Source organism: Parambassis ranga, chromosome 8, assembly GCF_900634625.1.
Source record: "Parambassis ranga chromosome 8, fParRan2.1, whole genome shotgun sequence".
NCBI lineage: Eukaryota > Metazoa > Chordata > Actinopteri > Ambassidae > Parambassis > Parambassis ranga.
In genome coordinates, this window is record NC_041029.1 from 10,767,983 (window position 1) to 10,827,324 (window position 59,342).

Here is a 59,342-nt window from a genome sequence, read left to right on the forward strand (position 1 = left end):
TCTACCTTCCTCTCACCAAGATCCTGTTGTTTCCTGTATCCATCCCAAAATCTCCCACTCTGCTGATAACCGAGGATATTTTTATATTTTGTTTCATTCCTCTCTCTTTCCATCTTCACACACCACCTAAATGTCTAAACTCCTCTGCACCTCCGATGCTTCTCTCGTCTCAATTCACCTCCTCTTTTCTCCTCTCCAGATCTCCTCTCTGCTGAGCTGCATGATCCGCTCCTCTCTTTGTCTCTCTCCCAGTTGGTGTTAATAATTTAACTACTGAGCTGCTGCAGAGCTGGCTCCCGTCCAGGCCTCAGATTGGCACTGTCTGTCTATTTATGACACTATGTGGCGGCGCACATGTGTGGGATGTGCAAGAGTGAGAGAAGGACTGTGTGTGTATGTGGGTGAAGACGTGCATGTGTTTCGCCATTAGACTTCAGCCAGAAGCAAATTAGCCTCCAAAGTCACAAGACTGTCACCTAAATTAAAGTTAGAACGAGATACGTGCGTTAACATTTTTTTCATTATTTCTCCACTGTTGGACTGAATTATTTAACTTACTATTTATGCAAGGCAGTGGGACTCAATTGTTTTCGTATTTATAGCTGAATGTCTAATGGACTGTTGTGATTAGTGTGATGTAACAGCAGTGGGTGTGATTTTGTTTTTTTAATTTTAAGGCTAATATAGTGATGTGACCGGTTTAAATCGAAATGTTTCCCTCTGATTTTATGTAATTGTTTTCGTTAAAATGATATTAAAGTTTAATTCTACCCCTTAACAAAGTGGACTTTTTCCAAATTTTGTAAATAACTTTGTAAGTAAAGAGTGTGTAAAGTATTTTCTCTGGAGTCAAAACCATGCCATGTCTTAAAGAGACAGTTTAACCAAAATAGGTCCTGTGAACTGCAGCCATTTTAATGAGGAACTATTTGCTGCTACACCTGACAACCAAAATTACATATTAAATCTATGTATAATGGTTAAAAAAAAGTTAGACGATAACAATAAACCTTTCATCGTGCACATAGGAAAAAAGGACAAATATGTATTACCTCATTCAAAACTTACAATAATGAACAAAACAAGTATCCCAAATCCGTTCAGCACATTACCTGAGAACACTCTACACCCTACACATTCAGCTGATCTGAGGAAAAAAAGGTGACATTTCCGAAGCAAGTGTGTGACACGGTGTGAATCTCGATGCCACCTCCTACACCTCTCACCCTCCTACAATCCGGCCCACGGGAGATCTCTGCATGGGTTAAAAACAAAATAAATAAAAAAATCAGTGCAAGCATGCTCACAACATTCTGCTATCATCAATCATCCTTACAACCAGCAGTCAGCACTCACTTACATCACGTGCAGTATAAAAAACTATTGTTGTCCTCTGGACTTTTTGTCTGGTAAATAATGACAGTTGTAGACTCTTAGGTGTAATTGTTATGTAATTAATTTACACCTTCACACTTTATTTGGACCCCTGGTCTCTCTAAGGTGGTTGTTTTCATATGTAACCATCAAATTCCTATTTTTTTTCTGTAAACTATGGCATGGAGGCCTTTACTGGCATTCATAGTAAACAGACATATGCAGGTCCGCCCACTGCTTTACCTTATCTAAATTTGATATCTCATAAGGGCCTTTCACACTTGTCGACAAACATAAACACACCACGAGCGGCTGTGTGCACACAGAACCTGCACTGTCATTAATTTCAGAGATGGAGGGAGGTCAGTGTACCAGACGGTGTTTGTGTGTCTGTGTGCAAGCATGTGTGCAGGCATGGTAGTAGACACATGTATGTGAGAGCGTGCATGTGAAATGGGTGGTTGGGGGTGGGGGGGGGGGTGGGATGGAAACCAGGCGTGCACACACCCACACCGGTGTTGACAGGTGGCTGTGGTAAAGAGGTGGTCCCTGAGCTGGGGTCTGCCTGTCTCTGGCTGAGAGAGAGAGGAATAAAAAGCTCCCAGCAGCTGTCGCCCTAATTCCTCTAACACGGTGCTTGTGCTCTGATTAGAAAACAGATCTGGCCTCTAATTTACTCCTGACACCAACTAATGCTCTATATCTCAATCGCTTCGTCCCCTGCTCGCCACTGGCCCTGCCTGGCTGGACACGCACACACCTAGTGACTCAGAGGTGCAGGTACCGAACTGCACACAGGTACACAAAGCGAGCAGCTGAGCGTGACGAGACAGCCTCATCGACACATCACACTCAGACACACTGCAGTTCAAATCCTAGGAGATTTTTCCTCAGTCAGAAATCAGGTCTGAAGAGTCAAGTGCGATGCTTTATGTGCACACAAAAAAATACCTCTCAATGTAAAGCTGTGTGTGTCTTTAGCCCCTCATTTAAAGATTGCATATGTCCACAGGTTGAGAGCGGCTCAACCGTGACAGATTGGCTCCTTTCACGTGGCTTTAAAAGCCTGAAGACAACAAATTATTCAGTGTTTTGCTTCCAGCTTGACTTTGTGTTTTTAATTACAACTATACCACAAAAATCTGGCGTCAAACCGGTACAACAGGAGCCAAAAAAACAGTGCGACGAGGATGTCAAATTTATGCAAGTGCGGATGTCAAACTATGTGGCTCTTGTCCAATTGAAAAAAAAATGAAAACAAAAAACGTAGCACCAACGCAGGTGAGCAGCCAAATTATTTACTCATCGGCAGGTTAGGATGCTCTGAGGGCTCACATGATGCATTTAAAGTGCTGCAAAATAAATAGAATAAGATTACCATTGATATACTGAACAATTTGAGTGATTTAGGCCTATAAGTATATATTCATAATACAATATTATTAAATAAACACATGTCTAAAGTGGCTTTTTGCTCCATTATATTGAAAAAAAAAATGATGCAAAAGAAGTTGGTAAACATTTTAGGGGTTACAAGACAAAGAAAATTTGGAAAAGTTTAGAAGTTAGAACGACACACCACAACTTATAAAAGCGTGACTGAATGTAAAGTGATGATGTTCAGTGCTGCCAGTTTTTTTTTTTTTTAATGCCAGCGGAGGAGGACAGGCCGGCCTGGTGTCTGGGTGCCGTGACGGGGTTGGCCCAGCAGGGGGCAGAGGTGTGATGCAGGGAGTGGGAGGTGACAGCTCAGTGTCACACTGCACACAGGGTGTCACCTCGCCAGGCTGGGAGAGAGAGAGAGAGAAGAGAAAGAGACAGAGAAACCGAGAAAGTGGACAGGGAGACAAAAAGGTGAGACATCTATCTCCATGTCTTAGATTTAAGGATGAAGACATTTCTTCTTCTGCACTTTTGGTCTGAATGTGTTTATTATACAAGATGATGTAAGAGATATGACAACAGGCATCGTCTTATTACAGCAAACCACAATGGAAAAAAATGCATGTGAGTGTGTCGTTTTGTAACATGCTAGTTTTCTTTGTGTGTGTGTATGTGTGTAAAATCCTTTTTTATTTCCTCTTTCTTCTCTCTCCTTCCCCTATATCTCTCTCCAGGGACTCACTTGGCATCTTTCCCTACTTTTAATTCTTGCTCCACAAACTGCTGCTGTCTGAGCACAAGCTGGCAGCGCACACAGACACACACACACACACTTACTCGGTTTCCACCGGTGTAACCTCCCTCCCTCAAACCACCAACACTACCCTCTCTGACTGGCAACGAAAGACACCCACACAAGCGGGATAAGATGCACGTTTCTTTTTCACGTCACTGTCATCTGAAATATTGGAAAGGAGCTCCCAAACACATACAAGGGGCATTAATGACACAGTACAAAGAGATAAACACAAATACACAGTGATGAAAGACCGAGATGCTCGCAGCCTCCCAGGAAATAAACACACATTTCATCAATGACAGTAGCTGAGAGACACAGAGGCAGCATCCCTGCTACTCAGAATACAAATCCAATGTGAATGAAAACACACACACACACGATGAGCCCTTAAAACATAAACAGAAATCAAGGAAGTAAAAGGACATTTATTTGTTTATATCGATCCCTCCAAGCTCCTCCTTCAGTTTTAAAAACCAGCTTAATAACCACACCGCACCACAGCGTTCAAGTTCTCCAGCAAAACATACACACGCTGACAGGCCGACAAGCCGAACTTCAAAAGCGAGAAATAAATAAATTAAGGACAAGTCTGATAGGGATGAATAAATAACAAGAGGAGAGAGAGAGAAAGAGGCGAAAACAGGAAGGAGTCTGCAGCAGTCAGAGAGGAAGCTGAGAGGGAGATGAAGTGATTTTCTGGAGGTGCAGGCAGGGTGAGAGTGCGTGTCACACACTCCTTCAACCTTGAGCTAAAGTGGCAGGCGGCAGCATAGATGAAAACACACACTCTAGAGTACATATACGTGTAGCTGCAGGTGGAAATGAGGCACTTGCTTGTCTTTTGAGTCTCCTACACTCTGTGTCTTCTTTTTTATTATTTGGAGAAGGGTGTGAGTGTGAACGCAAATATGCAAATGAAACGGTTATTATTGCATTGCTCATCAAGCAGCGCAGAGCAGACATTAATAGGCTGATGAATATGCATGTGAATTTGTTAATTAAGTTAATTATTCTGCTGAAAATGCATTCGTCTTCCAAGGACATCTTCCCCAGGATTCCAACCTGCTCCACTCATTAGTCATGCGATATTTTACACTGGGCGCTGGGACAAGAGGTAGAAAGAGGAGGGGCAGTCAGGGGCCACCGGGGTTGATACGTATACAATATAAGGGCATCACGGGTTTCAAATCCACTTAAACACAGCAGCAAGAGTGTCAGAAAGAGGTAAAAATAGCATTATAATGATGCCCGTTCATCAGCTCTTCAGAACTGAAGGGTCAGAGGAAGAGACAAAGCACTGCAGCCAGCTCCAGCAGGGTGCACACACACACTCCTAGTGGCCAGACGTTTGCTCCATCTCTGCTTTTCTCTTTCCTCTCCAGTAATTCCCCCTCTTCGCTGCTTTTCCTCTAATTGCTTATTAAAACCCTCTTAAATGAACTTTTTGTGCCAACTTTCCAACACATTAATTAATTGTTGTAGCCAATTAAGTGTCGCTGCGCAAATGAGCTTCAGCACAAATGGTCCTGCAGGGCCCGTCCCCCCTCCACTCCCCACTCTCCGACACCCTCCTCCTCCACCTCCTCACTGACTGCTTTCCCAGCAGCCCCTCTGCCCTTAAAGAGGCAGCATCAACACACACACACACACACAGAGGCAAACACAATGCTTGCTCTTTGAATTGAATTGATAATGAGACCTTGGGAAAAATACTTTGGTTTGCATAAATGCAGCATCATGCGGAGAGGCCGACGTGTCTTTGAAATAACTGTAAAAAGGGTCAGAGAAGGATACTTTCTTTCAGAGTGACTTTATATAGTAAAAGCAGCACACATCTGTAGCGACTCTTCTGTGCCGTCTAGCAATCAAGAAATAATGTGACAGCAGTTTCCCACAAAACTATAAAGTGGGAAGAAATGGAGATGGTGTTATGGCATCAATAAAGCACGCTGTTGCAGCAGTAAAGCATATATCACTGCTGGGACAGAGTCAATCAATTTTCCAAATATCACATAAATAAAGATGTAGCCATAAACGAAATGGCGGACATTAAATTGTGTTTGAGAGAAGACAAAGAAAAGGATGTGATGAAGACGGCACCATGTGAATTCATAATTAAAAAATGTTTCTGTACAACTTTCACATAATTGGAGTAAATATCCTCTTTTTACGTCATGCTTAGTTCTGAAATGATCATGAAATGTGTGTGAGAGAGAGAGAAAGGCATGGGACTGTGGGAGTCCCTGCCTCCCCTCACTGTGTTTACACATAGTCACTGATCAAACAACCTCAGTCATCAAACTCAACATGAAACAGTAGGATGGCTGAGACACACAAGCACAAATTCAAGCAGGAAGCATGTTCCCACTGCTAAAGAAAATGTGGATATATAGAGCAAGTCCTTTAAAATAATTGATTCCAAATGTATCTCCATAAATCTTAAAAAGCTTATCTAAATAAAACATCCAAGTGCAAGATTAAATTGCTTACTTTCTCTCTCAGCAGTTGCCCTCTCTGCTTGTCCATCAGTCTTCTTCCCTTCCTCTGCTCACATTCTTCGTTTGCTGCCAAATTAAAATGTAGCACAAGTTGAGACAGATTGATGTAATTGTGTTTTATTTTTAAAAATGATAATGAATATTTTGGCTTCAACTAGAAAACTAGTGACCTCTCAGAGGTCGACTGTCACAGATCTAACCCACACTCTTGTCTAACAGCTGTGTGACACATGGAGCCCTCCTTGTTGCATTTGAAGGCTATTTTTTGTTCAGATTTGACAAAGTGGACAACGGGTTCATAAACACTGAGGTTATGGTAAAAGAAATTCCACATTTGTTCTTAAACAATCCGTTTACACACAGACTGAGAAATTTGGATCAAGCAGTGAAAGAAAAAAATAATTTCATGAATACAATTTGGCGTGAAAGTGACTGTCAGTCAATTCACTGTGTGTCTGGAAGTCCACCAGAATCACTGCAGCTGACGGCAATGTGCCGGCATCCAAAATGGAGGCTCCATTTTGAATGCCGCCACCGCTCGTCTCTACCACAGCGAGAATGTGCTTCAGACTGGCATCATGGCACATTTTATGGGCATTCCCCATTAGGTGCCTTCCTGATTGATGGCACCGCCCTGCACACCTCCCTCTCGTCACTCCTCAGTCCTGATTTATTCGTCTACTCTCTGTGACTTGGCACTGGCATTGCCCACTACTTCTCCTGTGGAAACTCCCTGCGGGCACATTCACTATTATTTGGAGTCCCGATGGGCGAACGCATCAGACAGAAACAAGTGCACACAGACACACATACACCCTTACACGCGTGCACACACAGTGCCGTCTCATCTCACTCACACTGGGCCTGTGCTAGAGGGCAGGTGAGCCTCCCACTGTCTCCACTCTGAAAGGATCTCTCACCCAGAGGGCTCAGCTGCTTGGTGGGCCAGAGGGGTAAGCGGCTCTGTAAGCCTGCCAAGTGAGGAACTGGTCTGGGTGTGTATGAAGCCAATCCAACACAAACAAGGGGTGTGTGCACGCACACACACACACACACACAGACAGTCTGCAAGAACCTTACAAGCTTCAGTTTGCCAATCTACAGTTTATGATCCTTGTCTGGCTGTCAGGTTCTTCATAAAGAGATCAGGCCAAGTGGTGAAGAAATCAACATATAAATAAGATTGATGCACAGGGAGCACTTTACATCACCGGCTGACTGATATATTTTACATATATGGCTGCATAAAGGAGCATACATACTGATTTATACTGTGATTCACAAATTCTAATAAAACTGGAAATTGCTCCTAAAACTCACCTAATGCACACATTTAAAATGTGTAAGATAAAATAATGCATAATCTTTTGCATTATTTTACAATAATTTCACCAGTGTTTGTGTGACTATTGACATTCCCCTGCTTATACATTACATTTAAATTAATTTTTATACTGATCCCAGTGCGAAGCCTGGCCCCAAGTACTTAACTTTGGAGACCTGACTGTGTGAACTTCATTTAGCTTGAGTCGATGTCTACCATCTAGTGGCCGCTTTCCACAAAAGAATCTACAGACGTCAGGACAGACAGTTGAGCTGGTCGCTTATCTTACTTTAATAAACTGAACCAAGAAAACAAACGTTACAAAATTCCTCCTTTTACAGACACATTAAACCATTTTTTCTCCATCCCCTTTTTATCAAAGCAAAAAAATGGAAACAGAACAACAGATCATTTTTTTTAAAGTGTGTTCTCCTTTTCTCTATACAGAAAATAAATGCAGCAAAAGGGGGAAAAAAGCAGCGAGAGACAGAGGAAGCAATCAGAACCCACAGGAAAAAGTGTGTGTGTGCATGTGTCTTTATACTTCATCTAACAGAACAGCAAGTGTATTATGGAACAGTCCATCATTATGTGGTGGTTGAATCCACATTTGAGACATGAGAATGAGCACTACAGGCTTGTCACGACACAAGGTTTGCTATATGTTAATGATGTGATATCTTCGAATGGTCAGAGTCTGAATTGAGTTCAGTTGGGTTGATGGTAGACGGCTTAAACAGAGTAGGGGGAAAAAAATCCTGCAAATGTATCCACATCTAAAGCAGAAACTGTACCCACACTTTCCCACTAGGCTGTGATCATTCAGGGGTCCCTAGGGTCAAAATGGAGGCATGAGGCGGAGAACAGGGGAGATCCGTCAACAGAAAACTTTCATTCTGCACACTGATAATCTCATAAGTGGGCACTGCCATGGAGGTGACAATCATTTGTTTAGTGTCTTGAAGTTTGTCAGCTGTGTGGCACTCAGTTTGGAAGCTACAAATCCTTCAGTGTGGAAGAAAGAGGAACTATTTACTCGTGGTAAGTGCCTCTAATTGGTTCAACCTCACCTTAAAATACTTCCACCAAAATGACACGACTGCTGGTTTCATTCTAAATTCTTTCATTCATACGCTCATTTTCAAAATCTTGCATTCAACTACCTGCTCATGGTCCAGTGAGTCATTCTCAGTAGGTGTCCCTCTGCATTTCTCTTCAGAGTAGGAGTCCTGGAGCTGTCCCATGACACCCAGGTTTATCTCACCAGGGGACTGAGAGTCAGCGGGCAGATCCGTGGGAGAAGCGGAGGTCCTGGTCTTTGGGGAACTGCGCTGCAGTGGTAGATGTGGCAGTTACCAGTTCTGCCGGGGCCTCAGATGCAGCCGAAGGTTTAGGTGGAGAGTCTGCGACCCAGGGTGGAGGGGGCTGGCCACGGGCTGGAGCGTCCACAGCAGCCGGAGATGGGTCTTTACTGAGGTGAGAGGCCCTGGCCTCCGAATCCTGCTGAGAGATGAACTGGAGCAAAGCGGCTGCCACGGCAGGACTGATGTCCTGGCTGGGCTGGGTTTCTGACTCGGTATGCTGGGAGTTTCCAAGGAGAGGAGCTGATGGAGGCGGCCCGGGTGGAGAGGGGGGGCGCTGGTCACTAGGTGGAGGCACCTGGTTGGGTCCAAGCTGTTTCATCTTTGACAACCCAACACCTGAAATGAGCAAAAACACAATATTAGATCATCAATAAAAATGAAGCAATTTTACCTTCTTTTAAGCCTAACCTGCATTTAAGAAAGCACAAATATATTTTTGAGCCTGCCATTCCTGTGTTCACCACTAGAGGGAGAGCAGAGGGCTCCGTGTACAGCCACACACTGGAATTCTGTATAATTAGATGGTCTTAGGGTACTCAATTGAATTTGTAGGGCTACCTTTTGTGTAACTACAATACAATGTTATATCTGGTCAATGAAACAACATGCATGGACTTTTTCAGGTAAAGCCCTGAATTTTCCAGTGATTTTACCGTTTGGGCGCTTTTTTTCACTGCATGCATGTATACACAAACGTAGCTCTCCTTTGACAATCATTTTAAATTCAAAGGTGGGGAAGTAGATGAAAAAATATTGGAAAAGGCATGTACAGCTGGATGAACAGAGAGCGGGACTCATATTGGAGATCGTAAAGGGCAGAAAGGGATGACTAAACCAAGTAGTTCAAGGGACGTTAAGGATTTCAGAAAGGTGAAATAACCAGGAGTTACCATTTCAGTGTCAGCAGCATAGTTGACAGTTTTATTCGAATCACATTCTTGACTAATATCTGACCCAGAGTGAACAAAAAAGTGTGACAAAGCAAAAGTTAAAAGAAACACATGCAGGTGAGATCTAAAGATTCAAAACATTTATTTTCAACTTGATAATTTATTAGACTTTCTTCATAAAAAGGCTGACATTACAGACTGTTTATAGCAACATTGCTCTCTGTGAAGAATCCATGACACCTGCTTTGTAATGAAAATGAAGTGAGGAAGAAAAACCACATGTGGAAATGGGACAGAGAAACAAAGACCGTGAGAAAGAAACCAGGAAGAGGGAAAAATGTGGGAACAATACAGTGTGAAAGTTTGTTTCCTTTTTTTACTCAAATGAATAACACTATACTTTCCTCTGGTTTATTGAGTACACCCAGAGATGCAACAGTGGTTTCCACGTGCACCAAACCATACTGGGTCACATGACCGCATAAGCTCATCAAACATTTTGTCAGCTTTTTGATATTAGATGTGCAGAAAGGGAAGATAGGTGAGAATGTATTTGATCTAACTGTCCAATTTATTTAGGGTCATTTGCAGATTTCATTGTCTAAAATGTATTTTTTGTGTGTATTTAGGAATTTGGAGACCTGAATCTCTTGTCACTGCTCTTCATGTTTCTAAGATAACTCACCCTGGTACCCTTTTTTTTACCCACTAAAGACTAAACCCAGACTTGCCCTTGCAATCAGTAGTAGAAGCGGACGAACCGCGAGTTAGTGCCTCCTCTGATTGAACGCCATTGCTTTCATCGCCTTGCTCCTCGGCTTGTGGTTTTATGATGTGGCTCAAAATGACAGCCAGCAGGTTGGCCTGGTCTTCCTGGCTGAGTGGCGGGTCTCCGGATGTCGGTGAGAGCTCCTGGGGTTCGGGAGGCGGCTCTGGGGGCTGGGACCTGGCAGCGGACTGGGGTTGGTCCTCTGGTGCCCCCTGGTGGTCAGCAGCCTCGCTGAGAGTAGACAACAACTGGCTGAGAGTCTCTGGATTGGAGTGGTTGAGGACCTGAGCCACCTGGGGCAGGGTTAGGTCCGTCTGTCCCTGGAGAAGGTTCAGCAGCACCATCAACTCAGTGTGATTTAGTTGCTCTGCAGCTGCTCCCAGGCCTGAACACACACAGACGCACACAAACCCACACAACCAGAAAAATCACTAAAAAAGACTCAAGGTTGTGATTTGGCTTAGAGATTTAGGTCACTTTCTGTGCCTCGTACACGAATCATATCTTCTTCTAGCTTTATGTTCCAATGTATAGCTGACAACTCACTCTCTATGTTGCTAGTGGAAGGTGGTTTTCCTGGAGGTGGTGGTGGAGCTCCAGTTGGGCTGCTTTGAGGTCGACTGTTCTCTCCAGTGGAGGTCCCTGTCGCATCTTTACGGGGCACTTTCGGTACAGGCACATCCTCAGGCACCCCGCTATGGCGTGCTCGCCTTCTCTTCTTACTCCACAGCTCGTGGCAGTCCTGATGGTGAGGAAGACTGGAGACAGATGGGGCAGACATCAATATACACCTTTGCCCAAAATTGTATGAAATCATTTGTAAAAAAAAAAATGCAATTAAAGCCTGTATCCAATTTTTTGGAAATATTTAGATTTTGTGTTTACGGAATAACAGATACTGACTCTGGTGGCGGCATCTTGCTGGGCTCCACGTCATGCAGGAAGTCACAGCAAAGAGCTTGCTCTGATGTGCATCTGCGTGCAGGGTCCAGGGTCAGCATTCGGTCCAGCAAGTCCAGTGCAGGAGAAGGTAAACTATGTAGAACAGAAGAGATATTTCACATGATGCACCAGGAGAAAAAAGGGCCGATCACAGATCCTCTCAGTGCAGTGTGGCAACATACACGGCAAACTCCTCCCGTAGTCTCCGTCTGTACTGCTTTTTGGGTTTCATGGTGTTGAAGAGGGGGAGTTTAATGACATCCGGCCAAGCTGCAGGACAGGGACTACCGCACAGACGGCTGACAAAAAGTAAAGAATTAAGTGTTGTGATGAAGAGGTACAGAAAGTTGCAACAGAAAGTATTGACACATGTGAAGGGCAGCCCTACCTGATGAGCTCCAGCTGTAGAAGCTCCGTGTTGGCTTGGAAGATGGGCTTCTTGGTGAAAAGCTCTCCAAGAATACACCTGGAAATGAATAGGCGGATGACATAAGAACATGTGCACTCACTTGTTGTATCATAGCATCTTTTAAAAAAAAAGCAGTCTGCCTGGCTGTTTGCAGAGAGTAGTATGAAAACATATTAATGTTAAGTAGACAGTGATTACAGCCTTGAGAGAATAATCATGAAAGGTGGATTCAAAAGGCTGGGAGAGCTTCACAAGTAAGGGAGTGGCCCGAAGCTGGTGTCATTGCATCCAAAGCCAGCGTGCAGAAGACGTTCCTTTCCCAGAGACAGCATCAGAAGCGTTTTACCTGTTCTATAGAGAAAACAACTAAACTGTTTGCTTTGTGGTCCTCTGACAAGTGGTACAGAGATGTCCCTTCCTTTTCCAGCAGGTCTAAGTATCTGCCCACATTACCAAAACTACACACAAATGCTTTACTGATTATGATCTGCTTGATTGACCTACCAACTCTCCCAAAATAGACAGCCTATGGGAGTGTTGACAATGGGGATATGAGGTGAATGCTGCTATTAAAGCAACCTACGCTGTGTTAGCTACTGACTCCATATCATGCTGCACTGATGCAGCAGGTCCTGGTGAAGGAATCCCAACAGTAGTGATTATTATCACATAGTTTCGCACTTACTACACTCAATAGTGAGTGTATAAATGTTTCAGATGTTTTGAGCTAAGGAAACCTTTTGGAAAACACTGAACTATGTGATAATATTCTAATTATTTAAGATGCCCCAGTACTGATATTCAATCATGTTTAAATCAGCCAATTGGCAAATGAATCCGGCTCATTTAAATAAACTTCAGACAGTTTTCAGAGAGAAATTTTGCTCAGATGGTAAAAGAGAACAGACTATGCATATAACTTCGGAGAAAAATAATCGAATTATTTGTATAAAGTTGTCTTTAAAATGTAGCGTTAAATTTGGCAACACAGCACACAGGTACATACTATATGCTGCCTGTCTGAGTTAAAGGCTCCTTTTTGCTTTTAGAGAACCCTAGATTAAAAAAAAAACAAAAAAACAAAAAAAACAAAAAAAACCCCAAAAAAACACTCAGCATAATGCAAACCTTCAGTCTTCGCAAAACATTTTGCTTACTTTGCAGAAAAATACTTTCAATACATCTGTTATTTATTTACTTATTATATAAAGTTTCCCTCATATTACATTAAAATATCAGTGTACCTTGGTGGGGGGGGGCTTTCACATCCTAACAGGGTGCTGAGTATGAAGACATGCACTTTGGTAAAAAGCAATTATAATTTGCAACTGCATTTTTAAAACTTAATGCCACATTAATTGTCTGGAGATATTAAAGAAAACCACCCTTATCTTAAGAAAAGAGACGCTATGATCGTTCATGTTACCGTGACAGACTGAGACTCACCCACAGCTCCAAACATCAATGGCTGGAGAATACCTCTCCTCTCCCAGCAGAAGTTCAGGGGGGCGGTACCATAGTGTGATTACTTTATTAGTGTATGGTCGGCTGGGGTTAAGGAAAGATAGAGAACCATGGAGTCAATACATGTTTATACATAATCATGCCCCCAAGTGTTCAAACAGAAACATTTCATCTGTTAATGACTTGGGCTGCTTTTGTTTTGTGAGACAGCCCCATCTAGTGTAGATTTAATATAAAAGAAACCCAATCTCATTATGAGGTTTAATTGCACGTTCAATCATCATGAGTACATTTAATCATACATTTAAACCAGATTGAATATTCTCCAAACAAAGAAAAACAGATCATGTATCCAGACACAATTAAAAAAAACAATCTCATCTTACCTTTCCTCTGAATTGTAAAGACGAGCCAGACCAAAGTCAGCCAGTTTGATCTGACCTCTGCACCAAGAAACACAAGATACACATCTGAGATTAGGAGCAGCGCCACAATACAGAAAACATGTTCTGCCAACAGCCACAAATCACTGAGAGCTACTGCATCAAACCCTAAAACATGAAATACAGACTAAAAACACCTGCGCTAGCTGGAAAACTTTTGAATGGTCACCATTAGCAGTAACTGGGTGCAAATGCTCCAATTCTAATGTTTGGTATAAAGTCAACTGTACGAAAGCGAGGCAGTGAACTATGAGCAGCGAGGCTCTGAATGCTCCATTACACAGCAAAACACAGTCTTCTTTTTCATGAGCATCCCGGTTTTGGCAGCTGATGTAGCTCTGTTTTCCTGTAATAGCTGCTGAATGGAGAAACAACTGTACTGAGCAACCATCTGCAGGAAGATGCTGTGCTGCTTCATGGCTGTTGTAAGAAGTGCCCGATTAAATTAGTGGCCAAGCAATTAGCTTGCTGCTGATGTACCTGTTTCAAATAACTACTTTAACCTAGTATTTTTGTGTAGTTAGCAACTGGTATGAGGGCTTAACAGAACATGTTACTCACTACAGAGAAATAAAAATATTTAGGATACATTGACAAATAAACTAGGCCCATTTGGATTAATGACACCTTTTTATTAGCTTATATTTTGCTATGCCTGCACATTAGAAACTAAAAAGGATTGTGGCTTTTACCAGGATGCTTTCCACTCTAATTTAGGGTAGGCCTCTTTTAAACACATTGGGAGCCTTCAAAGTGATTGGTCGAACACATAAATGCAGCACTATAAACTGTTTTTATTTTAAACACAAGTGCAAACTGAGCTCTTAAAATTAGCTTCAACTGCGAAATATGCCCACAATAAACTAGTTTTCTAAACCAATTGCTTCTGCATCACTTAAGCATTCCTGTTCATGCAAATGGAACCAAAAGTTCTCAAAGCTATGTAGTTCTTAGTGGGACTGTTTGATCATAAAGCTAATCAAAGGGCACTACACCGCTCATCTCTCCTGTTACATACCTGTTGTTGAGCAGTATGTTTGAGCATTTGATGTCTCTGTGAAGGAAGTTGTTCTTATGGCAGTAGTCCAGACCCTCCATCAGCTGGCGCATGAAGCTGCGGATGTGCTCATGGGAGAACTGGACCAGGCCCGACTCCAGCAGGCCCATCAGGTCATGGTCCATGTACTCAAACACCAAGTAGAAAGCGCCTAAAAAACAAGAGGCAAGATGCATAGAGAAACAAGAATACACACAAGAAAGAGGGTTACTTATGTACTTTGACAAACTCAGAAACATTTAACAAAGCGCCAAATGTGCCTTTCTGTGACAAAATGAAATCAGACTGTGTCACAACTAGACTCTAGCTACTGTTTACAATGCTTTTCTAAATGTATAATCTTCATCAAGAAGAGGGCAGAACTATACTGCTAGTAATTAGAGTAATCAGCAGTGTAATTTCATCATCTTTTATTGTAGCACTGATGGTGGGAGCGCAGCAAAATGTATCTTTTCTTGTTTTCTTGGTGTTGAAGCTCATTAATAATTCTTACGTTTTGACACTTGTTTGACACTTGTATACACTTAAAAAAAAGTTTTTCATTAACTCATGCAAATAAAAAGGCACAAAAGTAAAAAGCCCAGTACACAGGATAAGCGATACACATTGTAGCTATAAATGGGATAATCTGTCTTTTGTAAACTAATAATTCTTGCTTGTTTAAACAAAATATTTTCTGTTATTTTTAGTTTTCCAACATTCTTTTTAAATGTATCATTCTGCTATCTACAGTCATGAGGGAAACTTCACAGCACAACAGTCCTGTTTTCAGGCATGTTGCCATTTTAGCCGTTGCCTCATTACTGCTGTCACAGCAGATGTCTAAAGTTTGACAGAGAACCAGAAGAGAACCAGAAGTGTAACATGTTTTACGGTTTTAGTCAAACAGCACATTTTCATACCTTTATCCTTTTTAAAGTCGAGCGCATCCTGCTTGTCAGTGACGATTTCCTTCATGTTGACAACACTGCGGTGTTTGAGCTGACGCAGGATCTTGATCTCTCTGATGGCTGTGATGGGGAAGCCCTCCTTTTCATTGTCCAAACGCACTTTTTTCAAAGCCACCAGTTCACCTAGAACACACAATTAACTCACACCTGCCCTTTTTCATAGCGATATGCAGTTTTGTTACTGAAGTCCAGATAATATTAGCTTACCAGTGTCTTTGTCCTTAGCCTTGTACACTTGGCCATAGGTTCCTTCTCCTATGATGCCAATTATGTCGAATTTATCTACACAGCGTTTGCCCCAGTCACTCAGGTTGTGTTTGCGCTCACCATACCGTGGGCAGCAAATCCTGAAAACATAAAAAGAAGAAGAAATCGGTTTAGGTTTTAATGCAAGACTGACAAAAAAGGATAACTGTAAATGGGTTAAGAAACTGACTTTGGTCTCTTCTTAAAGGCTGGGGTGGGCAACGGAGGAGCCTGACGGATGGGGGACTGAGGGGGTGAGGAATCGCCTCCAGGCAGGGTGGGTGGCAAAGGAAGGTCGATGAGAGAAGGCCGGTTGCGAATCTCTCTCTCTTTTCGCGATAGCCTCTGGGGAGGAGTGGACTTCTTTGGACTAAAAATGCAAACAAAAAAAGGTTCAGAACAAAACAGACCAAAAAGTATGTCGTTAAGAAACATGCATTTGCCTGCCGGAAAGAGTCCTCACCTGTCCTGAGAGTTTCCCAGCAGTACAGGGGGTAAAGGAAGTGGGGGCAGAGTTGATGTCTTGTGGAGTGGGGTCTGACGGACGGGGCTTCTTGCAGGAACTGAAGCTGGTGATTTTGCCTGGGATGTGGTGGACGTTGTCGAAGGCTGAATATTTACTTCTGCCTGAGGCGGGGGCGGTGGTGGAGCTTGGTTGGCTGGACTGGGGGGCACAGGAGGAGAGGGCTGAGGAGGAGGTGGTGCAGGAGAGACAGATAAGGAGGAAGGTAGAGAAGCTGTGGCCTGATCTTTGGCACTGGGAACGTCTTGTGGTAACTGTGACAGCGGAGGTTCTGCTGTAGAGTCTTTTTCCTGCTGAGCCTCGGCTTTAACAGGCCGTGCGGAAGAGGAGCCTGTGGACTTGCTTGCTGACGGAGGAGGAGACGCACCACTGCTGGCACGAGCAGCTGCCTCAGCAGCCTGCCGTTCCTTCTTCCGGCGGCTCAGCTCTGCACCCAAGCTGGAGTTTAGGGGAAGACGCGAAGAGGGAGGGGAGCGGCTAGCTGGCCGGCTACTATGCGAGCTGGGGCCTGCTCCACCAGGCGCAGTGTGCCTCTTACTGCGGGAGCGAGAAGAGGAGCGACGAGACGAAGAGTATTGCAGGGGAGAGCGACTCCTGGAACGTCTAATTAAAACAAAGACATTTTTTTAAGAGTGCATTCCTAATACAAGAGCTAAAGCTCCCACCTGTTACATTGTATTTAATTCACAACAAGTATGCTGCGAAAAATGGAAACTAGAATTGATAACAAATTTCTTTATAAAAGCTTAATTTCACTGCATGACTTATATGTAATGATAAATCTAAAGGTCTATGAAAACTACACTTTAGGTCATAAACTGGGCTTCATGGGGAAATCCCCCATACCACTGGGAGATCAGTTTACTCACATCTGGTGGTATACTACAAAAATTACAAAAAAGGTGATGTGTTATGGAGATACCCAAAAATTTTTCTATGCATCCATCCTGATCACTGTGGACAGTATCTATTTACCTGCTCAAATTATATTCCCCAACAGGGTCAACTACAAGCATACTCACCGAGGCACGGGGCTGGTGCTGGATGACCTGCGTGTAGCATAGGGGCTGATGGAGCGTCTCCTTGAATAAGGGCTGCTGTCTCTCTCAAAGCTGGAGGACCTGTGTCTGCTGCCATAGGGGCTCTCTGATCGCTGTCTGCTGCGACGAGACATATCCCCGTAGGGACTGGGGCTTTGCTGAGGCACCCTCCGCCTGGAGTAGCTATCATCAACCTGTTGCCCATAGCCCAGTGGACTCTCGCTGCCAGTCACCCTTCTTGGACTGGGCGACAGAGCAGAGGTGGTTAGCTTTCTGCGCGGGCTGCCCCTAGTTGAAGTCTTGCTCTTGTGGCTCTTGGAGGACTTGTGGTGGCCCCTCTCTGCCCGGCTCCTCTGAGAGGAGCTGCGGCTTCCCTCCCCTCTGGCTTCTTTTCGCTGCTGCCTTTCTTTGTGAGACTTCCCTGAGCGGCTGCTCTCCTTGCTGCGAGATGAAGACGTGGAGGAAGTGGTGCTACCTACACTTGCTGCAGGTTGTACGTGGGAGGAGGAGGAGGAGGCGGAGAGCATCAGCTCCCCACGTTTATACTCAACTTCTGTCTGGAGCTGGCGTTTGGATGACGATCCGGATGAGGCAGCCTTCTCCTTGATCTTTCCAGGACACCCTTTCTCGCGGTCTTTGCTGGTCTTTTTCTTGTACCCACGTTCACCATTCCCAGGGTCTCTAACTTTACTCGGGTCCTTTGACTTTTTCCGGGAGTGTCTGTGCCCCCTGTTATCTTCTCTCTCAGCGTCTCTGACAACATCGCCCCTATCGTAGTCTGGTGAGGGTTCCAGTCGGTCTACGCCCCCCATCTCAGAAGGCCTGGAGGACGGGGGGTCCGAGAAAGTGTCCGAGTCTGAGCTGATATCATCGTACTCTACCAGAGGCTTCACTGTGTTGACACCAGGAGGCGCCGTATCACAGAGGGTATATTCTTCGGGTTCCAGTGTCACCGAGGACACTCGATTATGTTTGATAGATTTATGTCGCTTACGTTTTGAAGAAGAAGAGGACATTGAAGATTTTAACTGCACCTTGCCACCTTTGCTCGTCATGTTTCCCACAGAGGTATGAGTCGGGCCGTGGTGAAGCACACCGGCGCCGACGTTAGGTTCCGGCTTCCTCTTGGTCCCATGGTGTCGGTCCGACCCAGGCATTCCTCACGCCAGCGTCGGTACCTTTACTAGGCCTCGGTAATCCAGGCAATGCATTCACGGAGCAGTAACAACTCCAAATGTCAAAATAAGTGTCACTAAGCAGAAACAATACAAGAAAACACACAAAATAAACACACCAGGCCGCTTACGTCCAATCCTCTTCGACGCTGATTCATTCCATTGAGATCCACAGCATAGTTCGTCAGAACAAAAAAATGCCACGACGGTTTTCCAGTGTTGCAAAGTTTGTACTTTGAATTGTTCAGTGAATGAAAACAATCCCAAACAAATATTCGAGCATAGTGATGTCGTCTCCGTCTCAATTTAGCTAGCACGGCTAGCTAAAGCTCGGCAGCTAGCGAGCTGACTCGTAAAAAAAGAAAAAGTCCCTTTGTGAAAGCTGTCCTTGTCCGGTGCCAAGTTAAGTAAAGGTGTTTTTATTCCATAGAATTACGGTCTTAGCTTTCAGAAACAAGCAAATGTCTTCATTAAAAGACGCTCGTTTCTCGAACAAAATGAAAACTTGACCCGGTTGGTACTGTTTACATGTTCCCTTTAATGTAAGTTTTATCCCCTATAAATTCAATATTGATAAGAAATCATAGTATTTTCGTGTGCAGTAGATGTTCCAGTTTATTATCAATGGCTCTGGAAATCAACCAGGCCTATAGTTAGGGCGATGCTAGTGGATTTAATATCATCCACAGCCCTATCTGAAGGAAACTACAAACGCCATTGTGGCTCCTGTGACTAGCGACTTCTGCGCACGGCGGAATGAACCGGAAGCTTGAGCGCTGGAGGCGTAGCCTAGCAACTTCCTATCAGAGCAAAGAGCCCGCCTACAGCACTCGTGGTGGCACGACAGCGACGCATGATTGTAAAATATCTACGAAATTTTTTTACAAGTTAATAATTTCAAGTGTCACAGTTGGAAGACGGGGAAAAAAAAGATTGGAAGACGGGGAAAAAAAAGATTGGAATCATTGATTTGTCCTAAATGTTTAAACTGCAGCTTAGCAATTATAAAGGAGAATGCTGATTATTAACAGGCAGAGAGAAACTGCCTCAGGGCCCTGAATGTTTTTTGTGTGCCAACACCAACAGGTTTGTGCTAATAATAGATTTTTGTAGAAATATGTGCTACTAAAACACAATATTTGGACGTAGTATGGGCTTTACAGTACTGCTTGACACCACGAACTAATGTAACTTGTTTTTGAATCTTTAGCTCTAAGACTTCTGTATTTACTTGCATATCTGCACTCAAGTAAGAGTTTAATACATAATGCACAGAAGTACTCAAACATTTGCATATATTATATATATTATACTATATATTGCCTAATGAAAAAAACATCTTAAGTATTGTAATGGGTTTCCAATGAGTCTGCTATGATGAAGTTGTTTAGTTTGACATTGCAACTACTGGTCAAATGTCACCTAAGTGCTGTCATTAAGAAGCATGTGATCTGCTTCGGACTCTAAAAAGGGCAAATCAGCAGGTGATTCGCTTTTTCCTATTTAAATTACGTTTTTTTTTTATTTTACGCATTATTTATTGCGCATGATTAAATGCAGATCATTTTAATTTAGTATTCTAGACGACATTGAACTGTTGTCAAGCATGTGTTGCCCCAGTACGGTGACGTTTTCCTACGAGTCACCGTCCCGATTGCTGATTGGACGCAGTCTTCAAGGTAGGCGTGGCCACAGAAAAAAACGAGGAAGTGGCGTTTCCTGCTCTGCAATAACAAAGTTGCAATGTCTGTTTGAGAAAAGAGAATGTAACATAACAGAATTAATAAGAATTCAAATAGTTAATTTGTTGTGTAAGACCAGAGGTAATATACTTGTTGTGTTACGTGAATTTCTGAGCCACACTTCACTGACAGGGCCTCGAGTGGAAACACTAAATATTTGTTATTTTAGGTAAACTGTTGCGGCAACGCATGATTTGTTCTCGTTAATTCATAACCTTACTTGACTTTTTGGCGATTAAATAAATAAATATATAATTATATCAACGTGTTCTCTGGCCAGGTATTCGCGCTACGTGTGCTGTTAAAAGGTTGACACCCCACTTTGATATTTATTTATGTACGAGCTCAGGTTAAAGGACCAGCCAGCATCTAAGTAAGGAAGTCTTTTTGTGTTTGGCTTATATCCTAGCAGTGACATTATATTTATTATATCTAAGTGATGTAGGCGTTTAGTAGCAGCTCAGTTAGTTACGCTGCCAGATCCCATTCCTGTCGGGCTATTGTGTGGATGGATAGAAAGCTGTATAGGGGGAGGAGGAGGTGAGGACGAACCGAGCAGATAAGAGAAGTGGCTTATTGGCTGGCTGCTGCCTGTAACCCATATATTTTTTTTAATCAGAAACACAAACCGTCGCTTGTGTCACAGGCCGAAGAAGAACGACATCGCACCCCAGGAGCTACCGAGAGGACGGTAGCATGGTAATCGAGGAGAGGGCCCGTATCTGCATTTTGCTGCGCCTACACCGAATCCATTGAGTCGGTAACCAGCGTCCGACATGGGGAAGGAGGTAAACGGTGTTTCACGGAGCCGGTTTGAGGTGAGTTAACCCTGTTTATTAACTGACAGTCATTGACACACACTCCACATAGTTGTTATAAATGAGAGGACACGGGCCTGCATGATGACTGTCGCTGTAATTGCTACAAAAATGCGCTTATTCTAAAGCTATTGATGCAGCTTCCGCAGTCAGTGTTTGGGATTAGGTCAAAACTCTGTTTTTTGATCAACAACATAGATGCTAGCAAAGGCCTGGCATGTCCCTTCGGTATATGGACACAGGCCCATATTTCTCACTAACCTCTGCGCACTGTTGTTAGCTAAACTGACGGTTTTTAAATGGTCCTAAAATGTTGTCCTCGTTTCCCTTTGCGCCGTCAAAACAAAGACAATGAGGCTACATAGAGCACGCCGAGGACAGCTCCGTCTCACATTAGCATATTTGTTAAAGGGAGGATATACTGTCCACACTCTCGTAATGTGCAAGGCTTGTTTTGTAACTGTACAAATATGCAAGTGTACTGTTTTTATACGGGTTTTGTGGAGCTTTCTAATGAACCGGGTTGTTGTGTATGTCCATAGCCGCTGCGGTTGGGGGGCCTCGGGTTGTGACTGCTACCTGCACCCGGTATTAGCACAAAAATATCAACAAATAATCCCAAACTGCTACAATGTAAAACACACCATAACATGCACCGATAGCAGACGGGCCGTGAGCTAAAACACACATAATCTACAGTGCTGTTGTTCGGCAGTATTATCCATAAACTTTGTGTCGCAGCCACGCAAGCCTATAGCTTAATGTTTTGGTGAAAACTTGCACACTAACGCGTTACCCGCCGGTGACATTGGTCTGTGTAGCCTGAGCATTTGATGTTGTTTAATCCCCAGCTAGCGTGGGATTTGTGTGTGGTTTTATTTATTTTTAACGGTGCAACAGCTGACGACTCAGAAGACTCAGGCCGTTACCTTCTGGCCCGACAGCTGCGGTGAAGCTGCTAAATCAAGCTAACTGGTGAAGGGACAGGTGGGAAGCGGAAATAGCGCTTTATTGGCTTCAAAATAAAATGTTGTTGTTATCGGGGCTCCCGTTAAGGGACTTTTGTAGTCTTCAGTTTAATTGTTATATAGGTTTTACACATGTGTTATACGTTTTTTTCTTACATATATAACACACCACGATTAAACGTGATGATGTAACAGGTAATGTCTAATGTATAGTAGCCAGATTTGTGCTTTGTCTCGTGTTCAGTGTGTTTGTATAACTTTTCTATTTGTGCTGTCATTGTTGCATCATCTCCTCAGAAATTATAGATCTTTTAAGGAAAAACATACATATTAACTAAATCTGTTCATAATGTAAACATTTGTTGTCCCTGCAGGCATATAGAAAGAACTGTGGAAGCGTTACTGTAGGTCAAGAGTTTTACTTTGACAGGCAATGGCGGAAGTGGTTTTAAATTAACTGACTTGAAGTAGATACTGATCTGTTGCACTGTACCACCCCTAACAAAAGACCACAACAGGCTAAAAAAAGAGGACAGATATTAATGGCCTCAAACGGAATTCCTTAATTGAAACGAAAATGTAATCAGTATCAGTCTGTTGTTGTGATTTAGTACACATGTTGGTGTTATTGAAGTGACTGAAGCAGGTTAAACTGTTGTAGTTTAAACAGGTTTTCTTTATATATAAGTTGTTCCAAAGTAGGTTTTTTGAAAACTTGTATTTTCTAGATGATACAATGAGGTTTTGTGTTGCTTTAGCTGCAAGTTACAGCTCAACCAGCTTTTCTACCTCCTGGTGGGCCTGCATGGCTGATTATAGCTGACCAGTGGAGAAAACATAATGCTCACATTCATACAGCATCAGGTTCATTTTATGTTAGATTACAAAAGGGGACAGTGTATGCCCGTTGACCATGCGCATCTGCTTCTTTGGAAATGGCCCTGGATTATATGGCCAGAAAGAAGCGCTCTGGAAGGCGAGCTGTCAGAGTCGATTTGCCCCAAATCCAAACAGCAAATGTCTGTCCCTTCTTGCTCCCTCAAAATGTTACACGTCTGCGCTGGCAGGCAGCCCCTGCACAGACAGCCCCTGCATAGACTGCTGTGTGTGTGCAGAGTTATGTTTTTTTTTAGAGGGACATAGAAAGGCTGTGACCCTGAGCTGACTGGAGTTTTAAAAGTCCAGTCATTAATTTCAACTGACAGACATGTCAGTTTGTTGTTGCATGCTGATAAATGGGTTTGATGTCCCTCAAAATCTGATGCTATTGTATGGTTTTAGCAGAGACACCCATAATCATAACAGCTCTTTGTTGGGACCTACAAATTATTTCTTTTGCTTAAACACAATAAATAAACACATTATATATTTTTGGATCATGGATGTGTGTTTGTACCTGTCAAGAAGTGCAAATAAGCACAGGCAAATGCCTTGTTGATCTTGTCCCAGATGTTTGCCTCTTGTAAATAACATTTTCCATCCTGCACTTTATTTACGCACTAAAGCTCCCACCCCTTAATTACCCCTCTACTGGTTTAGATTTATCTCTCTAAATCTATGGAGGAAAATAGATTGGGCCAGATGTTGCTTCATTCACCCTGTTGTGCCCGAGTGGATGCTCCCAAACGTGACTGGCTCAGCATCTTGAATTTTACAATCTAGCGGACAATGATTCACAAATTATGGGTACAGTTTTGTGTGTGTGTGTGGATTTTAATAAATGCTAATTTATTGCCTCTTTGTGTACTGAGGCTTTTTCTGCAGACTGGTATTTGTGCTCACACAGCATGCAATTATTTGTGTGGAAATCCATTAGCTGTTTTCAGAAGCTGGGGCACCACAAAAGATATATTGTAACTAATTCCAGTGTGTCTCACGGTACATGCTGATGTGGACAATGGTGCATACTCAACTGTGAAAGTAAACAACATAAGAAGCAGGATAGAGAATGCATAGCAGGAGAGATAACATGAAAGCAAAGGCCATCACAGCTCTGTAGTCGACAGTACAAAGTCCCCATCTTGCTGATTTAGTTAAGAATGTACACAAAATCCTGTCCCCCGCATTGCTTTATCTTCTGTCACCCTCTTTGCTGTCCAAGATTTGACATTGAATCCATCTCGGCTGATGAGATTACAATCATTTATCCTTGCTTACGTGTTGGGGCTGTCCTTGAGTGAGGTGAGTGTATGGAAGGAGCCCCAGCCTCAACAGGAACAGCTGCCAGAACTGATATTATCTTCTTCACTCTTTCAGATGTTCACAAATAGTGATGAGGCAGTCATCAATAAGAAGCTGCCTAAGGAGCTGTTGCTACGGTGAGTGATGTTTCCAGACACTTCATTGAGCCTTTCTGGAAGTGTTTGTTTATTTATTTATTTTGTGGCAAAACAAAAATGGCATGTTGCATCCTTTACTACAGAATGTGCACAACAAATCATGCAGAAAAACATACTTTGCCTTGCAACACCCCCACTTGCAATCATACCCAGTGTGTACTTCAAACGAATATTCCAACCACCAGCATGCCAATTTCCCTTCGTTCCCTGCCCTACTCTGTTCCAATGTGAAAAGTGTAATTAAAAACAGATGCTTGTGGCTGTAAAACATTGAAATTGATTTCAGACAAAAAAAAAACTCCAGAGCCCCTGAGCAAACAGAAAATGAAGGCCATAACTCAAGCCTCGGCCTTGCCAGCCGAGCCGTCTGTGCTGCGGCTGCTGACTCTGTGCTGGTTTGCCAGGTGCAGTGCCATGATTTGTAGGGCTGGCAGACTGTGCTGCGACTTACCGCATCCCTGCATCAACCTTAGTATCAGTTTTTTTTTCTGCAATAAAGGGTCAGTTTCCAGCTCAGATCCTTGAGAAACAGTCTGCACAAGGACAGCAAACAGGGCAAACATCTATCCTGCCTGACAGTCAAACACAATATTATCTGATTTACTCACGTCTCTATGCTGTGAGTTTAAGCAGACGCAAGGTTAAGTTGAGGGCAGTCTAATGTAAAGAGGAAGCTTCTGGCAGCGGGGATCAGGGTCTCTAAACCATCCCTGTCTGTCTTCCAGAATCTTCTCCTTTCTGGATGTGGTGACACTCTGTCGCTGTGCCCAGGTCTCACGGGTGAGTCTGTGTTCACAAGGTGTGTGTATGCATGCCTGTGTGTATGATGGTGTGTGTGTCTGTCTGTGTTTCAGTGTGTGCATGTGTTATGTGTGATAACAAACTGGACTCTAAATATGTGTTCCTTCCTCCCTGCTGTCAGTCCTGGAATGTTCTGGCCTTGGATGGCAGCAACTGGCAACGAATTGACCTCTTTGACTTCCAGAGGGACATAGAGGTGAGCAAATCTCATCTGACAATCCAGCATTTTGCTCTCAAAATGGGGTGTAGAAGCACATACAGCTTGTTTTTTTTGTGTTTCTGTTGTAGGGTCGGGTGGTGGAGAACATTTCAAAGCGATGTGGGGGCTTTCTTCGGAAACTGAGCCTGCGGGGGTGTCTGGGTGTGGGTGACAGCGCCCTGAGGTGAGTTTGGCAAAGACCTAGCCTGACAGAATTTCTGATTGTAGTTCAAACCTTGAGGGCTGAGGCAAGTACAGCCTGATTATTGTGACATAAATGTTTATCTTGTTATGCAGGACTTTCTCACAGAATTGTAGGAACATCGAACTGCTTAGTCTGAACGGCTGTACCAAGATCACTGACAGGTATGTGCACAGTTCACATTGTAGTGCTTTTAATTTCTTCTTCAAAAGCTTTAATTGTTTTCTGCTTCTGCCTCTGCAGCACGTGTAATAGCCTCAGTAAGTTCTGTCCAAAGCTGAAGCACCTGGACCTCGCCTCCTGTACCTCTATCACCAACCTGTCGCTCAAAGCTCTCAGGTTTGTAGATCCAGCAGCGTGACGTATACTTCCACTAAACATATTATACAACGCCCTCCAGTACCAGTTATGAAAGCCAGATTTACATACTTAATGTACGTCTGGATATTTTTTTCCTTCTCCTTTCAGCGAGGGTTGCCCTCTCTTGGAGCAGCTTAACATTTCCTGGTGTGATCAGGTCACCAAGGATGGCATCCAGGCCCTGGTGCGCTCCTGCCCTGGTCTCAAAGGCCTTTTCCTAAAGGGCTGCACACAGGTACTGCATGAAACCAGAACTAACATAGTGAATGCATAATACGTCGCAGTTTAATTTAGATGAATGCATTTGTGGCCTAAGGTCATGTCTTTGGTGAATGTGGAGCTCCCTCTTCATGTAGAGTTAATAGTCTGAATGTGGTAAATCAGGTAAATAGGGCGGGTGCTGGACGTGTCCAAATCTGCATTCCTGGATAGCAGCCATTGTGACTGTGGAATTGTGAACACTAAAGTACCACAAACATTACTTACTTTCTGTACAATTACTTAAAGAGCTGAACTGTACATTTCACAAGAATAACTCCTCTGATTACTTGAGTTGTTGTTATCTTAACTTTCGTCACAGTGGCCGTCACTTCTACTAAGTTCCTGATATTTTCATTCCACATACAACACAGCTGCTGCAACAACCACAAACATGAAATGCATCATTTCCTGTGCAGCAAAGGATGATTGTGAGGAACGGCATAGCAGAAGCCTTAATGTGGTGCCATCCTGTTAATGCTAACAGTCAACATTACAGTGTTAAAAGCCAGCCACATATTTTTACGAAGGAGTCACAGCTCATTAATCCGAAGGAAAAAACAAACAACACGTACGCTCAATTGTCACAGGTGTTAATTCTGCGTGTGGTCTGTGGATGCTGAACTGTTTCATGCTGCCCCCAAACAATGTTGTGTTGGTGTAATTTAATTTCTCTTCTCCATGCCAATCCCATTCATAGCTAGAAGATGAGGCGCTGAAGCATATTGGGGCTCACTGTCCAGAGCTGGTCACACTCAACTTGCAGACATGCTCAGTAAGTAACAGGCTAACAATGCTACTAACAATGTTATAAAACTCATGAATTTAAACTAAAGTAAAAAGTACACAAACGCTATTGGTGATGTTTTTTCACAGTACAGGCTGATGAAACCATGCTGTGGGCTTCAATTTAAAGCTCAGTGTGTGGCCTTTCCATATAGATAATAGACTGTGAAACCTGCTCAGGCAATCCATTTGTTCACTTCACCCACCCTCTTCGCCTCTATATCTCTTCCTCATCTCGCACCTCAGGATCACATTGTCTCATCTTGCCCCAGTTGCTTCTTGTTTTTGTTATACTTTTCTCTGTTCTTCCTTCTTCTTCAAAGTTTTCCTTAAAAAGAAAATACATTAGAAATAAGAATTGCTTTTTAGCATATGTGCTACATTTAGGCAAGCTATGTCTCCACATACTCATACTTTCCCTTTCTGTGAGCAGCAGATCACAGATGAGGGCCTCATCACAATTTGCCGGGGCTGCCACCGCCTGCAGTCTCTGTGTGTGTCGGGTTGTGCCAACATCACAGACGCCATCTTGCATGCCCTGGGACAGAACTGCCCCAGGCTCAGGTGAATTGTCACACCTATACACTCGGCCTCATTCTGAAATTAAGAATGGACAACACCATGCACACTGCAAGGAAAAATAATTTAAAATAACATCTTAACATTTTGTGTATAACAGAGTGATGCTCTCGTGTAACTCACTGTTTCCCCTTTCAGAATATTAGAAGTGGCTCGTTGCTCTCAGCTTACAGATGTGGGCTTCACTACATTAGCAAGGGTGAGTGTACCTTTAGGTGTCCTGGGAAAATGGAGCTAAAAAACAAACATGTAATGTGTAATTTCTCTCTGCAGAATTGTCATGAGCTTGAAAAGATGGATTTAGAAGAATGTGTGCAGGTAAATATAAGCCGTGACACTGTTTTCTCCTGTTGAACTTGTTATGACACTTAAATACGGTATTTGTTTCTTTTGCTTTTACATCAGATCACAGATGGCACACTCATCCAGCTGTCTATCCACTGCCCTCGTTTGCAAGTCCTGGTGAGTGTGTGTCTGCCACTTCAACATATTTGTTGCATTTTGCAAGCACCGTGTCACAGCTTGTTACCACAGACTTGAGTAATGGTGCCCCTGTGATGGTGTTGCCATGTTCTTGTAGAGTCTGTCTCACTGTGAGCTGATCACTGATGATGGCATCAGACACCTCGGCAGCGGGCCGTGCGCTCATGATCGCCTGGAGGTGATCGAGCTGGACAACTGCCCCCTGATCACAGACGCCTCGCTGGAGCACCTGAAGAGCTGCCATAGCCTGGATCGCATTGAGCTCTATGACTGCCAGCAGATCACCCGCGCCGGCATCAAGAGATTAAGGGTGAGTAGTGTTGGCTCACAGTGGTGGGTGAGGACTGATTCATAAGCAAAGTAATGATTTGGTGCAATTTAATGTAAAAATCTAAAATGGCAGACATTGAAAGTTTGGTTAATCCACCGTACTTGCCATTTTCTTCTGTTTATTTGCTTTCTGCATATTTCTATGAGCTATTAACGGTTTGTCTATTTGTTTTTACTTGTGCGTCACAGACCCATCTGCCTAACATCAAAGTGCATGCATACTTCGCTCCTGTCACTCCGCCCCCCTCCGTCGGGGGCAGCCGTCAGAGGTTTTGCCGCTGCTGCGTCCTGCTATGATGTAAAGACAACAACCCCCACCTTTTCCCTCTGCCCCCCCTCCCCGTGTCCCTGGTACACGCTCCCCGCAGCCCCATCGCTTGACACCCCATGACCTGCTGTCCCACTCCAGGTCCCACCCACCTTCTTGTCATAGACTACATGCTGGTGTGTCACCCCCTTTGGAGCTGCAGAGAGAGGGAGAGAGCCAAACAACGCTACAGGGTCTTGGGTAACTGTCCTAAAAAATATTTTCACATCTTCCCACCACACACACACACACACAAAACAAGCTGATGCAGATACACAAACACTTTTAAGAATGTCAGAACATTCCTGGTCATCAGTATTACAAAGAGAAAGTCAAGCTTTTGACATTAAAAATATTTAAAAAGCACTTTGAGAGTAACATATAAAGAAGATCCCACTTAACCTCTGACACACAATTGCACTTCACAGCTACGTTTAGACAGGAACTGCACTTGAGTAGCTTGGTTCTCCAGTTGTTGTCGCAAAGAAATGGGGCAGCGATGTAGCCGGTTAACTGCCAACAAACCCAATACACACACATAAACACAGCAGCAGCAGCTGACGCAGCCTATTTTGTGTTTTTTTTTAAAGAATACTTGCAGCTATTTGCACTTACAGTAAAGCAATGATGAGACACTTTACAAAGACAACCATCTCAGAATTGAAGACTACTACTAACAACACACACACACACACACACAAATTCCTCACTTGTTGCACACACTGTGCTTGCAGCCACCACACCCTCCACCTCTCTCTGTCTCTGTTACAATCAGAAGCTTCAATATACTGACGAGAAAAAAGACAAAGTTTAATATTTTTCTAAAAAAAAAAAGGACTCCAATGAAGACTTTACAAGTGGGGACTTGAGAAGATGCCAAATGTTGCATGTAACACCTCTAGTTTTTTAAAATCTAAATGTAAATACGTGAGGACTGTGGAAGTCTGAGTTGAAGCCAGCTAAACGACAACATGATGACGTGAGATGGGGCAAAGATTACTGCCGATGGGTCTCTTCTGAGAGAACTGTGGCAGATCTCAAGCATGCTTGTTCACGTACAGACGTGCGTGAGAATATGTGCTGGAGTAAAAAATGAGCCAGCTCTCAGTCAGGAGTCAGATGAACTGATGCTGGCTTATGAAAGCGTGGATAAGATTTAATGACACTTTTTTTGACAGAAGAAGAAAAACAAAAACAGTCTGACATCACTACATGAATTCATGCTGTCCAGACAAGGACAATGGAAAGAAAAAGCCAACTGAAAACAATCAAAGTACGTCTTTTTTCATTTAGTTTTAAGTTGCCCTTGTTTTTCACATCAGCGAGGAACTGTTTAGTGAAAAGACGTGCTTGATGTTGGAGTGGCGCCTGCCACCTCAACTCCTATGAGGCCTTGCAGGGGTCAGAGTGACAGCGTGTCACACCCTGCCACCTGTGACCTCCTCTGTCTATCTGGGACCAGTGACACTGCAGGAGGTCGAGACCAGATCAGACTGGTGGAGTCACTGCAAGAGGAAGATGAATGAATCTTGAGTGCACAATTTCTGGCCAGCTGACAGATATGATGGAATGATTTTTGTCAGAGGGCTATAATGGACTTCAGCCCCCCCACCCGCACCCCTACCCCTGAAAGTATTGAAGCCTTCTGTTATGGAATACATTGTCCTGCACTTGCACCTGCTTTATTCTGTCTCTTTTGATCCAGTTTCGTTTTTAAATGTGTCTTTTACTGCTTTTCTTTCTCCCTGACATGATGGATCTCTAATTTTCTTTGCATTTCTGTTTTGCTGTGGTTTGGATTCTACCTGCTTTGTGTTTGAAGTCATGAGTTCAGTGTCTCTGAGTTGAGTTTGAGCCCCTTTTCCAGTCCTCAGTTTTGATCTGATGGAGTTTGTTTTCATTAAGAGTTTATTATTACTAAGTGTCCAGAGTGTAGCCTTTCTGTTCAGGAGAAGTATTGGCACCAGTGCAATTGTAGTAAATGTTAAATGTGAGCTGGATGTTTTCTTGTTAAGGAGGAGTTGATGATGACATGTATGTATGTATAATGTAGGGGTCTACATATTGAATGTTTCCACCAAGGAGGAGGCTCTTCGGGCATTGTGTGCCGCTTTAGCAGAAAGTTTTTTTTCTCCCATAGGCGTGCTTTGCTCCGTTTCATTTTTTTATGCCTTGCTTTTTCAAAATACCGCCCTCAATGCACTCAAACAAGACAGGAGCTGAGAAATATCGATCACCCACAAATGTCCCACTGAACACTGAATGATAATTTGGTTCAGTGTGTGATTTGACAGCTACGACATGCAGGATAATATAAGCCGAGATAGATCCAGTGTAATCCACTCTGATCTGTTTTGTTTGACACAGGATTAGGGAAGTACCAAGAGTCAAAATGGCAGAGAGATGTAATGTACTCTGTCAGAGTGCTCCAGCATTACAGGCCGTTAACTTCAAGGAAAAAGGAAAAGTCATAGAATTTAGACCATGAGCCTGCTTGCCCTCATCATGCACTGCATGTAGCTGAGTCACCAGTGCAGCTGATAACATGCTTTCAAGGCTTTGAACGGATTCTCAACCTGCTCCTTTACAAAAGAAAAACCTGCTGTCAGTCTCTTCATGGTACAAAATACACTACAAGCTCTACGCAGCCAAACACCAGACTGATTTCCTCCTGTCACAGTATCAAACTCCTCTGTGTCTTTGGTGTCTGACCTTTCACCAGTTTACACAAATGTGGAGCTCCTATGCTCTGAATCAGTTTCTGTCATGCACATTTGGTCCCAAACACTGGAGCTGTAAGGTTGAGGATTAGGACAAGAGGGCAAGAGGTGAACCTACATGGTAGAACAACACCTGAGAAATTTCAAAAACAGTTTTGACAATGACTGTAGTTCATATAGTTACTGTAAATCTTTTCCTTTATTCTTTTTTTTTTTTTTACAATTAACCGATATAAATGAATATGTACGTATGAATAAATATATACCTATATTATTAAGAGTTTGTCCAGTTTTCTCTTGTTCTCATTGAACAGTTGGTTGTGATTCAGCAGTGTAGCAGCAGGTGGCAGCAGTGAGTCAGTTGTGATTCTCCATCCCTTGCTGCTCTGATTTCAGCTGGCTGAAAGATTGAGGATTAAATCAGCTATTAGGCGAGTCTAATTGATTAGCTTTAGTTAGGAGCTTAATTTTGTAAACAGCCAGTTTCCAGACAGAAATGTGTTTTTTTTTTTTTTTTTTTTTTTTTGCATTCGAGTGAATGGATTTGATTTGGTCTTATTCCATATAAGCCATTTCTTTCAACAACTCAAGTAAATGACTGTCCTCAAGGAAAATTCAACCATTATTATGCACATTTATAATGGATTTGTTATATTCAAATGTTCCACAAGCCAATCCTGCTTTTCCTAACGTCTAGGGCAAACCTCACAAGCAGAGCGGATGCTAAAGGAGCCATCCGTTGCTAACTAACCAAAGAAAACGTTTTATTAGTCGCTTGCTTTGACATGAGCTAAAGCTCTGTCATGAGCTCTGTTGCCACAGATAGCATCCAAAATGACGTCCCATTGGGTAGCTGCAGTCGGTGAATGAGCTGCTGAACGCACAGGTAGCTGGAAGGTGGCTTTCCTACTGTCCTACCTGCAAATTGTCCATGTGTTGTGTCACTGCAGTCACCACATTACCGTAGAGTAGCCCTGGAGGCCCTCAAAGAGCCCGGGGCACAGTGCAGTTGTCTTTGTTGTGCAACTGACTGTTAAAAAATGGAAAAAAGATCTGTCAAAACACGGCAACCACCTCAAACCTGACACTACAGTGAGGCCTGCTTGGATAACCAGCAATACATCCACCAAGTGTGAAGGAGATTGTTTAAACAGCTGTTTAAAATAAAAGCATTCTTATAATATCAGTAAAGATATAAGAGAGGATATAGTAAGTCACACAGTGATGGCAGACAAAATCCACAGTTTCTCTCAAGTATAACAAAGTCTCCAAAGTTTATGTGAGGACAACGTGAGGCCTCGGTATTCTTGAGTAAAGCCTATGGCAGACGTGAAGAACATCCTCAATCATAACATGGTTAAAAATCTCTTAGGGCACCCTATTGGAGCCCATAACAAAGTGACTGCTTGCAGGGACAAGTCTATATTTGTGTGTGTGCTGATGTTCACATGTCTGAGGTGGAAGCACAGATGAACAATCAGCATCAATTTACCCCAGTGGAAAGAGCAGCAGCTCTGGTCCTGTGTAGCTGCACCATGACGACCGCTGTCACGGCTGGGATCTGTCTTCCGCCACATGGGACTCATTTCGTTGTTCTCATCCTCTCCACTTGTCTCTGAATTACTGAGAGATCAATGTGTTGTTGTTTTTTTCTTTCGCTGCTGTTTTAATGTTCTGTGCGTTGTGGCACCTGATGTATTAGGTAGAGGATGAAAGGTGGGTGGCCTCAGAGGGAAAAAATGTAAATGTGTGTGTGTGTGTTGGAGCTCTGAGTCGGATCAGATCACAGCTCAGAACAACACTACCCCCAAAACAGATATTGTGTTTCTGTTTATTTTTAACACTGCTATATACTGGGAAAAAAAAAACTTCTGACTGCTTTGTTTTGGCTTTTCATTTTTTCTGCATGTGTTCCTTTCAGAAGTCGGTCTGCTGTGTGCTGGCTCTGAGTGAAGCAATAATTAATGTGATAACAGAGGCCCTCTCTCTCACTTTCTCTCTCTTTCTGTCTCTTTTCTCTAGCCCGCCCACGCCCAAAGACTTTCTGGCAGCTCAGAGCAAACTTTGATGTCAGGCTTTAGGTGAAATAATGCAGTGCAAATACAAAAAACTCTTTTCTTGTGTCATTGTTTCAGCCTCACTTAAAAAAACACCATTATCCAGGTCTGCTGTCTATGCAGGTTAATATGAAAACTGCCCCGAGACCTTGCTCTTCTTCATAGGAAGTGTGTGTTTTGGACAGCAGGCAATCAATAAGAGCCAGCCCCAGAAGGCTGCTTAAACCAGGAAATGAGATTGCATTTGAATTCAGAGGTAGCAGTATAGTCCAGCCTTATTGCAGCTACTTTAAATGAAGTTTTAACTCTGCAGGGCTATGCGGCCACAGCTCCTGTATTCACTGCTTCAGAGGGCAGGTGGGAAATGAGGGATGAATGATAACAGAATAAAAGTGTGCCTAAGCACAATTTCTCCAGAGACCAAGTGAAAGTAGTCCAGCTCGGCCTATGTGGATCAGTCTTTTTTTTTTTGCCCGAGGAGAATATTCTGACTCAGAAAGTTCTAACCCTAACAAAATAATTCATCAGTCCTTTATTTCATGAAGAATTTCTTTTATTTTTTATGCCTTCTCTTATGTTGGATATAAAACTCTGATAGGCTTCTGAGCCAGAGTTACTGTCTGTTGTTCTAAGTGGGTTTTGTTGTATCAAGGACGACACAGCACATTTAAAGAGGACACACACACATACACATAAAAAGAGCTGCTTCTGCTTTTATTACAGACACTCGGCACCTTCAAGTAAAAACAGCTTTCAGTTTGCAATTTGTTGGAAGCTATTTTCTGTGCTTACATTTTAAAGCCTCCGCCCATGGCCATGAATTCAAATGAATCCTGGCAGAGTTGTAAAAATTGCCCCAATCATGCGCCTCAGACGCGCAAAGAGGCGTGCCCAAGATTGCGCTTAAATTTAAGTCTGTGCAGCAGTGAAGGGCACAGTTCGCATTGGATTTACTTCTAGAACATAGATTGGCGTGTATCTAGATTTGATTTCATTGCGCTCATATTTATACATTGACGTTTTGCTGATTTGGGGTTTTTTTTGTGCAACCGGAGGACAGAATTGTGCCAAATTGGAGCTTTCCGGTACGCGTCACTGAGACTGAGCGACACAAAAGGCTTCACCAACTCGCGAGGTTCTGCCTTTCTGTTGAATGCTTGTCCTCGTATGGCATGAAGGAAAAAGCAGTTGCTGTGTGTGCAGCATTATTTTTTCATAATTTGCAGAATCAAGCTGAGTAGTTGGTGCGGTGGAGAGCCAGTGGCTGAAAGGCGTCCACATCGCAGCGCGCGCACAAAGCCCTCTGATGTGGATCTGTCACACTTTGCCAGTCTTTTGTATGGCTAAAGCTGGAGTTTGTCTGCCGTCTGGATACAGTTTGAGGAGTTGAAAGTTTTTTTTTCTTATTTTTCTTTGTGTCTTCAACGACTCACAGCACCAATGATGACTGAGAACAATGAGATGGAGAGCGAGTCCCAGCTCCAGCGCTCTCCAAGCAACATGTCCATCCAACCGATGACATCCAAGGCAAGTCTGACTTGTGTTATGTAAATATAATTACTAAATAATGGCACAAACCTATCATACAGTCATATCTCTCTGTAAAAAAAAAAAAAAAAAAAAAGATGTTTATTCGATGAAGTTTTGGAGTATTTTCCTCCACACTCAGACTACAATAACTGCAGGCTTAGTGAGAAATGACATTTTATTTTGAAATGCTGTGTCGGCTTTCCTCCACACGCACTCTTCCACCAGTTCATGTAATATTAATGACAATACTTCCCAAATGCAGTTCATCTCGACTGCGTCACTAGGTGTAACATCACACGTAAGGTCTGATGTCACACTGTCTCCCTGTCCCCCCCCCCCCTCTCTCTTTTTTTTCCCAAATTCACTTCCTACATGCACACCCACCTATGATTTAAAGTGAAATCATAATGTGCATTTTAATGCAGTAGTTAAACAGAAAATGCTTGTTTTTACTGCCTGTGTGTGCTTTTGCTGATTAGCTGCATTTCTTTGTCCACATTGCAGCACTCACTGCTGCTGCAAGCCTCTGCAACATGCACATGTGCTTACTTTCACTGCACAGTCTGCCTGCTTGAGCCTCAGCTGCCCTTACAAAGTGTCTTGATGATTCCATTTGATTTGTTGACTTAACTGTATAAACAAGGATTTGGAGAGTTGGCCTCCAAGAGCAGGAGCTGTGAAAGTTTCCCTCGTGCCTGCCTTTTCTTTTTTATTATTGGAGAGACACTTGATCCACGAGACCAACCCACTTGATACAACTTTCCTCGTCTCCACCTCGCCGCCCACATGCACGCCGCTGACATGTTTGAAGCAAAAGTGACACTCCTGCTAGTGTTGGGAGGTTCGACTCTTCTTACTGACTCAAATCAGTTACTCTCGAACCCTCACGTGAACGAATCTTATTGTGAGTCATTTCGTTCATTTCGTTCATTTTTACAGCCGGTGGCGCCGTGTCCCTCTGTAGTATAGTGCCGCGCATTGATATGGGACAAAGTATAATAAGTATAACTACCACAAGCAATTCAAAGCATGTGAAAACATAAGAGGGCAAATACACACCACGGTACAGTGACTTCTGTCCTGCATCCTCCCTGCCAGTGTTGTTTAACAGTGCCACAGTGACTAGGTAGCTGTCACGTGACAAATGAACGAGAGTGTACTGCTTCACACACACATGAGCTGTGAACGAGAACGAATCTGTGCAGCCTGTGGAGCTTGTCACGTGACAAATGAACGATGAGCGAGAACGAGGAGGAGAACGAATCTACAGCTCTGATCCGTGCAGCCTGAGCAGCCTTGGTTACATATGATTTCATGACTGGATAATGTACTATTATATTTATTATTTAATGGCAGAGTATAACACAAAACATGATGTCATTTTAGAAAGCATTTATTTACAAACACACTTTACATTATATACACAATAACACTACACATCAACAACAAGCAAAGACCATTAATTATAATTTCATGAATACATAGCGTTTGCCTGGTGTCACGTGACAAATTGAGGAGCGTCAGATATCAGACATTCATTTCCTTGTTTGTTTCTGAGTCCACAGCCCCGCAGCTGAGCTTCAGCTCTCGCGTGACAAATGAGCAATCCGGAACGATTCGTATGAACGATTCGTATGAACGATTCGTATGAACGATCTGTGAACGAGTCGCAAGTTCCTTTGCTGATCATTTGCTGCTGGCCAATTGGCACACAGCCTGAGTGGCTTGGCCGTCACGTGACAACAGAACGAAGATCCGGGGGCTACCGCGACTCAGGAACGAATCATATCTGTTTCCTGTCCTGCCAACTGAGCTTTATGCGGCTGCCTGCCATGTAGCGAAAGAACGAATCACTCACTGAGGGGACTCGTTACCCCGATTCATATAAAAGATTCGTTCATATCGAACGAATCGTTCACGAGCAACACATCACTAACTCCTGCGTGCACTTCGCCAGCCATCTGCCTCATGAAAGTCAGCATTGTTTAAAGCCGTGTTGTCACTTCTTTCTTCAGCAGTGGTCCACTCCAGCTTCTCTGCAGCTGCTATACCAACGAAAATCAGGCGTGATTCTCTTCCGTATTCATTGTGATTCACCGGCTTCACCACATCACAGCCATTAATAGTACAAACTCATCAGTCTGGTCATCTGCTACCCTAATCAATTGAAGCTGCTCTGGTTGAGTTCCAGGGGAGTGTGTGAAATAGATTTAGCATTAGCCTCCAGCCTTCATTCTCCTGCAGCTTCCTTTCAATGGATGTAAGCCATCGATGTGAATTTATGTTTGAATGCTAAAGTTAATGTCAGTGTGCATATGAAAAGGATAAAAAGTGCTCTGCCACAGGGTGCGGCTTGTGAAGGAATCTGATCAGACAGTCATGTGTACAAGATGTTACAGGGAAAGGGAGCGGCTTGCTCTGGTAACAGATGCTCCCTAAAAAATCCACCAGCAGCGATGGATGGATATCAGAAAGCAAGAACACAAGAAACCCAGGCCAAAGGATTAGGAGGAAAGGAAACATGGACTTTCTCTCCACCTCTGAACAAGGTAGAAACTTGAGTGGTGGAGCAAGCGCCTGACTATCAGCCTGTACTGCCAATCTTTGTCAGGAGCTGTTTGATGTCTGTGGACTGCTGATGTTTTGAAAGCTTTCTCTGTGACAGAAGTGCACAGAAGCCATGTTTCCCCCTCCATACACATAAAATCGTCACCTCAATTCATCCATGTGTCCACTTTGGGAAGCTTCATCCAGTCTTCTTAATTCAATGTGAGCTCTTAAGCACACATACACACCAGACGAGTGATGAAAGGTGACTGGCATCCCCTGCAGTGTGAATATGACAGCTTGTCACAGCCACACAGTGTGTGGCCGAGTCTAGCTTTTATGAGAGAGATATTTCACTTGAATGTTTCATCCCAATTCTGGTGGTTTTATTAGATATCTCACACAGCCATGTATGCCTGTGTAGCCCTGATAGCCCTGAGAACAACCACAGACCTTTAATTCATTTAAAGATGAAGGGAAGGGAAAGCTATCAGGAACATCAAATGGGAAGTAAGACGCTGATGCTCATGCCTGTATGAGGAAGAAACATCATTTGTAATGAAAGGGGTCTGGTTTTATCATCTGTTCACACAGGACAAATGGTGCATTCAAGTGCTCCTCGGATGATCTCATTTCCTAATGTGACACATGTTTTGTTTAGACTCATTCCTTGTTAGGAACTCACTTTCCTGATCACTCCAACATCATTTTAAAGCATGCTGAAAGCTGACGTTTGCCGATGATCCACTGACGCAGATGATTTTTCTCTAATGTCGCCCCAGAACTACAAAGTTTAGCACCTAATCAATTGACCCCTCAGCCCTTTGAAACACACTTTTAAGTTCACTTCACATCTCATTAGCCGCCGCTTGGCTTTCTTCACAGATGAAGGAGGGGAGGATGACACCGATTTGAGTGACGCGAGCAGGGGGAGTGAAGGCAAAGAGGGGGAGGTCGTCACTAATTAATGTAACACCTTCACCACTGAGATGTTTATTGATGTGACACTACAAGGAAAGGTGCGAGCTGCTGAAACACTGGATGCTAGAAAAGATACTCCAAGACGATTATGAGAGAGTGAGGGGGAGAGGGAGAGGGAGAGCGAGCATGACATGGGTGATGGAAGGAGAACAGTGGAGACAGCCTGCGCGTTTCTTATCTCATATGTAAAGCAGGAATCTGCCAGGCTGCCGTGCATAATAATAACAAATGTTAGCCAACCCGAGAAATGTTCTGACATCAAAACCTACCCTTTCCTGTTCTGTGTAATTTTTAAGTGTTGTGTGATTTTTTTTTCTCCCCCTATAATAGCTTTCCTTTTATCTTGTCACAACAGTTGAAAAAAACCAGCGAGGCTACACAGTGGAGGTGTAAATAGATGCATCAGGTACCTGGCACCTGAGGGTGACAATTTCTTCTGAAACCATATATTCTGCTGATGACCTAGAATAGGAGTGAGCCAAGAGACTGTGTCTTTCACAGCACAGTTACACCACACTTATCTAAGGCTGAAATATCCTCACTTTAGAAGGTCGGACTCTGTGATGTCTCTCATGGCCAAGATATTAAGAGTTTTATATATAATATTTTATATATTAATATATATTTGTAGAATCCTGGCTGGCTTGATGGAGCTTGTTGTTGTTGTTGTTCCACGATTTCTGCAGCACGTCTTCTTCTGTAGACAGCACAAAAGGAAATTGCTACAGTTTAGAGTAAGGAGTGAGCACAGATAAGTGGGGGGAAAAGGGTTAAAAGTATCACAAATCGGTCCCTTTTGACAGCTAACTAGTGTTTTCTTGAAGTGTTCTTTGTCATGGCAGACAGAAATGGGCTGACATAGGCCATTTCACCAAATTCGGAAGATTAAAACATTGAAAAAATAAAGAAGAAATGACAGCTATGTTGTTAAGTCCAACAGACTGCAATATAAAAATGCTAACATCCCCTCACACAGCCATCAATACCTCAGTTTCCATACAATAATGGTGCAACAATCCTGCCCTAAACAAGCTGTTTCAGACAGAATCCCAAAGGTTCCACATACTGCACCTTTAAATTTTTTTAAAAGAATGCACATCTTGACCTTTACAGCCCCTAAAATAAGACTGCAGATTTAATCTTTTATTTGAAACTTTCTGTACTTTGTGAATCACACTACAGCGTATTATCAAGCTGTATTTATCATTACATTTCCAGTGGGACCAAGCCTTTGTTGTCCAGTCTTGACCTCTGGACTACAGTGTCCCATAAATATCCCAGCCTGGTCCCATTAAACTGTGACAGAGGCAGAGAGAGCCATACATTGGAGTGAAAGAAAAGCCATATCATTGAATTATGACTGCTCAACCCCTGCTGTCCCTCTGCAGAGCATTGATTTTAGACATTTATGTTTCCTACGTGTGAGAACGGCACATTGTCGGCGTATGGATCGAAAATGTGACAATTACGGCTTTTACAGGTCAGCTGAGGCAGCATTTTAAAAATCTGGTCTGCAGCAGAGAAAATGCTGTAGTTTGATGAATTAGGACAAAGAGGTGTTCGTAAATCTGAGCATTGGTGTGTGTTACAATAGAGGTGAACAAAAAAAAACCCAGACACACAGGTTCAAAAACAGTTTGAACAGTTCACGTAGACATGAGGCTGATGGACACCAGGGAGCACAGGCACAAAGACAAACAGGAACCACTACCAAGCCACAAAAATGGGATCAAAAGAGCAAAAATCAAAGAAAAGTTTGGCTTGAAACAAACAAAGAATGACAGAACAAAGTGTGTGAAGCAGGAAGCAGCAGATGTGCCAATCAGCCAGGTGAGGAGGGCGGAAACAAGAGGGACTGCCCAGGGATTCACCAACACACACACACACACACTAACAGAGAGGAGAGGACAAGAGGAAAGAGAGCATTTTGCATTTGAGAAATGCCTCTCAAATGTAAAATGTAGATTTGGGTAGAGCCTGCTATTTTTTCCCCTTGTGGCAGCCATGAGGAGAGTTAGTGGAAGAATGACTAAGGTCATTCACAGGCAGTATCGCAAAATTGCATCAAATCAATTATACATATGGTATTGGATAATGCATAAGAAAAACCATCTGTGGCAAAGCTCTGACTCATCTTTATCGCTATCATTACCTCACCCGTCACAGGAATCCGTGTGCACACAAATGTGCCCCGCGCGTCGAACGCAGCGCTGCTGCGGCCTTGACTCAGAAGGATGATGCTCTCAGCTAATGTTCAGATGGAGGCTAACGGGGGATGCTTTTTAGGCTCGCGCACTGACAGATGATTAGATTAGCTGTAATTGAGACGTGTGCTGTAGCCGGAGCTGTTCTGTCAGCAACCAACTGCTCTGAATGAGGGAGAGAGTTCTGTTTGAGAGTTCTGCTCGAGACTGAGATGCTGCACTTCAGAACACCTTTGTGCTAATAATATGATTAAAGCTTAATACCAACTCTTTATGTGTATTGATAGATCATCATCCTATTCTTAAGTAAGTTCTAACATAACAATATTTACATTCCCCAAGTCACAGTTGTTGGCCTGTGGGAGGAAGATGGAGCACACGAGCCCAATTAGGCAAATCCCACATGGATTAAATCTTCTTCCGCACCGCAAGTTAGAACCCAGACTTTTCTAACAAGCTTAAAAGGTCTTAAAAGTCTCTAATTTGAATTATAATTGCTTAATATATTGTGTATTTAGACTATAAAAAACAGTTCTATGTCTCTATTGAAAAGCTTCATGGAACCCACATATCCTCCCACAAATGGTCACATCCAGTCTCCTCACCCTTCTATCACACATCCACAAGTAGCACAGGAGGCATACTGCACAGCCCCTGCAGCTAGGTTGTGTGTTAAGTAAGCCTAGCTGCACATATACACTGCCCAGAAGGTAAAATCAGGAAGGTAGACAGTATTTCCTTGCTAGGACTACACTAATGAGGTCACTGGTTACAGAAATGAATAGAATAGCACCATTTATAATGCACTGTATTTGTCCCCAGAATAACCTGTCTTCATTAGGGTCATATGATGAAGGGAAATTTCACAAATGGAGATTTACAGCAAGCATAAAGGAGTGTGCAAATGTGCACTCAGTTACTGTTTTGTCTCTCTTGCTTTACCCGCTCACACACACACACACACACACACACACACACACACTCAAATAGACAAACTGTCTTCATATCTTATTCCCAGACACGCAGAGCTGTAAACAACATGTCCCTGTAAAGTGATTATGTTTGGCGCTGAGCAGAACGAGTGCAGACAGGCAGACAGACAGAGCACGTGTGTGTGAGAGAGAGAGTGTGTCTGTGGCCTGCCTGCTGATTATCTGTCTGCTTGTCCGTCTGCGTTGATCCATTCTCTCTCCCTGCTTGAAACACGACCACGCCCTCATTCCGCTGACACTGCATGTCAGCACACATGACCGCCCGCCTGTCCTCCTGGAAAACTATCATCAACTGCTCTCAGGGCTGGAGGCAAATGTCAGGAAACGTGCATTTATCCGGCCAATCAATGCTGTATAGCTTACAGATGTGATGGCCGCTCCCATGTCATCTGATTGTTGAAATTGTATGGTCAATACGGCTTTTAAGATACAGCGCAGTTGTCAATAAACACATGCGCAATTCGATATCATTGCATGATGCAGGCATGTGTGCTCAGTGCAGACCAGTAGCATGATCAATCAGTCCAATGAGCAGCCTCCATCAGATTAGGAGCCCGGAGGACAGTCTGCTGATAGATGATAAGGCTGTGTAAACTCTTGTTTCCATTCATCACAACAACCCCCCTGTTACCACTAGCAAGAAAATGCTGTTTTCTGTGCTATTACACAGTAATGCACAAAGACTGACGGTGGGTGTGAGGAGAATGTTCTTTGTACATGCAGGTAGCTCTGCTATTAATGAGCTGTTTCCTTATGTGGTGATATTGCATTTCATTGGTCACCTTCTTTTCCCCACGGTGCACACAGACTGTTGTGTTTATGGATGCTGGAATATTGCCTGCAGTGTCCTGAGGGGTGTGTTGAACAGTGTGTTATTGCTTCTTGCTTATCTTGTGTTTATTCTGAGTGTACCATCTTTCTCTGTATGTCGTGTGTACAGCTCCAGAGACTAAAGCGCTCGCTCTCCTTCAAGACCATGATGCGAAGCAAGAGCGTAGAGAACTTCTTCCAGAGGTCCTACAGCGACGCTCGTCTGCCCCCGGATTTCATCACCGATCCACCTCCCCCATCTCCCCCACTGATGCCGGGCTCTCCTCTCGTCAGCGAACGCTCGCCGTCCGTGTCACCGTCCCTCAGCCCCAATCCCTCCATCGCCTCGCACTCCCCCTCTCTCAGCCTTTCCCCGTCACTGCCCACCAAGCCTACCCGGCCTCAGATTAACCACTGTTTCCAGGACCATGTCTTTCGGAAGCCCACCAACTGCCAGCACTGCAAGCACATGATAGTGGGTCAGTATTCTCCCAGGACTCTCCTCTCTCATATATTTTGCAGTAATAAAAAAACACACACACTGTCTGAAAAAAAGGAGTAATAATATAAGTAATAGTAGTAGTAATATAAGTAATATAAGCTACCTGAGTCACAAGGAGTAACCCAAGGAGGTCTATAATGGCAAAAGGGTGTTCCTTCCTATAGTGTAGCAAAGAAGTGCACTGCTGAAGTGTAATGCAATTAACTCAAAGTGTGTTTTCAGCCTCTCCATATTAATGTTGGTTTTCTAATCTCCATCTACCTCAGGCCAAAAATGGCATTGTGTGAGAAAGTGGTATCAATCCTCCAGAAGGCGTATGGCATTTTAACTCTACGTAAACAGTCAAACAATCTCATTAAAGCTACACTTGCGTGAACATAATAACTGAGTCTCAAGAAGCTTCTTGTACCAGATGAGGACACTTAGATCTCATCTCATTCGCTGATGTTTTTCCACTCTATTTAAAAAACATTTGATTAAAGCCGCGCAGCCTGTCTTCAGTGCAGCTCAGGTGCAGACTCCTTTTATCTCTAATTTGCCGCCTCTATGAGCTACTAGCCACTAGTATTTCTGCTAAATCTACTTCCTGTCACTGTGATTGATTACAGACTCCATCCTGCTCCCCTGTGTTTGTTTTTTTTTTTGCATGTGTTGTAGGTTTATTTATGTAACACATTGCCTCACTCGAGCTGTGCTCCTCTGCAGTCCCAAAACAACATCTAGTCTCAGTCTGATTGTTAAGCTGATGAAGCAGAATCCATGTTTCTCTTCGCAGTAAAAAAATAGTGTTTTCACTGAGCCATATTGTGCGATTGTTGTTTCCCCTTCATAATAGAGCTGTCGCTCTAATCCCCATCTGCAACAAATTCTGAAATCACTCCTCTGTGCTTTGCAGGATAAAAAGAGACTCAACCCAATAATTGTTAAAGCACAATAGATAGAGGATTTGTCATTACAGAACAAATAAGGAGAAAACATGATTGTACTCAAGAGGCTCACTCGAACCTTTTTCAAAAAGCTAGATGACTCAATGCCAAATCGATTACGATCAAGTATCTCCAGCTGGTTTCCAATCTCTGCAGGTTGTTTTGGACGAGGAGCTGTTGATTATAAAGCTGTTAGTGTCAGTTCTGCAATACGTGACAGAGATCTGAAGTCCACTTTGTTCTGCTAGCACTTTCTGCCTGTTGTGCCGGCTGCGTCTGTCTGTGTTTTTTTTTTTCTCTCTTTTGGTCTGTATGTCCTCTCTGCTCCCATTTTCTCATCTCTGTCCCCTCTCCGCAGGAAACTCCAAACAAGCTCTGCGGTGTAAAACGTGCAAAATGGCTGCTCACCTGTGGTGCACCTCAGAACTCTCGCAGCAGCCGTGCTACGGGAAGGTACGAACACACACTGAGAATTTAATGATACACCCCTTTTTTTTCATGAAGGCTAAGACTTTTATTTTGTAATTTGTAATCTGTAAACATCTGTTACATCAGTATGTAAACAGTATCAGATTAACATCTGCCAACATGTAATACCTACATATCTGTATGAATGGTGCATCCCTAATAACCCAGCCCGGTGTCATATGTCTATCACTGCCCATCAGGACTGGAACAGAGGAATAGGTAGAATTTGATACTCATCAGTATTGCAGAGCCACTTGACCTGGGAATAAATGCCAATTGCACCCTTTCCTACTGTAGGCAAAAGCCAGCTGTTAGTGGGACTTATTGGGTGTTTCATGCTGTCTGTAAACAGAACTTGGGGAAGATGGCAAGTGCAGTTTTCATTGACTTCTTTTTCATACTGTTTTCTTCAACAAATCCTGTTATTGGAAAGCTACAGGACACTCACACATGAGCCATTACAGACATACTATTAGAGACATGATTTTTCAGTCCATAAAAATATTTATCTACATATCCCCTCTGTACAAATCAGAACAAATCTGTACAAGTTTATGAGACTGAACGCTACATGTATGGTAAATGTTTGTATGTGTACTGTGTATAGATGTGAAAATAACACTACTTCACCTGCCCACCTGACAAAAAGATCCAGCTTTGTAATCACAAGTGGACCTTTAGCTCACCTTTCTTGTCCCAAGATTTTGTGCATTTTGGCTTTAGTTGAAGGACACTGGATGAAGGTGAGTATGATGCACTAGGCAGCAAATTGGGTGTGATTTCAGTCAGAGCCTTTGTGTTTATCCTCTACAGCGCGGGGCAGAGGACATTAGCATGCAGCAAAAGAGGTGAACCCTTCTGAGAGCCACTTGGAAAAGAGCAGTGTGTTGAGGAGAGCTCAGTGCAGTTTGACAGCAGCGCACAAACAAGAGAGGGAGGAGAGCTAGGTGAAAGTAAAATATCATCAGACGGTGCAGAAGGTAGCTCTTGTCGCTTCTGATCCACCGTTTCTCTCCTCAACAATATATGACAAAGTGAGTAGCTCATTTGCAAGTCAAGGCAAAGACAAACAGTATCTCAGCTGAAACACTTACTGTGCTTAATTCAGTGTGAAATTACAGCCGTGCTGACACGCACACGCAGCATCACATGTCCATGCCTGTGTCTAAGCCATGTGCGCACAAGTATTGAACTCATTGTTCATAATTAACAGCACAGAGAGCTAATGCTTTTCCTCAGTTTGTGTAAGGAATCAGCTGCTCAGCTGCGGCAGGTGTATCACTCTCTTGATGTGTTTCCGATCCAGTAATTTCCATAAATGTCCTAAATTCACTACACAGAGCCATTCCCCTCTCAGCTGAGTCTATAAACAGGACATAATAGAAGCTGAAAAAACCATTCTGCTCTCTGCTCTCCTCCATTAGTCTGGAGCGTTCAAGCGAAACTTCAGCTCACCAATGCTCGTCAATGACCAATTGGCTGTCGTCAAGGAAGTCCAGCCGAGCCAAGGTGAGCCCACTCCTGAACGTCTCTCTCCGCGTGCGTGCGTGTGAGTGTTGTGTCCGTGTGCTTTTGTTTTGTTTCGTGTTGTTGCTCTTGTCTGGCCTTTTGGTTTATTTTTAGATTTTTTTTTGTTTTTTTGCGTGCTTGTGTGTGTACTGTAACAAAACCAGAAGTGCCTCCATCACACCTGACATCCAAGGAGCATGGAGCGGAAAAAGATAAAGAGGAGGAACAAATTCAGCTTCTCTTGGAGGCTGATGGACGGTCTGCACCCTGAAAGTATGTGAATAAATATTTATATATAAGTTCTTATGTTTATGTTTTCATATCTGTGTTTATGATTTGACTGGCGGGCTGGTATTTTGTCAGGCACAACAGTTTGCATGTTTAAAGGCTTCATAAACATTGAAATGCTGCCTACATTCTGATTAGTATCAGCCCTAACTTGCCCTCTGTGTCTATATACTGTATCACATAGAAAGACCATAATAAGCTTCAAATGCTGCTATTTCAATCAGTGGTCTACCAACCATCAGATTACCTTGAACCTTGTAGAGCCAGATCTCTCTGCGGCAGGGTGGATCCTCATGGCCCCAATGGATCCCAAGATTGACTTTTGCAAAATGCATGCTAATATCAGAAAAACGGTTTACATGTTAGTGTCTTATACAGATTATGCTCTTATTTGGGTATCGACATATTCCTGTGCATGTAAACATAGTCAACTTCACCTTTCATCCAATCAGATGTAGCTTAGAGTGTTAGTTGGCCTGTCAATCATAAAATTTAAAGGATAGCCCATCAAAAGTGTCATGAGTAAACTTGTACATTGTAGTTTCAACTCCTTGTTGCTAGGCAACAGGAGTAGCACAGGAAGTCTGGCGCAACCTTGGCTGTCCTTCAAAGGATGTGGCCTCTAAATTAGGCTCAATGATGACTTTTTTTATTACTTTCTTCAAAACAGGGTCACAAAAATGTCTTTTGCATCTAAAAATGATGAGATGTGTATACATCTACACCTGAAATAATGCACATAGTGGTTTGTTCATCAGTACAAGTGTTGATACGTAGGGTGGTGATTTGGAACAAGGTCATTTTCTTTTATCTCTTGGTCTAATAAAACCTGCTGAAGGCTAAAACATAATGACACAAGCTTCTTCTACTGGCTTAAAAGTAGCTGGTTTCTTCTTCCTTTCAATCTTTACCTCTGAATGGGGATCTTTACTTTTTTTTTTTTTGGAGGAACACCTGTGTAGATGATACAGCGCTGCCTGAATCATGCTGTCGCCTCCTCTTACAACTCATGAATCAGGGTACAATTAACCTACAGCTCCATCGTCACCTCCAGGACGCCTGGGACTCTGCCATGGCTGGCTGAGACCGCAACCTGCCAAACTCACAATCACACATTGCAGAGTGTCCTCATAATTATGCTAACAAAAGGCTTGGTAAAACACTGAGCTCATGTTAGTATCAGGCAGTCATTTTTCCATCATGTATTTACTTGTAAATGAAAATGTATTTTCTCATATTGAAATTGCACTTATGAGAGCGAGGCAGCAGAGATTAGTGCAGAATAGTGACAAGGCTGAGTCTCATTGACAATTAAAAGGATGTATTTGTCTATTTTGAGCAGGGCTGTGTGGGGTTATGGTTAAGGTTAAAGAGGGGAGGTTGTAGTAGAGTCTGAAGCTGCATCACATAAAGAATTCCTCCTTTGAAAAGAATCCCGAAGGACTCACTAAAAAAAAAAAACGAGCAGATAGGAAGAGGTGTAAATCTGTTGTTGAATTCTGAAATTAATTGCTCTTTGCAGAATCACCTCAGTGAAATAACTGGAGTCAAATCAATGAGTTGTATTGCCTCTAAATTCTTGGACAAAATGAAGAAAGTGTTGTAGTCTTAAACATTTAAGCAAAAAACACTGCACAGACTCTCAGCATATCTGGCCCTGCAGAAATGTTCCTTCTGCTTCTGGCTCGTCTTTGGAAAAAGAAGCAGAAAATCCTGAACTTCAGACAAACTGAGATAGCACTGCCATCTTCTTGAAATGTAGCTATGAAGACTTTTAGAGGATTTCCATATTTTAAATCTCATCTATCATTCCCTTTTTACTCAGCTCCATCTCCAGATATATTACAGCTATTAGACTAAGACACATCTCTTTCCAACAAGCAAATGTATAAATAAATCAAAGCATGTAGAGTTATTGGAATGTCTTGATGTCTTCTTAACTTCTGGCTGCTGTGCTCTTTCAGATCTAAAGTGGGTCACTTTGTGTTACTACAGTTATATTTAGACCCCCTGGTTCCTGCAGATTGGCACCAGCACAACAGTCATGATGTACAGTGTAATCTCAGCGTGCAGTCCTAATTGTAGTGTGTCTGGAGTGAATAATTTGTCTTCGTAAATAAAGTCCAACGTTACTGTGAGTGTGAGTGTGTGTGTGTGTGTGAGGGCGCACACGAGTCTTATGGATGTGTGTGTGGTTTCAGAGGCAGTGCGGACGCGTGTAGATCCTGTGTATGCCGCCTTGCGCTACGGGACGTCCTTGGCACAGATGAGCCGCTCCAGTTTTGGCAGTTTGTCAGAATCACCGACGCGCAGCTTGGTATGACATCACTACCCTGTGGGTGGGAGGAAAGGACGGCTGAATCCTATGTGCACAAAGTTTTCTCTGCACTTTAGTCCATCAGCTAACATATACTGCAGAATATGGCCTAATATTTAAAACAGCCTACAAATGGCATCATGGCTGAAAGGCATTATAACAATGCGTGGCTCAACAGGAGGTTCGCCTGAGTGAAAGTTACAAAATATGCTTACAACCTGCCCTTAAACACAAATCAACATGGTACACACGTATGCCAGTCGTCTCATTTAACATTTATAAATGCCTAATAATTCATGTGTGCCAACATTTCCGAAATATAATAACTTGGCAGATTTAGTCAGAAAATGTTGAGTCCTCAATCCCTCATTCATCAAAAATTAAATGTATCATTCTGAATTATTCAGAGCAGCGTTTCTAACATCTGATTGTTTCCCTTTATATTTCTCTCTTTGAGGAGGAAGGAGATGAGGAGAAGCAGCAGAGACAGTGCAGCATGGAGGAGGAGATAACTCAGGAGACAGGGGGTAAACACTGCTGTGTGTTTGTATGTATATATGTGATGTATGTCCATGCCTACGTGTGTGTCTAAGCCTATGTTTCAGTGACCCGTGCATGACCGTCTGTGCGTGAGAGAGATTTATTGTGTCTGCTGATTGCATATTTGTGTAGACTTGTGTGCCTGGCACCTTAAAAGAAAATGTCTCATCAGTTTCAGACACCCCTGCCCCCGAGACAGAGATGGAGAAGGAAGTAGAAGAGAGCAGCGAGCAAGCTCAGACTCCTGCTGAGGAGAAGGTAGCGCTCTGTTTAATCCACCTGTGCAGGCTGTCACACCTTGTTGTTTTTACTCCGAGTGTGTATTTCTGTCTCACTGCCTCCCTTTCCTGCGTCCAGGTGCCCAAGCGCATAGAAGTCCACTCCATCCACACCTATGTAGCGCTCTACAAGTTTCTGCCTCAGGAACCAAATGACCTGGAACTACAGTGAGTAAAACAGACCAAACGTGTGCAAGCATTTTTTTTCCATGTGTGAGTGCTTTGTGTTCCGCGCCCTGTGATTTGCCCCGGCTATTTCATCCTGCAGGATGAAAATGTCCCCACCATCTGCAGAGGACGGTGTCGGGGTGCCCTTAAGGACGACTAATTATAAACTCAGAGCCCATCACTGTCCCCACGTACAGAGCTAGTGACTGAGCTGTGTTCCCAGCAGGGGGGAGGATAAAGACACTGAACAACTGAGAGATGAAAGGGAGGAGAGGGAGACAGAGAAGGAAGGGAGGAGTGCAAAGACAAGGAAAGGAGCGGGATAAACACTATGCATGGAATTTTTAATAGAACTGTGACAGTGAAATATGTAAATTGTAAGTTGTTGTCGAGTGAGGCTCACCATATTTGGAGGATTATAAAAGTGTATTTTGCTGCCATAGAGCAAAGCCGCTCTTCCCACCGACTTCAGATAAAGTAGGCTAATCCCGCTGTTCAACGTATATATCCTGAACTGCAGGCAGAAACCTAAAAGTGGCACAGCAGTATAAAAATGTACAAAAGAAACTACCTCTATATTAGAGTTTTGAATTGGCAGCTGGGGAGTGGACCAACTGTGTGTGATTTTGAACCCAGGTGTGTGCTGTGACCATATAGGACAGTCGTGAGTGCAGACAAGCAGGAGCCTTGATGTACAGAAGTGCAACTGGGACAGCGTTGCTCCCTGTGTATCTAGGACACTGTGCACAAATGTCTCATCAAAAACCGGTGGCATCATTAGCATGCATGGCTGCAGATCAGGTCAGGCCTTCAGCCACTGCAGCAGAGGCTACCGAGTCGTATTTCATGTTGGACCCAATGACTTTGTTCTCAGAGGGGGGGACACAAAGACTCACCTTTGTGAGTGTGGGTACTACAGCTTCCTGTGGCACTTAGATAATGTTATCTTTTGTGCTTCTCTCACCCTCCCCATCCCGTGTCCCGCTCCTTGTCCCTCTTCTCCTCTCCGCCTCAATCACTCCTCCCCTTTGTGCTTTGCACATCCTCTCTCTTGTCTTATCTTCACGAGGCCCGGCGATCGAGTGCAGGTCACCGACGACTCTAACGAGGAGTGGTGGAAGGTGGGTAATAAATCATTCGCAAACATGTGACTGTGTGTGTGTGTCTGTGTGTGTGTGTGTACCTGCTAATTCGCATCTTTAAATGAAGCCTTTTAATGCATCACACCTGCTCCATTTGTGCCTGTCATAAACAAGCAGAGAGCCTGTAGACAGAAATAGAACATAATTTCCTCTGAAAATTACTAAAAGAGTTTAACATAATGAACTTGACTAGTGTTGCAGCCTCAAAGAGCTTTTTATTGAGTCAGTAATGAGCTTCACTTTCTCCCAATGGAAATAAATATGCATCATCTACGCGTGTGCGTGCATGCGTGCGTGCGTGCGTGCATGTATGTGTGTGTGTGTTCCAGTCCCAGTAAACCAGTCCTGTGTCTCTCAGCAGACCAGTATTTATTCAAACTTATGTAGCTTATTAAAGTAAAGCAGCAGCCATAAATCCATTAAAATAAACACATATATTCCAAGGATCCCTTAAATTATGTATTACTTGTGAATCATCTCTTCATTACTAATGTATAGTTTGTGAGTCACTTCAATAAACACTTCAATACCTGAGGCAGAGGATGAAGTTTTTTTTGCAGCATAATGGTGCTACGATGATCCATCTTCACCGTTTAAAAAAAGCTGCATGTACATGTGTTGTTTTAGTTTAATTATATGGAACCTGACATTAAGGTGAAGTCAACTCTTGTGTGTAAACAAAATTACGTTAATTTGTATAATTTAAGTGTTTGCATTCTTTTTTTTTCAACACTTCAGTGATTCATCACGGCAATAAACTGAACTGCGATGCGTCACTCGTCGCTATTATTCAAACTGGTATCCTATAAAACTGCCTCCTTTGCCCTGCCACCAAAACGAATGGCATAAATCAGATAGAGTGTAGAGATGGAATTACAACAGGCAGCCAATCATGAAAAATGAATCAAATCAAATATGAAGAGACATTCCATCAGTGTGGTTGTGACATCCTCTTCTTTACTCCAGGGTAAAAGTGGAGACAGAGTTGGCTTTTTTCCCGCCAACTTCGTGCAGAGGGTCAGGCCAGGAGAGAGAGTGTGGCGGGTCATCCAGGGTGTCTCCGGCAACCGAGAGAGAGGACACATGGCAGTGAAGGAATCCCAGGTACGCCAAACTTTAGCATGAGAGGATAGGGGTCCATTCATCTATTTGTGGAAATGGCTGCAGGAGGGCCGGAGCCAAACCCAGCACACACTGAGTGAGAAGCGGGATACATCCTGGTCAGAGACGGATCAAAGGATTGGCACTGAAATTATCTCTGTGTCTTTCTGAAATTGCCTTTCCTGATTTCAGACTTGTGGCAGGGAGGCACAGTTTTTTTACAAGGGTCACTTTTAATCAAATTTCACCAAATATTTACAGACAAAACGTTTGTTTGAAGACCCTTTAGCTTTTTGCCTAAACAATCAGCAGTCAGTCTGTCCAGACTGTAAAGGCTTTGCATTACTGTGAAGTGATTTATGTTTTGGGGTAACACTGTATATAGGTTGATCTTTTGAATATAAAGCATTATCAATTTAGAAATCTGTGACATTGTCATAATCGTCACAAGGATTATATCTGATGTGTAGCCATGTGACATGACTGACATTAGCCGTGTGGGAATCTATGCATCTTTTTGCCTAAAGGCGTCCACTGAGTGTTGTCATTTACATGCAGCAGCATGCTGCCTCACAAATGCTTGGTGATACACATGACACATGTAAATGTATCCAAGTACACGTGTCTAAGCGAACACTGAAGTCTGATGCAGGACACTTGTATTTATACATGTATAAATAGCCGTGCCATGGCCAGTGTCACTGCAGAGTAGCACGCCAGTAGATGCCCATCCAGATCAAACCTTGGCATCATCATAGTGGTAAAAAAAATTGTAGAGAAGCTTGTTTCAGATGAGAGGAACTTATTCTTCTGTCTTCTCCTCCATTCAGATTTGTGTTGGAAAGCGAGAAGACGGCGAGGTGTTTCTTAAGCTGAGCAGCGGCAAGAAAAGAGGGCTAGTTCCCGCTGACTCCATAGAGGAGATCTGAACATTTGTACAGACCACAGTCCTTCTGCTCCTGCCTCCCCAGGGACGCACTCATCTATAACCCCCCAAAAAAGAGCCCCAGCTTCTCCAACTCGTCTAATTAACCCCGTATGCACACATGCATATGCAAAGATCTGGAAGTGTAGTTATGCAGCCTGCCACTAGACTTTAATCGACTGCACAAAGGGTGCACGAGTCCAACACGGCGTGCCGGCTCACATTTCGCTTTTTCTCCACCAAAAGGATGTCTACCAACGTGGGAGGAGGCTGAATTCTGTCATGGGAACATGATGCTTCTGTCAGTGTCCTTTTCTTGTTTCTACCCACTCTGTGTGTGTCTCATCCCATATCTGCTCATTTCAGGGTCTCAGCCCTGGGGACTGATATCAGTTTTGTGTAGAGTGCTGCGCAACAAGAGGCACTTGCCAAGAACAACCACTGCCAGCCATGGAAAGCTACTGCCATACAGACAGACAGACAGACAGATGAAAGGGGATCCAACTGCACTCGCCAATTTTATGAGGGCGGAAATTTTCAAAGAAAAAAAATGGAGGGACTGAGGATCTTTTAGGAAACTCTGTTTTTCCAGACTATTTTTCAGTCTACAGTAATAAATATGCTACAAATATGCTTCATTTGTGGCCTAAAATCAGACTCCACGCTTCACCTTTTTGACTATCTAAGAACTCCCAGGGATTTCCTTAACATTTTTAGTTAATGGCACATCCTAGCTAGTGTAATACAGTATATTTGTTGACTACTCAGACACAGCAGTGACTGTCCAGTGTCTATATTTTGTCTTGAAGAATCTAGGTAGGAGGGATGAATATCTCTCTAGAAAAAAAGTGCAAAGTCGTTCAATTGGAATCCTGCGTGTGAGAAGCCTCTCAGCATCTTTCAACTTTGGAGCTGTTTTTTTTTTCTTCACATGAAGGAGCTGGTTTCTGCAGAGGTCATGGTGTTGCAAGTGTTACCCAGCATTTTTAAACATGCTCACTAGAGCACAAACAGCAGGACATAAACTGCAGCCGTCTGCCTGAAAAAAACAACAAGACGGCGGGGATCTTTTCGAGCATGACATGGTACTCTTTGAGATTTGCTGACAGATTGGAGGAAAACAGGAGGAGGAGGAGGAGGAGGCAGAGTGAGAGGAATGACACGGGTGTTGAGTCAGCGTGCGTGCAGGTAGTGTTGTACCCATGAGTACACGAGTCATCATTGATCAAATGTCAGCCTGTCATCTCCATCTTCTGCTTCCCTGTTTGGCCTCTATCGCCCTGTTGTTATTGATGTGACTGGTCAGATCTTATAGGTAGTGAAGACTTTTTTTTTCTTGATGCTCATTCCTTCATCCATTATGATGGCATTTCTTTAAAAGACAGAGAGATACATCAGGAAAATGTAGAATTGAAGCACAAAATGCATCATCGGAGTGGTGAATCCTGAAATGGTTTGGCTCAGTGCACAGATAGCTAGCTGTGTTTTAGTCTGCATTAAAAGCTGTGACAAATAAGCTTCTCCCCTTCAAGATTAGCACTTTATTTCATGTCATCTGTATACGTTCTGTTGAGGTGTCTCCTTCACAGTGATAGCTGTGCTGCATCTTCACCTTGGAGCTCTTCTTCTTCTTCTTCAAACGTCTTGGAGAAACATGTGTGTCAGAGCAGAACTGGATTTACTCATGTTATCTTGCATAGTTTTATGTAGCATTACATGTTCACACTTTAGAGATTTCAAAATGTTTAAAAACAAAATACGTGTGTTTGGATGTGTTATCCCGAGCCCAGAGTCATTGGTTGGCCACATACCTCAATAAAAAGATCTTAATGAAACCCCCTGTCTGCCCGGTTCATATGCATCATGCTGGTGCTGTAAAGTCATGTTGGTCCGTATGACAGGAGCCATCTGTTATCGTATTAGCTCAAAAAGGAAACTTTCATGCATAATGCAGCATCCTCCAGCCATACGCTGATGTGCACAGAGGGATGTCAAAACAACAGCACCGCTGGAGGGACTGTATATCAGGCCTGGTTATTTAATCACACACAGCTACATAAATCAAAGTAAGATGACAGTTTAAGCAACACCAATCATCAAAAGTGATGTGGATTGGTGCCGTTATTCACACTCAGCTGTCTGCACAGCAACCTGGAGCAGACTCAGTGTCTTCATGTCATCTTTTTTTTTGTTCAACAAACTTGGCAGCCATTCTTGAACTAAGAAAACTAAGAATGTTTTAAGGTTTTAATGGAATAAAAAATGCCTTCATTTTGCTCTAATTTCCGGTAATAAGTAAGATGCAGAGGCACAATTATGCTAGCAGATGCCATTTTAAGTTGTCAGGTGACTCATTTCTTTCCCATCATTACCTTCCCATGTGATGTGATTTTCTTCACTTAAATTTGCACCTGAAACGAGCTGTTGGTGAAAGCATGCACCTGAAAGATGCAAGGTTGAATGACAGCAGCTGTACATCTCAGAGACTCAGTCAACTTTTTTTTTTATTTCAACCTGTTTTCCTGAAAAACGATAGAGTATATCTTGATAACCTATACCTGTGTTGGTCTAGGTGTAGCTCTCCCTCTATCCTGTATAATTTATTACAATTAACATTTATGCACAAAATAATCATCCTAATGTATGTGCCTTGATGATTCTAAGTTGTCATGCTATTGTGACTTATACAATATTCTATATATTGAGCAGTGGCTCAGTGGTATAGCAGGGTTGTCCAATAACCGGAAGGTTGGTGGTTCAATCCCAACTCCTTGGGCAAGACACTTTACCCGCACTGCCTCCAGTGCACTTGCTAGTCATTGTATGACACTGCTTTGCAGCAGCCTTCTCTGGGATTATTAAAGCATCTAAAATGAAAAATAAAATACAGTCAGGTTTATAAATATTGGAACAATGGTAGGTTGTTTGTCATTTGGCCTCTGCACATTATACATTGCAGATAGATACTGACCCAAAACATACAACACATAAGGCACACAAGGCAAAGAGAACTTGGAGATTATTCACTGGCAGTCATTCGATCTCAACCCAGCAGAGCTGATGCTCAGTTACTAAAGACAAGCTGAAGGCAGAAAGAGCCACAAACAAGCAGCAGCTGAAAGCAGGTGCAGTAAACACCTGACAAAGCATCTTAATGGAGGAAGCACAGCATGTGGTCTCGTCTGTGGGTTTCAGACTTTAGACTCTTTAATACTGAGTGCTGGTCATTATTAAAAACAACCCTTTTTGATTTTGTTCTGTTATGTATGAGCAACCAAAATGTGTATGTTTGCATGTGTGTATGTTCGTGTGTGTGTGTGCAGAGCCATTTTGGTCCCCTAGGCGAGGTTATGGTCCAACGTGTAGTGGTGTAAAGAGACCAAATCACTGTTGCAGCATGTATGAGTCTGACTGTATACCCTCTGTAATAGAAGCTGGATTTCTTCTTTTGTTCACATAGAACTTTTTTTGTAGAAGTGGTCCACATATATTTTCATTTTTGGCTTTGTTTTACACCCGGTGACCAAAATAATAACTTGTGTCTTAGACAGAGAGGATCTTTGGTTGACTTTGCCACCAGCAGCGGCTGCTACGTGTACCTCTATTAGCACTCGACAGTGCTGCCCATCTGCTGTGACTAAGAGCACTGTGAGTCCTCTCAAGCTGATGAAACTTTGCCAGTGTGGGAGAGCGTCATTGAACAGTCCCATCTTTCTCTTCCCCCTCTAATCCTTTCCTTCAGCTCCTTTTTCTATTCTGCCGTCTCACAGTTTCTCCGAGTATCCTCTCACTTTATGATACGAGTCCTCACTCTCTCCTGTCTTTCATGGTTTGACTTAATCCTCTGGCTTCTGTACCTCTCTCCCATCACTTCCTGTCACTGCCTGTCACGGCTCCTTGCGTCAGTCTGGCTCTCGGATACAGTAGCAAACAAAGGAATGACTATCCATTTCCTCTCCGTCTTATCTCCAGCCTCTGTTATGACAGCACTTATGAAGTTATCATAAGGAGGCTCTCACCTCATTGAATTATAGAGAAAAATTGGAGAGGATGTGAGGAAGCTTCTGGAAGTGAAAATGCATATTAATAATGGCTCATTTCACCTGGCTGCTCTGTCTCAGCCTTGGCTGTTACGTTGACTTTTGAAGGTAGTAAAACAACAGGAGGGGCATAATTAGGGCCCGGCGTAAATGCGGTTATTGTCAAAGCTGGCCCATGCATTATATCTGACTGACCCTGCACAGACCCTGCAGGGGCTCACTTTTGCTCTTGTATAATAAATGTCCGCTATCATTATTCACAGTGTCCCCCGTTGTTATTATTATGCCTTATGACCTTTCGAGGTGCCTCCGAGCAAGTGTCATGACTAACAGCCTCTGCGCCTTGTGTCGTGGTTCAGGTGAACGCATAGAGTATCAGCTGCTGTGATAAACACTGTGTCCCGCCATCTTTTATGTGCGTCTAAATAAAGTAAATCGGCCCCACCACTGGGTATTATAGTGGATAATCAGGGCATTAACAAGCTAGAAATGCTTTCACAAGACACTTTAATGACATAATGTGTACAGGGGAGCACAAAATTTCAGTCACAGTGGGAAAATGGTTACGTTATGGCACAAACATTGGAAACACAAGATTTCAACCTGTAAACAGGACTGAAGAAAAGAAGGTAGTGATTTCAATTCCTGAACTAAAGACCAACTCCTGATTATCAGACCCCAACATTGTCCAAAGGCCTTTTCACCCCTGCTCACATTTACAGACTGTCCGTGCCAGACTTGTTTTCATTCTCTTGCTTTTAGAATCAATAATATAAAAAATTCACATCATTAATATACCCATTTGCTACCTTAACGGGAAGTTGAGGTAGAATCCAAATGCAAGACAAAAAGATACTAAATGAAAAGTGAGTCATAATAATCCAAAAACATACAAGAAGGCTAAACTAACAACAGATCGGGGACAAACAATGGACACAGCCTTGGAACAACACAGGGAGGGAACACAAGAAAAGAAAGCAGCAACTAAAAAGTAGGAGGCACAACACTACAAGGACTAATGAGACTCAGGTGAAAGCAATGAGGGCAGGGCGGACGATCACAAAACACAACAGGAAGCTTAAAACCACTGACTGTATAACAAATCTTTCAAAATACATTTTCTCACTTAGGTAATGGTGTAAATGCAGACTACAATACATTAAAAAAATAAACATTTTTAAGCACTGATTTCAGTCTGTGCCTCTCAGCCACCACCCTAAACCCACACACACACACACACACACTGAGGCTCTCCCCTCTTTGGTGTTTCTTTTTATAAGTATGCAATTTTCACGCTTTCTAATTCTTGAGGGAGGAAGCGAGCGATTATCAAAGCAAAGCAAATAATGACAAAAGCAGCTGTCAGGGCTATCCAATTGCAAAAATAGAGCTGATTAAATGAATAGACACTAAGAATAGCAGGTAATCACAGGTTGCAAAAACATGAACACACACACACACACGGCCCTGGCACTGATGCTGGATGACACTAGCATAAAGAATTATTTCTTCAGCTGTGAGTACAACATACCATTAGCCTTTCTATTTCACCCACACAGGAATGAATGCAGTCTTTGACATCCAGCTACCACACAAATAAACATTCCATTCTTGTTTTACATTCCCTCCTATTTACACTCCATGTACAGTGCAGAGCAGAAGAGAGGAGCAAAACACTGAACAGTGTTGTTTAATTAAAAGAAGACAAGATTAAAGCTGAGATGCATCAAATGCACCATCCAAAATCAATACATTTGATGTAGCTGAGACCAGATTCAAAACAAAGCTCACAGACATGATATCTCTAAACTTTCCAGCAGAGTGGGCGTATAAACCAGGGATTAGGTTGTGCTGTGAGACAAAGTATCAGGGGGATAAAGTGAGGTTTGGAAGACCAGACCACATAAACATCAACAGTCATGTGTCTTGTAGAAGTTTTGCTTTGGTGACATCATGAAGAAATATGAACCTTATAGTCTGTCAAGCTAAAAGCTAATAATTTCTGGGCTGTTAATTATACATTTAACATCATACCTTCACTAGCAGTGGAGAGCCTGACACCATTACATTAGCATAATAATAAATAACTGTAAACAGGGTGATGCTATTTTTGTTATTGTCTTTAATGCAGAGGGAAGACACGTCATCTACACACATGTAAAAAAATTGCATGTGATCACATGTCCACAGGTAGATACATGTATTTTGTATCAATAATAAACATATGAACAATAAGGCAACACTAATTTGGCAATATTTGCATTGCTCAGATAAAAACAAGCAACAAGATCGTATCATCATATAGTTGAATTATGGAGACAATAAAATCTGTTGTTCTTTAAGGCTATGGCAGTTCTCATAAGAATTAAGAGAGTGTACACTGGACACACACTTGTCTCTTTGTAATATATTGTTATAGTGTGTTAGCCGCCTTGGATGGTGAGACAGAGTATACACAGCTGAAGGAATGCAGCA

At 43.0% G+C, this 59,342-nt stretch overlaps 3 protein-coding genes across 9 annotated transcripts; 2 read left to right on the forward strand and 1 right to left on the reverse strand.

Annotated features, from left to right (window-relative positions):
• Positions 1-6,052: 6,052 nt before the first annotated feature.
• cdk12 (cyclin dependent kinase 12) lies at positions 6,053-19,419 on the reverse strand. 2 transcript variants are annotated; one of them, XR_003671065.1, is made up of 15 exons: positions 17,458-19,419; positions 16,376-17,038; positions 16,103-16,282; positions 15,874-16,013; positions 15,619-15,789; positions 14,678-14,867; positions 13,603-13,659; positions 13,199-13,300; positions 11,732-11,809; positions 11,526-11,642; positions 11,305-11,436; positions 10,948-11,159; positions 10,394-10,786; positions 8,542-9,078; positions 6,053-6,120 (listed from the first exon to the last, which is right to left on the reverse strand). XR_003671065.1 is itself a non-coding variant. In XM_028411389.1 (14 exons), exons 1-14 carry the CDS (start codon positions 18,630-18,632, stop codon positions 8,657-8,659), a joined length of 4,032 nt encoding a protein of 1,343 aa, XP_028267190.1. In that variant the 5' UTR covers positions 18,633-19,419; the 3' UTR covers positions 7,858-8,656. The 2 variants fall into 2 exon arrangements, 1 of the variants encoding a protein (XP_028267190.1); XM_028411389.1 differs by lacking the exon at positions 6,053-6,120 and having other exon boundaries at positions 7,858-9,078.
• Positions 19,420-20,424: 1,005 nt separating this feature from the next.
• On the forward strand, positions 20,425-29,736 carry fbxl20 (F-box and leucine-rich repeat protein 20). 3 transcript variants are annotated; one of them, XM_028412119.1, is made up of 16 exons: positions 20,425-20,473; positions 21,012-21,210; positions 24,435-24,496; positions 25,243-25,297; positions 25,440-25,514; positions 25,607-25,701; positions 25,815-25,883; positions 25,963-26,058; positions 26,188-26,314; positions 27,038-27,112; positions 27,557-27,687; positions 27,841-27,901; positions 27,976-28,020; positions 28,108-28,164; positions 28,283-28,495; positions 28,705-29,736. In XM_028412119.1, exons 2-16 carry the CDS (start codon positions 21,169-21,171, stop codon positions 28,810-28,812), a joined length of 1,311 nt encoding a protein of 436 aa, XP_028267920.1. In that variant the 5' UTR covers positions 20,425-20,473; positions 21,012-21,168; the 3' UTR covers positions 28,813-29,736. The 3 variants fall into 3 exon arrangements, with proteins under 3 accessions (XP_028267920.1, XP_028267918.1, XP_028267919.1); XM_028412117.1 differs by lacking the exon at positions 20,425-20,473 and adding an exon at positions 20,525-20,932; XM_028412118.1 differs by lacking the exon at positions 20,425-20,473 and adding an exon at positions 20,738-20,765.
• A 5,303-nt stretch (positions 29,737-35,039) lies between these two features.
• LOC114439886 (SH3 and cysteine-rich domain-containing protein 2-like) lies at positions 35,040-54,174 on the forward strand. 4 transcript variants are annotated; one of them, XM_028412086.1, is made up of 11 exons: positions 35,040-35,126; positions 42,794-43,142; positions 44,450-44,544; positions 45,984-46,068; positions 48,558-48,673; positions 49,131-49,200; positions 49,386-49,471; positions 49,571-49,659; positions 50,729-50,780; positions 51,768-51,905; positions 52,733-54,174. In XM_028412086.1, exons 1-11 carry the CDS (start codon positions 35,040-35,042, stop codon positions 52,829-52,831), a joined length of 1,266 nt encoding a protein of 421 aa, XP_028267887.1. In that variant the 3' UTR covers positions 52,832-54,174. The 4 variants fall into 4 exon arrangements, with proteins under 4 accessions (XP_028267887.1, XP_028267885.1, XP_028267886.1 ...); XM_028412084.1 differs by lacking the exon at positions 35,040-35,126 and adding an exon at positions 37,583-37,678; XM_028412085.1 differs by lacking the exon at positions 35,040-35,126 and adding an exon at positions 37,583-37,678 and having other exon boundaries at positions 49,134-49,200.
• The last annotated feature ends 5,168 nt before the right edge of the window (positions 54,175-59,342 follow it).

Excerpts from the sequence above, each read along its gene's own strand:
- fbxl20 (XM_028412119.1), top strand. The coding sequence starts at position 21,169 with ATGGGGAAGGAGGTAAACGGTGTTTCACGGAGCCGGTTTGAG. Across the intron at positions 25,515-25,606 it reads ACTTCCAGAGGGACATAGAG|GGTCGGGTGGTGGAGAACAT; the intron begins GTGAGCAAATCT and ends TTTCTGTTGTAG. Across the intron at positions 26,315-27,037 it reads TCCTAAAGGGCTGCACACAG|CTAGAAGATGAGGCGCTGAA; the intron begins GTACTGCATGAA and ends TCCCATTCATAG.
- cdk12 (XM_028411389.1), bottom strand. The coding sequence starts at position 18,632 with ATGCCTGGGTCGGACCGACACCATGGGACCAAGAGGAAGCCGGAACCT. Across the intron at positions 16,014-16,102 it reads GCCTTTAAGAAGAGACCAAA|GATTTGCTGCCCACGGTATG; the intron begins GTCAGTTTCTTA and ends TTATGTTTTCAG. Across the intron at positions 13,660-14,677 it reads AACATACTGCTCAACAACAG|AGGTCAGATCAAACTGGCTG; the intron begins GTATGTAACAGG and ends TTCTTGGTGCAG.
- LOC114439886 (XM_028412084.1), top strand. The coding sequence starts at position 37,586 with ATGGATGGATATCAGAAAGCAAGAACACAAGAAACCCAGGCCAAAGGA. Across the intron at positions 48,674-49,130 it reads AATCACCGACGCGCAGCTTG|GAGGAAGGAGATGAGGAGAA; the intron begins GTATGACATCAC and ends TCTCTCTTTGAG. Across the intron at positions 49,201-49,385 it reads GATAACTCAGGAGACAGGGG|TTTCAGACACCCCTGCCCCC; the intron begins GTAAACACTGCT and ends ATGTCTCATCAG.